The sequence below is a fragment of the Helicoverpa zea genome, chromosome 27 (genome assembly GCF_022581195.2).
Source record: "Helicoverpa zea isolate HzStark_Cry1AcR chromosome 27, ilHelZeax1.1, whole genome shotgun sequence".
Taxonomy (NCBI): domain Eukaryota; kingdom Metazoa; phylum Arthropoda; class Insecta; order Lepidoptera; family Noctuidae; genus Helicoverpa; species Helicoverpa zea.
Genome location: NC_061478.1, coordinates 3266408 through 3338496, shown reverse-complemented (window position 1 = coordinate 3338496; position 72089 = coordinate 3266408). Strand labels below are relative to the sequence as shown.

At 35.4% G+C, this 72089-nt stretch overlaps 4 protein-coding genes and 6 non-coding genes across 11 annotated transcripts in view; 6 read left to right on the top strand and 4 right to left on the bottom strand.

The window, feature by feature from the left end:
* The window catches only part of LOC124643280 (ephrin-B2a), a 16477-nt gene extending 3340 nt beyond the window's left edge, over positions 1 to 13137 (top strand). The window contains exon 1 of the mRNA XM_047182198.1: positions 1 to 13137. This exon is cut by the window's left edge and continues 3340 nt beyond it. The gene's annotated coding sequence lies outside the window, so the exon portion shown is untranslated.
* Positions 13138 to 45668: 32531 nt separating this feature from the next.
* On the top strand, positions 45669 to 45742 carry Trnat-agu. Its single transcript has one exon. It is a non-coding gene; the product is annotated as a tRNA-Thr (tRNA).
* A 2193-nt stretch (positions 45743 to 47935) lies between these two features.
* Trnat-agu lies at positions 47936 to 48009 on the top strand. Its single transcript has one exon. It is a non-coding gene; the product is annotated as a tRNA-Thr (tRNA).
* Positions 48010 to 48898: 889 nt separating this feature from the next.
* Trnat-agu lies at positions 48899 to 48972 on the bottom strand. Its single transcript has one exon. It is a non-coding gene; the product is annotated as a tRNA-Thr (tRNA).
* Positions 48973 to 53980: 5008 nt separating this feature from the next.
* Positions 53981 to 54053, bottom strand: Trnan-guu. The gene has a single exon. It is a non-coding gene; the product is annotated as a tRNA-Asn (tRNA).
* A 2516-nt stretch (positions 54054 to 56569) lies between these two features.
* Positions 56570 to 57415, bottom strand: LOC124643537. Its single transcript, XM_047182551.1, has one exon. The coding sequence runs from the start codon at positions 57413 to 57415 to the stop codon at positions 56570 to 56572; it is 846 nt and encodes a 281-aa protein (XP_047038507.1).
* Positions 57416 to 58333: 918 nt separating this feature from the next.
* On the top strand, positions 58334 to 58406 carry Trnan-guu. The gene has a single exon. It is a non-coding gene; the product is annotated as a tRNA-Asn (tRNA).
* Positions 58407 to 60837: 2431 nt separating this feature from the next.
* On the bottom strand, positions 60838 to 60910 carry Trnan-guu. Its single transcript has one exon. It is a non-coding gene; the product is annotated as a tRNA-Asn (tRNA).
* A 5268-nt stretch (positions 60911 to 66178) lies between these two features.
* LOC124643491 lies at positions 66179 to 70678 on the top strand. 2 transcript variants are annotated; one of them, XR_006985947.1, is made up of 2 exons: positions 66179 to 66366; positions 70615 to 70678. XR_006985947.1 is itself a non-coding variant. In XM_047182486.1 (2 exons), exons 1-2 carry the CDS (start codon positions 66219 to 66221, stop codon positions 70635 to 70637), a joined length of 414 nt encoding a protein of 137 aa, XP_047038442.1. In that variant the 5' UTR covers positions 66179 to 66218; the 3' UTR covers positions 70638 to 70670. The 2 variants fall into 2 exon arrangements, 1 of the variants encoding a protein (XP_047038442.1); XM_047182486.1 differs by having other exon boundaries at positions 66179 to 66609; positions 70615 to 70670.
* On the top strand, positions 67157 to 70419 carry LOC124643490. The gene is made up of 2 exons (XM_047182485.1): positions 67157 to 68965; positions 70357 to 70419. The coding sequence occupies exons 1-2, from the start codon at positions 67875 to 67877 to the stop codon at positions 70388 to 70390; spliced, it is 1125 nt and encodes a 374-aa protein (XP_047038441.1). The 5' UTR covers positions 67157 to 67874; the 3' UTR covers positions 70391 to 70419.
* Positions 70679 to 72089: the final 1411 nt, after the last annotated feature.

Here is a 72089-nt window from a genome sequence, read left to right as displayed (position 1 = left end):
TCATGTTTTTTTTGAGTCCAAAACTCCAATAGAGGAAAATCGATTTAAAATTTTGCATATTTAGGCGTGGAAAATTTGTAGGCAATGGTGCCAAGATCGTGACTGCAGATTCAGATTTCGAAAGCAGCGCTTTGAAGACAATATTTGCAAGTAGAGTTTTTTCCTTAAACTTTCCATCATCTGCCTTTTTATTGTCCCACTGCTGGGCTGCGGCCTCTTCTCATACAGAGAAGGAATGAGCGTTAATCACCACGCTTATTCAAGGAGTCTTGGCAATCTTTGAACAATTATAGTTGTAGTTAAAAGGGATAGGCCATACGTGTCTCATCGTGCTAGACATTTACATACGTCTCTCCTTAGTATAATTTATGATGTGACGGTTTAAGTCATTACTTAAACAAACAGCTTTAAACAAACTCTTTTTGCCAGAACACCTTCCATTATATACTTTAATCTATCTATCAAATAATAACGGTCGTTTTTTTCAAGATTCCGGTAATCAATATTTTTTATTTTGAGTTTATCTCGATCAATTTTTTGTCCTTTCTATGTGATATTTATCTACTGCTCTAAAATGGCTTTCCCTCTAAAATTGCAGATTTCAAAAACTATGGTTGCTCTGCAGTTATCAACGATTTTTTCATTTCAAAAATGTCTCACATAATATTTTGAAAAACCGGCTGTTGTTTTAGAAAAAAATCCGGTCACATTGACAACGGAAATTGGTATCGCTACAGAATTCCTTATGTGTACTTTTCACACGTTTCGACGGAACATACGCCCCAGACCAATAGTTTAAACAATTCTTGACGCACCTTTGTCGAAGAATAATGCGTATATATGACGATATGCCTCATGAATCATAGTACTGAAAAGTTCAGAGTGTATATGTATGCAAATTATGTTCATAGAATCATGACGCAAAGGCTTATTGAGTATTTCATTTCTATACCATAACGACGAGCCCTCAAAATTAATATACGTTTATGACTAGGTTTGGTTTCTAAAGATTACATTTTATGTCATGTGTGGTAGGGCTCTAGTAATTTGTTTCGAACCCTTTGTTTTTCAGTTTAATTAAGTTATTGTTGCTAGATTATGTAGGCTCAGTAACAATTCTAGGTTTCAAAGGGCCTTTTCTAAGTAAAGTTTTGACTTATAATAAATATTTTACGGAGATCACAAAAATGTTTGCGCCTACAATAGTGTTTTAGTATCTAACTATTGCTTTTGACAACTATGACCTACACTTTACTATGAAAAGATCATTATTTATTGAATTTGATAATTATTTTGAGATATCAATTTTAAAAGTATTTCTGAGAACTGTCTTTTAATTATCCAACTAATTATTTTAATTTTGAAAACAACAGCCCTAAATGAATATAAGCCTTTCAAAAGATGAACGAGAAAATAACATGAGTTCAGGTAGGTGTGTTTGTAACCGTCTCAACTGACTGCTTGAGTGGTTCTATTTTTATTTTAAACCAAACAGTTAAACGTCTACTTAGCATTTCTGGGTACCGATCGTTTGTTTAACCATGTCTCAGTTATTTTCAGTTTCTGAAGGGATTGCGTTGGACCAATCTTAGTTAAGATTGCTCGCTTGTAATAATTTAGACGTTTTTTTTTTCTAAACACAAGCACACCTTTTTGATGTTACTTGACTTGTTAAAACGTCGGAACTTTCGTTTGTTTTTTTAACTGTCTTGGTTGCTTTTTCTTCAGTTATTGAGATGTTAGGTTTTTAGAAAAGGGTTCATTCATTATCTTGGTTTGCTATGTAGGTTTTTGTTTTATGAACAGCTCATTCATTCAGTTATGATTCATTACGGTCGTAAGATAAATATGATTTCAATGAATGTGGTTATTGTGTTTTGTCAAAGTAACTATCTGAAACTTTGATAAGCTTACACTGTAGTTTAATGTGAATACTTTTGATTGTCTTTTGTTCAACAGCAAAATAAATATTGTGTTCATATCTGAATTTAACAAACAAAGTATCATTATATTCGTTTTAAAGATCAAATACGTTTACTAGATCATTGTCCTCAAAACGGCGAACTTTTATGATTGGACTGGAGATAAACCGCACAATTTCTTTCTTTAATGGTGATCATTAAGTTGCGAATATTTTTAATATGCCTCGCAAAATCGGTCTGTTAGATGTACTTAATAGAATAATAACATTTGGTTTCATTGAAAAAGCCGCTTCAAAAATCAACCGTGATTGCAAATATGATCTTATCCACGTATTTTGAACGTAAACTTTTTCTCATTTACAATTTGAAATGCTTATTGCAGACTTTCATAATTTACTCTACTAAAATTACATAATATAACTTTTAACCTATGGTATGTTTCGCCCATATTGCATGATAAAAACTCTTATTCATGACTTTAAAAAACTGTTTCATTAAAACGATTCCAGCTAAATATTTAGCAAAAATTTTTTTTATTCTTATTAATAAAAGCTACAGAATGATAAACCACCTCTGAACTACCATCTTGTATGATAATAACAATAAATATATCAACTCATTAAATTTTATGAGCCGTTTAGCTAATTAAATTATTTCAAATATATGACTTTAAAAATGAACTTCTGATGGTTGTAATATTAAATTGCTTGAATTTGTGATGTCTTATAATGTTCTTTGCTCTTATGAAATGTTTTAAAGGTATTTTTGGGACAGAAATAACTCTTCTTAGACTATGAAAACTGAGAGTTTAACTTAGGTCCTGTACCATCACCATCACCATTCTTAAGCCAATTTTATTTGGGGTCGGCACAGCATGTTTTCTCGTTCCATATTCTTCTATCTGCCATCATCTACACAAGTAACATTCTTTCTTACCGACTTTCACAAAATCCAAGGTCATAAATATCAATGAATGTTACTGTATCGTTAATATCTTCACTCAATTGATTTTCTTTCATATCACATTCAGTTCACATCGAATTTATATAATTTTCACCATCAAAGTCTACACCATCATTATATGCCAAGATTGCTCAAATCTTCTCTCCATTACTCTCGAAATTATCTTTATTCTTTTAACATATTGTTAGACTCTCAAACTGCAAAATAAAACTCTAAACGGGATAAAATGGACCCCGTATAAGTTGATTGTACCTCAGCCAAGGCAGACAAAACCGGTTACAGCAAATAACGTACTGATTTAAAAATATAACCAAATGACAGTTAGTGAAGTCAGAATCTTTGGTTGAACATTGTTCATTTTAATATTGCCTTTTTTCCAATTCTGGTGGAATTTCTTTCATTATTTTGATAAAGATCATCGTAGGTACGTTTTCATCTGGGGGATAGATTACTGAAGCTGCATTGGCATTTTTCATGTTCAAAGTAATGATTTAATTCTACTCTTATGCCGATGGCATAGATGACAGCGTTGTCTAGAGGCTTACTTTGGTCACTATCACCTGTATTTACTTTCTGGTCTTCTAAACATATAATTAGCTATATCCTTTGTGGCTTATATCTGTAATTGTTTAGGCTCCTAGTCTGTATTTTTACCTTTTAAGGATGGAATTCTATAAAACATGTCTACCCATTTATTTGCTATTACAGCATTTTGACATAAGCTTCATATAAATTATATCACCTTTCAATTTCTAATCGCAAAACAGCAGATAGATTACAGAAATCCGTAGTAAATGGGTAAAAGGCTGGTCCTCATACTTACAAATATTGGTATATTCATGTTTGTAGGCACAAGTTTAACTTATCGATTTACACAAAACACGCTTGATGTTATGTAAGATTTAGCGCCGGCTCAACAACTCTGAATAAATTACCGATGAATAATTTTGGTAGTTTCCATAGGTTTGGTGGTATTTTTCATTTTTTGATATCGGCTTTTTGACCAGGATTTTGACAATCATAGCCTTATGCATCAGTATGACCCAGAGTTAAGACCAATGCTTCAGTTTCATCATCATCATCTCAGCTGTATGATGATCATTGGTGAACATAGGCATATCCCATTGATTTTCAAAAAGAACGGTTAGAAACGGTCTGCGTCCAAAGCCTACCCACGACTTTGAGTAGTTCCTATTGAACGAGATTCTCAATTACTTTCACCACGGTCGACCGAAGAGGGTTTTTAATTCTCCAGCGTTGTTTTAGTTATAAAATAAGAGATGTTTGAATAGTATCAATCTCATTAACAATCCCATTTTGAACGCAAGTCTTAGGTAACCTTCATCTAATCAACAGCCTTAACTAGACATATTCTTGGATACTAATTCATTCCCGTCAATTACATTATGTCTAGTTTCAAACTAATGTGACTAAAAAGCTCAACTCCAACTTTGTTACAATTACCGAGGCGTGTCTTAGGCGCACCTATTTCAAATTGTTTGGCAAAGATATTCAACCAAGATAATATGTACATTGTTCAAGCCCGCGGCATTGCTCGCGAACTCTGAAATCATGTTACAGCTATTGTCAGTATCAATGTTACCTAGTATATGTTAAATAATAGCCGTTGTTGAAATTTCGTCATTTGAAAGTGTTTTATTAATACGACTACGTACAATTTGGTCATATGACCCCTTTTTTGCAATTGCGACATTGGTCACTCTAGTTTTTGGTGTAACAATTGTTAGTGTTTATTTCGATAGTGCTTTCGAAATTACAGTATTCAATGTTTTTACTGCAACAATACTTTTAGAACTGTAGAAGACTTTTCTTTCCTTTTAAAGTTCTGTTCCAATTTCTATAGCATTTTATTCTTTTTAAATTTCTTGTGATTAATATTTACTTGAGCTAGATACATTCATCTTTGTCTTAGGTATTTGATCTAATTAGTACCAACATATCTTGTATCATAAATATTTTGATTAACAGAGTCTTTCAAAGAATCACAAAGGACCCTTCGTATTAACTTTACTACTGAAGAAATGCCATCAATATTTGGACTGGTTTTCATTTTACGGCTCTCCGCCACCATTGGTAGATCAGTCATAAATCTCTCTAGCGTTTTATCTAAAAATGTTTATGCGACTGGTCGTGTTCCAATAAAATTTAATTATTTCCCATTAATTTTTATTTCATACACTTCATCTGTTAGTTTTTGTCTGTCTGTACGAAATTCCCTTGTAATAGGAGTTAATGTTTTAATTGTGGATGAAATTTTAAAAGTCTTTACTATAAACGAGGTTCGTTGATTTCTCTTCTGTGATTATAATTACTGTACTCGATTTAACAATTATATGAAATAGAAGTTTTTCTTGATTTGTGGTTTTTGGATAATTAAGTTGTTTGCTTTGTAATTAAGGAATTTTGGCAATCATTATTAGACGATTCTGTAGAGATTTAATCTAAAATCAATATTAAAGCTTTTAAAGGATCGTTAGTTTTACAACCCGAATTAAAAAGATTTATTACTAAAGCATTAGTATTTTGAACTTCGATTAAAGAAAATAACTTCTCAATTGGTTAAAGTCACATCAATTATTTTGAAAATACTTAAAGGGACGGAGAACAGAAAAATGTTAGCTTAAGTGATTCTCCAGTTAATACTAGACACGAACTCTCCTAAAATGGAAGCCGATATCCATAGTGAAGTTGCTTCGCCAGTCAAACGGGTCTATGACCGCCTCCTGTACGAACATAAAGAATCTATCTGATATATTCGCTCAAACTTGATCGTCGGCCATTTTTCTTTTAGTTTCGAACAACATAAATGCAAATGAATCTTGTACCGACAGCCACGGCTTGGAATAATGACTTATCGAATTCTATTCGTGTAAAAATGTTTGCTTTTTCGAGATTTAGTGTTTCGTTTTCGTCGTTAATCTTAGAGGTTATTAGGGTGTCTTTTTCTGTTATATCATTATTAATGCTATCAATATCTTTAATGTTTTTATAATGCTCTTTATGTCCAATATTATCTTAATATGATTCTTGTTTCTTAATTGAATTAATTTCTTAGATTATTTCTCTTGTAATGACATGATTGCTTAATAGGTGTCGAGTTCATTTCTTCCGTATTTCGCTGTCGTCAGCAAATACATTATGAATTGATCTGTACGTGAGTACAGATACTGGTCCATTAATACAGATTGATATTATATTATCTTACATATACTTGTATACATTTATCTTTGTGTGCTGTGGCGGAGTCCCGTGTCCCAAAGAAACTACATCCCGCACAAGGATAAAAAGTAGCATTTATGTATGTACGTTATTCTACCTACCTACATAAGCTACAATACTGCTAAGTTTAATCGAAATCCATCTTATAGTTTTTGCGTGAAAGAGTAACAGACATCCATACATACTTTTCGCGTTTATTATATTGGTTTTTTTGTTCTTATATCTTTCTTGAAGGTCATTGAAATTAATCAAATATCAATACCCGAGTATTTCTCACTAATAAATACAAAGAAATTTAAGAGTATCAATTACAAATGATTGGCTTTTCATACTCAATACTTTTAATCAATGCTGAATTAATTAGTGTAACAGACAAAGTTTTTGTTCAGAAGAAAAAACTTATCAATTCTTTGACTATTATTAATGAGACGGCGAATACCAATGATAAACTTGAAAAAATACTCGCAAAATTTTATGTAGATGTCTTTAAAAAACATATAAAGAAGCAAAAAAACTAAAACACAGCATTCATAAACGTGTAGACAGCTCATTGTTTGAATACAAAACAGAGAAAAAATGGACTGTTATTATAGAATGAGGATGGACAAGAAATGGCAGTAAATTATACGCAAAACTAGATGATAAATCATAGGAACGCATTAATCTTGTGAATCAAACGACTCCATCCGTCGGTCTGTTATTTTTGGACCAGAGATGCTCAAATTTTGATCACTACCAAGAAAATGGTGATGAATTTTAAAATAATATACGTGTAATTTGAAATGCAAATACACTTGAGACTTTTGAAGTTGGCAATTGAAATTTTGATGGAACTCACTAATTACTGTTTCATATAGATATGATTGGAGTTATAACTACGAGGTTAGAACTAAATCGAAGTTTCGTAATCCACGATAGATTGTAGATGAATCGAATTTCAACTAAAAATGTTTAAAGTTAAAGGAATTAAGTGTCATTGGACTCTGTTAAAAATAAAAACGTGCTAACACAAAAAAGCAAATAACAAAACTAATCGTTTTAGATCCACTGGATAATTTGTTCCGAAAATTAACTAATAATTAAGTCTTAAAACCGAATGTAAGTATACAATTAAGATATGGATAACATCAATGGCTTGCTAAAAGATAAAAATGATAATTATATTAAAACGGTTCTAATAAAAATGGCAATTAAAACCACGGTTTAACAAACGGCTTTTTAACGTTGATCTCTCTTTTTATAGGGTTCATTTCTTTTATATTTATGACTGATTTTGCTATGGCTGTAATTATTAGATAGCTTTTTTTCCATCATCTCTTTTTGATTCATAACTTTTGTCTTTACCAATATTGGTTTAAATGTTTCAAGAAGACTCTGAATTCTCTTTTTCAAGGGCTCAATTTAAAGCTATTTTTAAATCAAGGAAATATAAGTTTGAATTAAACGTTGAAGGGGCAAATTTTTCAATTTTTAACAGACATTTTTTAAACGAAATGAGCCGATTCACCTAATTGTGACATCAAAGCGAGCGATTGATGCGTCTGTCATTCTGTCAAGAAAATATGGCCGTCCAGCTATTTTTATTTCATAATGTTACTGAATTTTAACTCTCTGAATCTTTCGTTTATTTATTGGATTCGTTTCAAAACAAAAGGTTTATTTTCGACCTGAGGTTTGGGATTAAGAATTTCACAGAGTTTTATTCGAAATTTCAACTCGAGTTTAATCGTAAATGTCTGCATTTCTAAGATATTGTTTTAATCGCCTCATTTGGCAACCAAACTGGCTTTTATAATTAAACATATCTCGCTAACGTTGGCTTCTTGCTTGAGACTTGATATTATTTTAGCTGCAGGTGAATTATCTAGACAATTATTATTTTGTGCTAGACTGAAAATAACTTTAATAGAGCCACCCTCGCTACTTGTGCAGTCTCTTGTATTCATTGAATTATAATTATCGTCTTAAAGATTTCGATCTAGCTTTAGTCTCAGATGATTCATACTAAAGCTTTTTCATATACCAAGCCGAATTTCTTCAACAACTCCAAATCCGTTATAGCAGAAAATCAATTAGCACTTTATGATTCAAAAAATCTTTATGAATTCTGCAAGCTCTCTTCAAAAATTTGGAAAATATAGCTTTTAAAATCTTGAATTCACGTCTTAATCGGTTTCCGGGTAATCCATTACATGACAGCGGTTTAAAAATGTTTTTTGATAGTGTTTTCTGTTTAATAAAAAATGTTTCGACCTTGATTGAGTTCATTGTCGGTATTGGCGTAAAACCGTTGCATTGCCTCGTCGGTGTGTCTGTAAGATTTTGTTAATTCATTCGCTAGATGATTATTTTGATTTTATGCGGAGTTTCAACGAGATTTAGGTACTCTCTGGTCTTTATTTGGAGTTGTTTCTTCGTTTGCTATTTATAGTGAGTTTGAATTGATGGTCGTGTTGAATTTCAATTGATAAAGCACAATCATGTGTTTCTTTGTCTGTTTGTTTTATCGTCACTTGTGTTTCAGAATAGAAGACTAACTTCTAGACTTGATCTTATAAGACTCGAAAACATAGAGCAGCATTTTAAATGTTGACACTTTTTGGTCTATCATTGGCACTTGAAAATCGAAATAACGTTTCTGAAAATGTCGGATATCATAAAACATAAATCAGTAATACAGTTGCAGACTAATTAACTTATGAATGGCATGAAAAGAGGGGAGGAATAATACTTGGTAATGAGGGATTAATCCCTATGAATTGGGCTTCAGAGGGTTGTAATCCTAGTACACGGTTAAACCTATAGTATCGGTCTGGAAAATCTTCATTGATGGCCGTTTAAATGCATTGGTTATGTTCTGTTTTGTGGACAGTCGTTTAGATGTCTCTTTTGAAGGTGATATTTTTAATATCTTCTCCTAGCTAGAACTATCCCTCTGCTGGGCAAAGGCCTATCCATTTTGTCTGCACAATTCCCAATCCTTCTTGTGTGCAGGTATTAAAAATATTATTACTCAGTTTTTGAAATGTTGCTTCCGAAATAACTAACTAGACTGGTTACTTAAATCATACTTACATTATGGTTAGTTGGATGGTTACATTATCTAAATCTACGGCTTTACTTCTAAGTAAGAGTGAATACAAGTAGACAGTCTTTCTATTATCTCAAACTTTCCAGTTGTCCTCGTACTTAAGAGAAAGGATGATCTGAATATTTCCCAATGATCACTCATCTTCTATGGGTACAGTATAATTGTAGCAAGACCGTGTTGTAATGTCCCACGGCTGTTTGTAGCCACGAGCCCCACCGCTGAGCCTACCATTTGACATGAAGAGGAAAAAACAAAGCTCACTCAATATGGTACCGTCATTACTTTGAAGATCCCTCATTATCATTATATTAATTAAACATTAACAGTCACTTTGTTGTTTTACCGACAGAACTTTGTTTGTAGAAAAGTTAATACATTGCTTCGTCTAACTATTGAAAGTATTTCTGATATAAAGGTTAAGAAAGTTATTCGGATGACAGTTGATAGCTTCATTCCTAACCTGGTTATTAATATCACGAACGTATTTTTTTTATATCTTACACATTTTGCAATACCTACACTCGACTTAATTCCGTCATATTGTAATGGTATATTGACAAAGTAATCATTCGTAAAGTTAACAATACATTCAATAGATTGTTCAATGTAATATGTACCAGTAATTTTTGTTGTGAAAAATAAGTTTGAAACTTTCATTGCGTATAAGCATTGAATGCAAATAAATGTTTTTTTGTCCAGCCGTGGAAAATAAATTACTCGTGGAAAATACCTTTTCCCAGTTAGATTATTGACACTTTTTTATGTGGACAATCATCAAATGACCCCTCCCACTGTGGGTGCAGCGTGAGGGAGTGTCAGACTCTTACTGACTAAAACCCACCATGTCCCTTCTGGAGCCCTTCATGTGCCAGGGCCGCGGTAACTCGCGCGAACAATCCCGCAGCATTTTGACACCTCGATGCAAATTGAAACTCAATTGTGAAAATCAGACATTTTTTCTTAGTAATCTCTCTCATTAGTTTGAATTAGTTGTGCTGTGTACTTAGAATAATATTTAACGCCTGATTATTATTGTTATTTAAACAAAATGATGACCTCATCTGCAGAATCTCGAAAAGAAATCAGTCCGCTAGTTTTAATGAAAAAGTAATACATAATTTTTATATTTAAAACTGTTGAAAGGTTTCTCAAACAGAAATTTTGATGAAGATGCGTATTTCTTATAGACTTATTATTTTTAAGTAAGTACTTACAATTTGTTAGTTCAGAAAAAAAAATGTTTCTTTTGTTACGGCTGCCTTATTTAAATCGTAATTGTGTTGATAAATCATTTATGAAACCAATTTTATCCATTTCTTCACATTTTTTTATTGTCAGCCCTAAAAATGGGAATGACAAAATCAGATTATAAAATGAGCCACTTCTGTTTCTAATATAGTTTAGCACATTAATTAAGCTATTTACAAATCACATGGTGTTCTTTTGGTTAAAGATACAGTCTCACAAGTTCATTTACCTCTTTATAATATTAGTATGGATTGAAAAACTATCGGCCTAAATATGAATATATTTACGTAACAAAACTACAAAACTAATGAACTATCAGGTCACTACTACGCAATGAAAGTCAGGTTTTTGTCTGGGAAACATTTCAACAATAATTGATATTATGTAAGCCTAAAATTATATTGTCTGTGACAAATTTCCTTTAACGCTAAATGTTAGTTTGTACTGAATATAATCGGTCCAGTGATTCAACTTGAAAGCCACGATCCTATAACTTGTGCCTGGTTTTACTAAAACTTCGTTAAAGCTTTAAAATAAAAAGAAAAAAAAAAAAAAATTTTTTTTCGATTTTTTTTATAAATTTTTTGTTAAAAATTTTAAAGCTTCAACGAAGTATTTTGGTAAAACGTTTGTTTGCTCAGTAAAGGTTGTAAAATCTAAATGTTTCGTGACCCAATTCTGTATTTGTGATGGTTTACTCGAAAAGCAGGAGCAATGAACTGTAACTAGCCGTTTTTTCTATAAATAACTTCTATTAGATTAATTTTATCGAAGACTGGATAACATGGATTAACGAAAAATTATGTACATGTAAAAATATTTTATACAAAAGAGCATTTTTATGAATTAACACATTATTTTAAGAAAAACAATAATATTTCTGTAGTTCATTGCTCGTGCAATTTTTTTTTACTATTTTTAATAAATAAAGTTCCATTTTTATTAAGAAATATTCGCATTGGTGCTACTAGCGATCGCTAATATAGGTTTTACATTTTAATTTTTATTTAATAATATTTTTTTGTACTTATTTCAATTTTTTATAGACTTTTGTTGATGTACTTAATTCTTTTTAACGTTTTACTAGCGAGAAAATTCTAGAATTATGAAAAAGCTTCAGCTACCTCTTTAAACTGTTCTAAAGGTATTTTTGTAAAAAATAACTAATTTTAGAATTAGTGAATAAAGCTTAAAATCTTGGGTCACTGGATCGGTTATTGCAATTTCCTAAAACGAATAAAAAAAATGATTCAAAATCCACATTTTTCCTAAAAATGAATATTTAAAAATAAAACGAGTGCGTGAATTGTCACGTTAACGGGTTCCGTAGATATTTTTGGAAAAGGCAATTTTTAAAACAGAATTTATTTAAACAATGAATTTTTTATTAATATTTTGCTCAAAACTGATAAATCTGAAATGTATTATATGGAAATGATTTTTTTTATTGTTCTTTTAATATCTACGGGACCCAAGAGATTTGATGATACTTAATAGGTTGTAGGCGACGGTAAAAACCGTAAATGTACGATATATTTTGCAGCCGTATTGTTAGTTAATGCTGTAATTAATGAAATAAAATAAAATCGCGGCCATAAAGTCTCTGAATTGATTTGGAAAAGTAAAATGTAAATTTATTGGTAGAGGCAGAGAATTGTATCAATTTTTTATAATTTTATGCATTTTTTGTATTAATATACTGATCTGTACAATTAATTTCACATATTTTACCTTTTTTTAAAGTTTTTTTTCGAAACATTTTGTAAAAATGTTTTTTCAATATTTTATTTATAACAACAAACTCTGCCTTCTGCCTCAATAATGGGACGAATAGTAATAAAGAACATTGTTATCGAAATTGGTTAAAATTTCGTTAAGCCGCCATTTTATCAATTGAATGTCCCGCCAAAATCACGCCGCCATTTTGAATTACAAACAAAACTGCATTTGATTTGCGCTTTCCACTGTAATATTAAGCTGTGCGCTTTAAATAATGCAATATTTTAGTATTATTTGTAAAAATGACTTATTTTTGGCGGGCATTTAATTGATAAATGATTGGTCTTGCGGGAAGTCAGGCAACAGTCTTAAAAACAATGTGAAAGAAAATGGCGTCGATCGAATTGCACGTCAAATATCCATGGGTTAGAACGATCTAATCCTTATATCGGTAACGATTGTGATTTCTTTCTTATGGATATTCGAAGCGCAGTTTTGGTAGGTCCAGTCCATTTTGTAGATATTATGACTCGGTATTAATGTAGGATTAAATCACTGGAAGTGTAGCCATGAGGCTAAGAAGCACTTTTCGACTAAATAGTAAGTATAGGAGCACCGAATGTTTTGTGCAGTTGACAGCTGTCAGTTTTGACAGCAACTGTCAACTCCACCACAAAACGGTCGGAGTATAAATGTCGGGTATTTAGAGATCGAAGCCTTTTTTTTAAACATTGTTTTCGAGACCCAGCCTTTTGAGATTTGTAAAAATTAAAAATAGTACTGGAGGTTCGAAAAATAAAGTGTACCTACTAAGTATTTGGTATAAAATAACTTGTAAATATGTTGTTAAAATAAGTGTAGTCCCTGTAGGTATTTATTTGTACGATTTCGGGCCTTTGTTGAAATCCAAAGTTTTTAATTTATTTTTCGACCAATAAATGTTGGAGAGAACTATTCTTTTTGTTTTATTTCTGTGTTTTTGGTGACCTGTAAGTTTTCAATATAAAAGAGATATAAAGCAAATGCTTTTCCTCAGATTTTCACTGAAAATCATAGGTACAGAGGTAGGTATATAGTATGAATAAAACAATAGATTTTTTAGGTAATAAGTTTTTTTTTTTATTATACATAAATTTCTAAAATAAGAGTGATTTTTACAATATATTGCAATATGTGTCATATGAATACAATATCTCAAAAGTAACATTTTATAACATGCCAATTCTACACTACAAGATTTTGAACAAACAAAAACCCCTCAGAATTAAAATTTCAAAGTCAATGGTAAAAATAAACGAGGCTTGTTTAATTAACATTAATTTATAGTGGCCATGGTCACCGTGAAATACCATGAATTATTCATGGCTGGCGGAAAACAAGGTTTTTCGACCATTTGATCTGATTTTCTGTTTCATACAGAGTTAGAGAAGTTCAAACAGGCTTACTCATAATACCAACAAATATTATATAGAAATAAAATAAGCTTTTGTTATGGTAGTTTTTAGAACATCAAGTAAAAAAAATCTATCTCAAATAGACAGTTAGAAGTACATATTACAGTAAACATAATACAGAGCGTTCCCATACCATGATGAAAAGTAACCTTGTATGTAATTATGATATCTAAGCTACACTTACTATTGCCAAGTTTCATAAAAATCCGTTGAATAGATTTTGCGTGAAAGATTAACAAAACAAAAACATATTGATTTCTGACACTTATGCGAATATTATAGTTCGGCCATTCAGAGAATGCGTTCCTGACACGTCGCGATTGAACTGACGACGTAACTTTGCAATGGCGTTGCAGTTACGATAAAAATATTTTTGCTGGTTGTTTACCGTTTTAACAATTGAGGAGCATTAAAACAACATTATTATATCAATAATCAATGAATGTAGTTACGTCGTCAGTTCAATCGCGACGTGTCAGGAACGCATTCTCTGAATGGCCGAACTATAGACATTGAAATAAAACTACTTTTACGGATTTTATCGCGGGTATATTAATATTATTTAATCCCGACGTTTCGGATCCTTTACAGCATCCATCGTCACGGCCAGACCCTGCCCGTAAAAGGAGTTTTATTTCAAAACAAAAACAAATATTCACACTATACATTAGAGATTTATGTGATAATGAAGCCACAATTACTGTGATAGGACCACAAGCAATACATAGCCGTCTTTAAATCATTTGTCTAGCCCTTTCTTCACTTGTTTGAGTTCCATAGATGCGGCTAGTGGTGCAGTGATCTCTGAAAACCTTGTAAGTATGAAATGTCAGATACATACTACTATTATATCATAAAAGTCATCATCATCATCTGCTTAGCCTTTTCCCAACAATGTTGGGGTCGGCATCCAGTCCAGATAGGATTTACATGGAGCGACTACCTATCTGACCACCTCAATTAACTTCTGAAATGTTCCTCATCTTGTGCAAAAGATGGTTTAACTAAAAGACAAAAGTACATGGGTAAGTACTCTATGAGGAGAAAGTGAAACTACAATAGTACTGAAATAAACACAAAAAGATGGCTCATAACACGAAATATAGTACCAAACATTCAAACAGAAGCTTTTCCATAAGAAACTATCTTTAAAAACTTTACAAATGACAATGAAAATGCCCACAAAACAATAGACTATAACAACTACTTATACATACACACAAACTGTTAAAATTGTCCACCGTAACTTGACCCGTGGCCGAAATGAGCAACTGTAATTTGTACCAAACTTTACAAGGAATTTGTGCAAAGCGCCATTTAGAGAGGTCAAGTTAAGTTGGACGTATTTTACACAATATTTGGTGTGTGCGTTCGCGCAGCGGAATGTTGTTGAATTTAAAGATTTTAATTATGCAGATAATTAGTGTAAGACGTCCTATAATTGTGTATGGTAAATAAAAATTTGTGTATGCAGCCATTGTGGAGAAATTCACCAAAAACAGATTCCGCTGGGCGAACGTTGGCGAACGTTGTCCTGGCGGAACTTTTTTTAATCCATAGACTTTAGAAGAAAAGAGATGTGTCCGAAAATTAGTGTGTATTTGTGTATAATTGATTATGTATGAATGAAATCAGTGCATGCATAAACTTCGGAGAAATTCAAGTTTCCGCTACGCGAACGTTTGGCCATTAGCTAGTTTTCATATAAAGCGCTTACATAGAGAGCTGTAGATTTTTACATACGTTGTTTTGAATTTGTTTATATTTGTTTAAAAAACAGATTTAGAAAAAGTCGTAGGGTTTAAAAGATAAAAATATAAACGTAAAATACACTTATTAGGTCTTAGTTCTTAAAGTATGCAGTTTGGGGTCTAGATTTTCACGTTTACACAAACCTTGTAAGTGTCTCCAACATGTTGCCAAGTATCAATGATGTTCCGTTAGTAATTAAAAAGTTATAGGATATTTTACCATGAATAGATCACTGTTTACAAAGCAGTCGAATATCACGACGTTCTAAAGGAATTGCATGGTAAAATGTATTCCAATAATTAGTTTAATCATTCAACTATTCACTTGCAAAATTTCATGTCATTAAATTCAGTAATTAAAGAAAGACAATTATAATACTGACGGAGCATCGAAAACCTACATAATCCGACCAAGTTCGGATAGCTACAAAAAAGCGGCCGTGCCATATGTCTAAGCAACGTTCTTAACTTGGTAGGTTAGTATTTATTAATATGGTACAGTTGCGTACACAAGCGTTAGGAAAAAATAAAACAATTGTATTTCTTGATTGAAAAATATTTTTTTAATAATAATGCCACTATCTACGATAAAAATAAATCTTCAATTAACAAGTACTTCTCTATTTAAATATCCGTGTACAAAAATATTTTTATTATTATTACTTACATAAATTACTTAACTACGTGATTAAAAATAACGTTAATAAACGTTACGTATTTTAACTAAAATGTCGTAGATAGTGGCGTTATTATTTAAAAAATATTTTTCATTCAAGAAATGCAATTGTTTTATTTTTTCCTAACGCTTGTGTACGCAACTGTACCATATTAATAAATATCCTAACCTTCCAAGTTAAGAACGTTTCTTAGACATATGGCACGGCCGCTTTTTTGTAGCTATCCGAACTTGGTCGGATTATGTAGGTTTTCGATGCTCCGTCAGTATTATAATTGTCTTTCTTTAATTACTGAATTTAATGACATGAAATTTTGCAAGTGAATAGTTGAATGATTAAACTAATTATTGGCATACATTTTACCATGCAATTCCTTTAGAACGTCGTGATATTCGACTGCTTTGTAAACAGTGATCTATTCATGGTAAAATATCCTATAACTTTTTAATTACTAACGGAACATCATTGATACTTGGCAACATGTTGGAGGCACTTACAAGGTTTATGTAAACGTGAAAATCTAGACCCCAAACTGCATACTTTAAGAACTAAGACCGAATAAATGTATTTTACGTTTATATTTTTATCTTTTAAACCCTATGACTTTTTCTAAATCTGTTTTTTAAACAAATATAAACAAATTCAAAACAACGTATGTAAAAATCTACAGCTCTCTATGTAAGCGCTTTATATGAAAACTAGCTAATGGCCAAACGTTCGCGTAGCGGAAACTTGAATTTCTCCGAAGTTTATGCATGCACTGATTTCATTCATACATAATCAATTATACACAAATACACACTAATTTTCGGACACATCTCTTTTCTTCTAAAGTCTATGGATTAAAAAAAGTTCCGCCAGGACAACGTTCGCCAACGTTCGCCCAGCGGAATCTGTTTTTGGTGAATTTCTCCACAATGGCTGCATACACAAATTTTTATTTACCATACACAATTATAGGACGTCTTACACTAATTATCTGCATAATTAAAATCTTTAAATTCAACAACATTCCGCTGCGCGAACGCACACATATTTGGTAGCTATGGTATTGAGACAATGCTTTCTAAAACTCTTGATAGACAAGCAGTCATAGGTAAATTAAGTTCACGATATAATGAAGTGAGTAAACAATCAAACGATACATTCTTTAAAGGTTAGAATTGCAATAGGGCCCTTCTTATCGAGTGAGCTGCAGGTTTAATCACCTAACAAGCCCTAGTGTCAGAGTGTTCTCTACTCCGCCTGACGGCCTCTGACGTGGAATTGTAACAACGACTGCTAATGAGTAGCATTCGGAGACGCTGTCTTTACATGCCCAGGCACGGGGGTGTAACTCGGACAACTACCTGACTTCGATTGCTTTGTATTTTTTTGGAAGAGCCGGGGTCCGAATTGAAGACCCTATTCATAGATCAATGTGACAAAAACTGGTTCAGAGTAGTTTATCTTAAATATCATGAATTTTGACCTCATATCGCCTAAAGGTAGACAGGTAAGTATGAATGGTCGATGCCTGGTTTATCAATCACCAATTTCCAGACTCCGGCCTGCTTTGTGAATGTTTCAAGACCCGGGAATCGAACCCGAGACTCCGTGCACAGCAGCCGTGCTATATGACCACTAAACGAACGAGGCAGTTTATTGTAGTTCATTTGCATACCCATTTTTGCACTACCTTCACAACTTCTTATAACTAGTCTCAAAAACTTAAAAAAATACTCTTCTTAAGGCAATTCTACATATTTCCCAAGTAATTTGCATGTTCATTTACGTCTTTAAACGGGTAAAAAATCATAGAATAAACTATGTAGGTAGCTATATATATCTTAACAATACCCTTTTTGGTAAGTTGGTTAAAAAGATGAGTGCGAACGAGTTCTGCTAGTTGACTTGTTTTTTACGTAGATTCATGAAGGGAGGATAAGGCACTGTGTACCTAATGTGTGAAAGATTATTTTTTAACCGACTTCTCTAAAAGGAGGAGGTCCTTATTTTAGTCAGAACAAATTCAATTCAATTCAATGTATTTATTTGTGAGCATAGGTATACAGAAAGGTATTAAAATTAAACATGTCAGAGCTCTATGTTCTACCAAATGGAATTGGTGTACAAATAATTTTAATCCTATTGAGTTTATATATAAAAATCATAGTGTTTCTATTTATAAATATTAATATATCATTTATAAATATTTCAACTGAGTAATATACCTTATCTATTAGAAATGTATTTAATCTACGTTTAAAAATACTAATATTCTGTTCAGTTCTTATACTTTTAAGAAGTTTGTTATAAATTTTTGGAGCCATTGCAAAAATACTGTTTTTATAAAACGTAGTCTTAGACCTTATTACATGTAACTGATCACAACGACGTTGACTGGTTACTTGGTCAAATTTATTTAAATTATTTTTTACAAACATGCTTGTTTCGTAAATGTATAGTGAGGGCATTGTTATCTAATATTTTTAAATTCTTAAAATGCATGTAGCAACTTTCGGTAGATTTTAGATTGCAGATAGCTCTAAGATTGCAAAGCCTAAATTTTTTTGGTTTTTGGTAGACGGGCCCATTCTTGATTCTCAAAATAACAACGAGTAGCGACGTAATTTTTTATATATTAGAAAGGATAGATAAAAAAGTTACATTGATACCTAACCTGAAAACGAATTCATAAAATGAACAACAACCAGCCACGCACGATCCTCAATTAACCTGAAACAAATAAAAATACTATTTAAATTACTTTACAAGCACAAAAACACGTAAAATTACAACATTTGCCTTTCTAAAGCAAAACCTACCGACTCAGGTATTTCATAATAGGTAGGTATCTACTGATTGCCACAGTAAGATGTCACAATCTTACACTGCGGAACAATTGGACCGCGAAACAATTGTTTTAAACTGTCAGACAAATGTTTGATTGGCTTAAAGACTTTAAAGTATGGGTCAGTGACTACATATTTGTTTTGCTTGGTTTTAGAGCGCGTCCTAGAGCGTGAGCTTATTTTCCAAACCAGGATATAGCTAATGACACTCTCATTGGTTCAGGAATTTTCAACATTGGGTCAGTAGATCCAAATATTCCCCATTACAAACTTAAAAATATCGCTTTATAATACTATTCATATTCATATTCATTTATTTGCATTTCATAATGTGTGTTATAGCTGGTATACAAGGCTTAAAGCTACAGTACAATTATGGACCCTGTTAGGGCACAGCATCATAGTTTAAAAATAACATAGTACAGTAATGAAAAGAAATACATTTGAAGAAAAGTTACTAATTTCTTATATTATAATAAATGCAAAAATAATTCTGTCATCTTTTTATGGCGCTTTTGAGCCAAAACTCCTGGCCAGTATTAAAAGTAATTTGGTACAATGTTATCCTTAAGCCTGAGAATGTGAAAACGGGGTGAAAATAATTCCCTTGAGCTACGAATAGAACCTCAGGGAGTACCTAGTATTAGCACAGATAAAACTCTACCGCCTAAAAAACACCCATGTTCTTTCTACAACCCTTCGACAGCTTGCAAATCATTATAAATAGTAATGTTCGAGGTAGACTATCCAGCATTTGTTTAATCCAAGAAGAATTCGCCAACCGTTAAGGATTTCAGTAAAAAAGCTTAATAGTTTTGCATGCGATTACCAGTACTGTTTAACTGTGCAATTAATTGATTGACAGCCTTTTGAGAAATGGTTAAAGACACGGAGTAAGCAAAGACAAGCAGAAATGTCATAGGCATGTCAGGCGCCTTCTTGTAGGTCAAATACGTACGGTGGGCGTGGATATAACGCTCAGTTACGAGTGAAGTAATGAGGCGTTCGGGTTCTTTGGCACATCTGTCAACGATTTTTGGTATCTACAAAAAAAAAAAACGTAGAAACGTTCCTCGTCCGAACAACCGTATTTTGGCGAGGCTTTTGTCTCAGGAGATTTGTGGTGGCCTAGTGGGTAAAGATAGATAAATACCTAGATAAAACATTTATTCAGACAAACAACAAGACACCATAAAGATACACAATAAGAAATACAACAAAACAAGAAGTGGGTAGAAAAAGAAACATGAAATACAAATAGAAATTAAAGGCGTGGTGCAGTGTCTTACGTGTGCACCGAATGGGAGTCCAGCTCAGCATGTGTCAGGTAGAATACCTGACGCTGGTATTCTACTGGATCCCTAAAATGACTCACGGACGTCGAGTAGATACTCGTAAAGAACCAACCTCTCAACTATGAGTGGAGGTATTGGGTTTCTCGGGTAACTGGGTTGAGGAGGGTCAGATAGGCAGTTTGTCCTTGTAAAACACTGGTACTCAGCCGCATCCGGTTAGACTGGAAGCCGAGCCCAGCATAGTTGAAAGGGCTTGGAAGATGATGATGATGACTGTCCTAAGAGATTTTCCGTTATGACATCTCCGCTAGTCATTTTATTCTCCATGGTTAAATGATAAAAAAACCTTGTAATAGTCTTATTGGTTTGTTTGTTTATCGTGACTGGCGGTTTTGAGGCCGGGGGTTCGAATTCCGTGGCTGGACTTTCTGAAATGTAGAAATTGTCAGCAGTATTGTGGAATAAATAGAGATTCCATCGAATTGAGAACCTCCTCCTTTTCGAGAAGTTAATAAGAGCTCTTGACTAAGTAACAGCCGTATGGGTCGATAGATCATAAGAGCTCTGCCTCACTAGGACGCCATGGCGACGTCGCCAGCGGCTCAGGTCTGGCTACTTCTGGGATCCAAATGTCGCCAAGTCGAGTGGCCATGGTGTCTAGACAGTCAATTGTATACGTCATCGCTGAAGAAATCGCACGCTGACTGGCGACCACATTGGCGACTGAGTGAGGGAGGTGCACTCTACCGTGTACAATATAGTGGCAACCGTGGCATCGTTGCCAAGCTGCCAGAGTAGCCAGAAGCCACGTAGAAAACTGTAGCTCGTGGCCACGCTTCCAATTTGGCGACGTTGCCATACCGTCGCCAAGTGAGTTAGGCACCATACGTTTCAATACTAACTACTTGGATACGTAGCCGGCGACGTCGCCATTGGCATCCTAGTGAGGCATAGCTCTAAGGTTAAGCAACGCTCTTGACTAAGTAACAGCCGTATGGGTCGATAGATCATAAGGTTAAGCAACGCTTGGTGCGGTCGGTCCGTGGATGTGTGACCATCTTGTTATGACGAGTTCTTCGGAAGTCACAATAAACTGATGGGTCCCGAATGTCATTAGAACATCTTTGGCAGTCGTTACGGGTAGTGCTACTTGTAAAACTGAGTGACCTCAAGTTATGTAGACTTGAAGCACACCCAACATAGTCAAGGAAAAGCTAAGCTAATGAAGATCAATGTTTTTTTTTATTTTTAATTAATGTATTTACCGATGTCACAACATATTCATGAAATATTATCAAAAGCACCTAAATAATCTCATTTTTAATCCATATCATATTTCCAGCTACCGAAAATTTATAAAAAATACATGATATTTACATCGTTAACATTTAAGTATAATATATGTATGTATCAATCTAGCTAATAAATAAGCAGATTTAGATCAGACTTCATTCATTTAATAAAACAGGTTTTTAATACAAATATATTTATGATCTGAGAATATACATAGAATTGGCGACCTTTTCAATACATATGTTATAACATTATTATTTTCCGGAGTTGGTCACCTTTTTAATATATAATGACATTATTATTTTCCAGGCATCGGAGAGCACGTTGATGTTGGTCCTGCTCCTGATCTCTCTCCGGTACTGTAGGATTGCCGTCCCGTCTCGGGCTATGAGAGTGAAGGAATATTGAGTGCACCTGTGTATGTTCTTGTGTGCTAATAACATGTCCTGTACTTTGCTAAGCAATCACCAAGTTTATATGTGTGTTTGAAGTTTTAGGTTATTTTTTATATGGCTGAATTTCGTGAAAGAAAACTAAAATTTAGATTCTTCCAATCTGCCTCTAAATGGCTTAATCGATTTCAATGAAATTTTGATTGAAGATAGACTCAAAAACGCTCAAATGGTACCCTATAAGTAAATTCTCCTGGAATTCCAGCAATGTATATTGTGTAGCTTGCTGAAATGCGTGGGAAAATTCTAAAAAATAACAATAACAAGAAAAATAATAGTCAATATTACATAATGACATTCCAGTTATTAATAATATGTAACATATTATTATCTCGCCACTGTGAGAAAATAACACTGCACGAGAAATAGAACTAAGTATTACAAAATACGATGTAAAAATAATTTTATACCAGATGCGAAAATTATTAATGAAAACAACTTTACATAACTATACAACATATTATTTTTTTCATCAGCGACATGTCAAAATACACTTTAAAATTACATACTTAAGCAATAAATTAAATGTTAAAAAATGTTGTGATTTAAGCTCTTTGTGATTCAAACCGGTTGTTTTAGAAGGAAAACTGTATGTAAATAAAAAAAGATAACAATTTAAGAGGGCATAATTATGTTGAAAACAATATTTATTTATCAGCTGATAATATATTACTTACTTAAATAATAATAATTACTTATGTATGCCTACATATAATTTTTTTATCCTATTTTACTTTACACAAAAATATTGAATTATGTATATCACTTTTTATCCAGTTACTGTAAAAGAAAAGAAAACATTAAAAAGGCATTGGTAAATACTAGCCGGGATTTGAACCCACACAACACTGCATGAAGACAGGTTTCTAACCAACAAACCACCATGCACTTCATAAATAAGATCGCATGTAGACTACCCACTGTTTTTCATAGTTTTTGGGTAATTATATCACAAAAACTAATAACAATTAATTAATTATGTTATTTGTTTGAATTTTAATGAACGAAAGTTTCCCATGCGGCTTTCTTTGATGTCGTGTAGGCGTTTGACGTAATTTTTATGAAAAATATGGTTTCAAAACAAAAACCCGCCTACTTGAAATCTTAAGTAACAAGTAGAAATATTGCAGACTCTCAGCTAGATGAGAAAGTTTTAAATTAAAATAAATTCATGATGATGTCCTCATAGCCGATTATCGGCCACGGCGGCTGTTCTCGTTTAAGGAGATCAGCCAGCTGCGCAGGACATATTATAGTGCTCGAGCATTTGCGCAGACACAAGTGCACTCACTATTCCTTCACTCTCATAGCCCGATGGGACGACAATCCGACACGAGCGGAGAGAGATGAGGAAAATATGTAAAATCATAGTAAATAAATAAATAAAGCCACCTATCTGTTTCCTGCAAACCTCGTTCTTATAACTTAACCTCTAACAGCCTTAATACAAAAATTTAAACATCGGTTGAACACTTGTCTAAAACAAATGTGGCTGAAAAACGGACCTTATTTCAACATCATAATCTGACATTATTTTTAGACAAGTGTTCAATAGATGTTTAAGTTTTCGTAGTAAGGCTGCTAAAGTCTAAACTCTACCTAGTTTAACTAATAGTGCCAGTTAACTTTCCCATAGCGGCACGTTTGATGTCGCCTGCACTTGTAACATTATTTAAACAAATAATCAATATTTGAAAGGATATATTAAAGTCGACACGCGTCGGTATGGGGCCTGTTGTTACGGTAATGTGAGGGTATTAGATGCTGTTAATATCAGTTAATTTATATTAATATTGTAAAGCTGAAGGGTTTGTTTTTAATGCGATAATATAATCTTAAGAATTGCAGGTGTTAAATAGTGAAGTTATTTATTGAGGCAGGCTTATTAATATTATCTTGTATGTCTCTACCCGACCACGGGACTACAGAGTCCCGGATTTTTGGAAGGCGAACGTGGGGCCGATGCCAACACGCTGAAGCCCTTTTGAGACACCTTTAATGAAATGGCGACACAAAACCGACGATTATCCCTGTGTACACTATAGAAATGTACCCAAGGACAATCCCCGGTTCTGTGCTAAACTATTGCTAACTATGGATGAAAACTACTTGGGCTATTGTGATGGGATGCTAATGGACTAGGAATGGGGAAACTACGGGAACTATGGCACCTGCCGATGACAATGTATTAAATGCATGTAAAAATGGCAGGTGGAGACTCGCCACCTCACTTACTGGGCCCCCGGGAATCAGTCACTGAATAGCAACAAGAGGGCACCAGGTGCATGAGCGGCTGAAGGGTGAGGATACCTCGGCGGACTTTAAACGCAGATCACGCGCTCCCTGTGGGTCCAGCATCACCGGCCCACCACTTACCACGAGGCATCTACCCTCCGAGCGGGCTGCTAACCCTGCTCTAGCGACTCCACTCTGACCGGCCGATGAAGGCAAGCCAAGAGGCGGGAGACCTATCCCCCGTCATGCTTCACTCCGGCAGGCCGGAGATGGGGGACAGTATACTCTCCCTGGAGCACTCGGATATATAGCCCCGCGGGGTCGCTACTCCGCTACTCCCCGTCATCCGCCTCAGATGCCCTGCGGGGCTTATTATCATTATTTGTTATTATACATTTTTGTATCTCGGCAGTTATCTACCGGGTATTGTAGGTTAGTACGGGCCGAAGCCAAGTGCTAGCCTATGTGTGTTGATGGCGGGTTGGATGTATGCTTAATGTGGGATGATCGTGTGTGTATTGACTGTGCGATTGGGTGTGATGCTGTTGTGCGTGTATCATTTGTTTCGTTTTGCAGGAATTTCCTGACAATTCTTCAAGTGTTCAGGATAGCAGCTTTCTGTAGAGTTTGATAGGTATTTGGTGGTAAGTCTAAGGTTGTTAGAGATTGATGTCATTGTTTCGGTATGACGCCTGTTGTTGACAGTACTACAGGTATGACGGTGACACTGCCTAATCTCCACATTCGACTTATTTCGATTTTCAGGTCTGAATACTTAGAAAGTTATTATTATTATTACTAGCCTATAATGTCCCACTGCTGGGCAAAGGCCTCCCCATCTCGCTTCCACACTTCTCGATCTATCGATCGAGTCCACCAGTCCCGACAGTAGGCGTCCAGTTCATCACGCCATCCCTCCGGGGTCTACCCCGCCTGCGGTGTCCATCCTAGGGTGTCCACTGGGTGACAATAGTGGCCCATCTTTCCGGATGCATACGGCTGACGTGTCCGGCCCAGTGACAATAGTGGCCCAGTTCCATTTCAGTGTTAGAGGCAGGCTTAGATTATTTTTTATCCTTGTGAACGAAGGGATACTATTGAAACTGCTGGTGCAAACTTGTTTATACTAGGTATATAATTTTACTGTATTATAGAGGAAGTAACTGTTTGTGGATATAAGCGAATGTATGTAAGGAATAAATTCAAAAACTTTAGTCCAGAAGTCTTTAAACTTTACTCCGAAAAATCTTTGAATATTCGAATGCTACATTATTTCTTATTAACATAGACTTCATCATCATCATCATCATCATCAGCCTATCGCAGTCCACTACTGGGCATAGGCCTTTTCATGTGCACGCCACTGAGATCGATTTTCAGCTGCTCGCATCCAGCTCCTGCCAGCCGTCTTGCACAAGTCATCACTCCACCGTGCCTGAGGACGTAGACGCAACATAGACTACTTATAATTAATTTTAAACACGTCAATTTACATACACCAAATGAAATGAAATGAAATGAAATGAAATGAAATGAAATCGTTTATTTTGCAAGTTGGACATTACATCACTTTTACACGTCATTTTAAGAACGCTGAGGTCGGCATTTCCTAACTGACTGATCCCTGAGAAGAAACGCCGAAACAAACTCAAGGGTCATAGTCTCTTTTAAAGTCCAAACATGTTATAAATCAAGTAATATCATGTGTGAGTGTCACCATGTACGCGGTCTGGAATGGCCTTTTGAGGAAAGAGCCACATCAGGCTGGAGCTGACCAGTCCCAACAGACGGCACGCATGCATCAGTCGTCGTGTAGCTCAAACCATATCTTAGGGAGCTCAACGACCTGTCACACGACGATACCAGATCTGCAGAACATTTGCGTAGGCCATTCAAAAATACTCAAACCCGCCAGACAGTATTTATGTTATAAGAATATATAATGTTTCTCGCATACACGATACCTACTCACATTCACAATAATAATAAAAAAATAAAAAATAAAAAAATACAATTATAGTATATAAATGTCAATAAACAATGTCATTAATAAAATGTTATCTGATGATAATATATATTTAAATGTCAAAAGTAACAATACACAGGCATTTGAAAAGATATCACTCATTAAGCGAGCAGCTCATTCCCAAGCTTTTTTATCATTTAAATAATCAGATATTTTGTAATATCCTTTTTTCAAAAGTTTGGATTTTATATGATTTTTAAATTTCTTGATAGGCAAATCACGAACCGCTTTGGGAAGTTTATTGTAAAAGCGTATACATTGACCCATGAACGAGTTGCTTACTCTGTGGAGGCGAGTAGCATGTACAGCAAGATTATGTTTATTCCTAGTATTTATGCTATGAACATCTGACATTTGAACAAAGTCAGTTATGTTTTTAAGACCGAAAGCTTTTCCACGCCGATCTCAATAATAAAAGCTCCGCTTTTGGGTAAAGGAACGTAAAAATTGTGTTTCTAAATTAATAGTTACTTAGTTCATCTTAAAGTTACGATTATTTTAATTTCTTACTGCTCCATTGGTCGAAGTGGTCCTCGGTCAGCCTATGGCTTTTATTTGGTCATGAGCTCAAATGACCAATGACAATAAGCCTTGAGATTAAATAGCATCGAACAAACATACATTACCGTGCCTAACTCATATTTGCACTCAACACACTCATACATTAGTACAGGTTGTGTTGTTCGCAGAAACATCAAGATATATGCATTGTTATAACAACTGCATGCTGGCAGGGATAACGTTTAAAACTGTAGTCATTTGCAGTTTTATTTTTGTATTGGATGTTCCCCGTGGTTCCTCCCGCGTCTAAGGAAAACTACTTTCTGCAGCCGGTTAAAATATTGTATGTGTTACTTAGAATAGTCTAATATTACCAGGAACATATAATAATATTATTAGTAAATATAATATAATAAGTCTGTGTTAATCAGATTTTTTTTTAAATCGGTTGAGTTTCTGAGCATTTAGGAAATAAAACATACAAATCAAAAAATCCTCTTAATTTTACCTTTTACAGTATGGTTATAAAAGAATAAATTAATTATGACGGTAACGGTTGCACCCGCGTTCCGTAGTTACCACTTCCCGCACCCGGGTAATAAGTAGTATATCGGGTGTGTCGTTCACAATCACATTAAATGAAATGCGTTAATATACTGGTTAATATATGTCGATTAACACAAAGATAAAAGAAAAATACGTAAAAATAAAAAAAACGATTTTTTCAAACAAAGTAAATGGAATAAAAATGTGCAAAAATTAGAACACCATATAAAAGTCATTCATTACAAACAACTGAAATTCTCCCTTGAAAACTGACAGCTGTCAACTGATCAGAACATGCGATACTCCTAACTTTATCTCTGCTTTACACATGATGTTGTAAATTATAAAAACGAAAAATGACTCCTGTGGTTAAACCACTGAATGGATTAGGTTATTTTTTTTACAATTCGCCATAGAATATCATAAAGTATATGCGATATGATTTAATGTGATTGTGAACGACACACCCGATATATCCTTACTCGATAAATAAGTTAGATCTAACACTGAAATACTTTTTTTTATGATTAGCATTCAATCGGACAATCAAACTCTTCATCTTTATAATATTCCTATAGATTAAGACACTGTACAAAGAAGAACTACACAATACCTAGCATCAAATCCGGTTATACAGAATCTAAATTATCTACAAAACAAATTAAAGTCTATATTCAGATCACGAACAAACAGATCTACAAACTTACATTCCTGTATAGTTCGGCCATTCAGAGAATGCGTTCCTGACACGTCGCGATTGAACTGACGACGTAACTTTGCAATGGCGTTGCAGTTACGATAAAAATATTTTTGCTGGTTGTTTACCGTTTTAACAATTGAGGAGCATTAAAACAACATTATTATATCAATAATCAATGAATGTAGTTACGTCGTCAGTTCAATCGCGACGTGTCAGGAACGCATTCTCTGAATGGCCGAACTATAGTAGATAAAGACTATCTCAATATTGTCATTTAATATTTAGAATACACACAAACTGCAGACTGAAAAGTCGGCCGACAGTTGCCACTATGGCAAAAAAATATATCTTTAAAGCTAAGCGTCCACTTGTCGGTATCGTACGCAACGGACGTATCGCACGCAACGGATCGTAGTATTATTTATATAGAAACTCAAACAAGATGTGCGATGCGTACGATGCGGACAGGTGGACGCACTTGTTTGAGTTTCTATATAAATAATACTACGATCCGTTGCGTGCGATACGTCCGTTGCGTACGATACCGACAAGTGGACGCTTAGCTTTAATATTCATTTTCATTTTTTCATAAGAATAAAAGCTCACAGTTAACACCAAAACGCTTATATCTATATACTAAGCTTACAGAAAAATCGCGATTACAATGTAATAATAAAAAAATATACAATCAAATCAACAAAAAAATATAAATTATTTCTTAAAACTATTACTTACACAAGGAGCATCAAAAAATATGTCTGCATCCGCAGTATACTGTAAGAAGCTTTTATTAATAATATGGCTCACCACCGGTACCTTGGACCCTGTGCCCGATATCGGTGGCCATCTATATTTTATATTTTTAAATGTTTTTTTTTTATTATTTAATATTTCAAAATGTAAACAATATATTGATAAATAAATAAATGATAAACTACCCATATGGCTCAAAGAAAATCTTGTTTCCAATCAAAGTTTTCAGTCGGTCTGATACCGGCTAAATACCTGATCTTTGTAATGTGTGTACTACCATTCATCTTCATACTGATTGATTAGCCCAAACAAACTAACGGCCGACTAAAAGTTTGCAGTACGCTGTTAACATTTTAACTGTCTTACCGGATCATGTTACGTTCTAATTATAACCGTCAAATAACAATAGGAAATAGTTAAACCATGTTTCAGACATGACTAAGTTTTGTTAACATTATTCTGCTAACTATGAATTTAAATTAGGCATTATATGTATGCATGTAGGTTTGTTTTAACCGCAGAAAAACAAGTGGTAGGCATAGCCAATGTTAGTGGAAAATACTACATGTTCAGTAGCTACCTATGTACTAAAAAAAAACCGCAAGTCATAGTCATCATTATGAGCAATTGTGTCCTGTTTCACTAAATTGAGTCATACTGAGACTTCTTTGTCGTTTCGAAATGTCACTATGTCGGGGTCGGCTTCCAGTCTCACCAGTTGCAGCCGAGTACCAGAGTTGTACATGAAGCGATTGCTACCCCTTGTATGGAAATCATTAAAATGACCCCTCCCGTTGTGGGCGCAGCGTGAGGGAGTGTCAGACTCTTATTGACTAAAACCCACCATATTCCTTCTGGAGTCCACAGTGTACCAGCGCCGCAGTAATTCGCACGAATAATCCCGCAGCCCCAGGCCCCCTTGATAAGACGTGCTGTCAGACTTTCTGACTTCTGACAAAGGAAAAACACTCAATGGCCAGTTTTAACGACTTACTTAAGAATTTTGCTCACCTCCCAAAAACTATAAAGCGCATAATACCACAAATAAAACTACTGAACCGCGCATAGAAACATTATGACGGAAAATAAAGCAATAATAGGTAAAAACTGCCATTTTACGACTCAAGACAGTATGTCATAAAAACTGGACAAGTGTGAGTCGGACTTATACTCTAAGAGTTCCGTATTTAATCTATATATATAAAAATGAAACCCGCTTTCCGTTGTCACGACATAACATGAAAACGGCTTGACCGATTTGGCTGAAAATTAGAGGGGAGGTAACTTAGACCCGAGAGAAGGTTTTAGGATAGTTTTTGTCACCATTCGGCTACAGGACGCGGGTGAAACCGCGTAAAGATATTTACTCTACTGTAGTGTTTAGTATTTGTTGTTATTTTGTTATCTCACCATCACGGTTCATGGGATACAGCTTGGTGACAGACGGGCAGATGGACAAACGCACAGCTAATTCGTAGTAAAAGCCTAAGTTTTGGGTACGGAACTCTAAAAACAATATAAAATGCTCAATATAATGTACTGCTCGCAATAAATCTTTGTAAATACTATAGCTACTTATAGTCTGGTGGAAACCCGCAGTTTTACTCACATTTCGAACTACCTATCTCTATATCAAATTGCTTGAGAATCAGTTTATCAACACTTTTTTTTTTGTATTTATTACGTTTTCGGAAATATTTGTTTTCATATGCAGTTTTCACAAACCCAAAGCCAAAGTAAGTCATCGGACATCATCGGCAAGGATATTGAGCCCTGACCTTCTCCTGCGCAGAAGTGATTTATTGCCTTAAGTGTACAGTGCGCAAAGCGATCCCCACTCTTCCGCCGAGAGCTCATTATCCGTGCCGATAACTATACAACAGTGTGTTCGGTATTCAACACACTGCTGTATATTTATATTACAATGACATGCAAATTAGTTTACACACACATAAACATTATTTACACATACATTTATCTTATCAAAGCAGGCCTTATAGAGAAAATACATTTAAAATCTCTTAAATGTATGAAAGTATATGAAAAAATCACTACAATATATTTCAGGTCAAGATCAACTTTCCTCCGATGACAGATAAAAAAGTTACCAATCAATTTTCATACCGTCACCATATCTAAAGCCTAAACAATTTGTGAGAAGAAACCAACGTAAAATAGGCCAAAATAGGCCGAAAATCCATCGTGATACAAACGGTAGGCCACGGTAAAGATACAAGAGGCGTTTTTTGACAAAATCCCGTGCATTCCAAAAGATTCAATTTAGTAAATTAGTGAGTTCGTGACCAACGTTTGATGGCGGAACACATTCTGATCAGTCGATGGCCCGTGACGTCGAGTTTAGGGATCCGTGTGAAGGTACGGTAAGGTTCTATACTAATGTTATAAAGAGGACACACCCTAAAAGCTATGAAGCAACTTTGCAAAAAAATTTCGCCATTAGAATAGCTACGTTTTCTGCAAGTGCCTATGCTAGGCTATACCTTATTCTGATACGGGCAATAGTTTCCACGGGACGCGGGTGAAACCGCGGTAAAACTGCTGGTTTATATATAGTATAAAAATGGAGGAGGTCGTCAACCTCTTCAATTGAAAAGTGAGTACTTGTAATAGAAAACATTTAAGTTCCAGATTAGAGGCTGAGAAAATGAAGTACCTCCATTAATTAGTTTCCATTTGATAATTGGAAGTTTACGAATAAATACTCCAATTAACAATATAATTTATTTCATTAGTTGTTTACATATCATTGACTTAAATCATTTAACCAACTAAAACATAGATTGAGGTAGGCAGACAGCCTACCTTTAGAAAAGAGAATACAAAAAAGTACGGAACCCTTGAACAACAAATCAAACTGGCACTCAATTCGATATTTTTTTCAAATATTCGAAAATCGAACGCGACCCGAACGTCACGATGTCAGATTCACACGGGTCAAACGTCATAAGTTCATTGTCACGTTCTGACAGATAGAGGTCGCTTTTGTCTAAGTTCTTTTTTTAAATGGGAATTCTTCGAACCGTCTCAAATTGCTATGTCCGAAGCATGGAGAACGAAGTGACTAGCGGAGATGTCATAACACAAAATCTGTTAAGTAGCGCGCCAAAATGCGGGTGTTCAGGGGACGAGGAACGTTACTCCGTTCCGCTCTTACTCGCCTCCTATGGAAACTGTCCATTATTTTCGAAATAAAATCACCTATCAATCAAGATCTTTGATAGATTGACCAAATCCGAAAGTCTCGTTAGTTCTAGTAACTGATCCCGCCTGCCTTACGTTGCTTGACCTACAAGAAGGCGTCTGACCTACCTTCCTTATAGCATCTCCGCTATCTTTCCTTCCTCCGTGGTCCGAAGGGAGAGTCGGTTTTTCGTTGTTTTATATAAGAAGGCATTTATTTTGAATGGATTGAAGATTCCATTGAAAGGATCGAATGATTGAATGAATGGGTTCGGCTGAAAGGTTCTAAATTTGAATATTTTTGGGCTTGTATTAGGTCAATATAATATAAATATGTAATGGAACCTAAGGTTAGTAATTTAACCATCTTCGTAGCGTCATGAAAATTGGCAGCTGTATGTAGTTCGGATGACAATACAATAATATGGTACCGTCGAACTGATCTGATGATGGAGCCGGAACATATGAAGTGGATTTTAGTTTTAATATTTATAAAAGCGTGTTTTTCTAGTGTTTTTAACTACATATTGACGACCTCGATGGCGCAATGGTCACCATGCCGGACCGCCGAACCTGAGGTCCCGGGTTCGATTCCCGGCTCGGTCGACATTTGTGTGATGAGCATGCTTGTTGGCCGTGGTCTGGGTGTTACAATATGTATTTATCAATATGTATATATGTAGCTATACGTAGTTTATCAGTTGTGTTAGCACCCATAATACAAGTTAATTAATAACTTACCATGGGGCTAACCGACCGTGTGTGAAAAGGTGTCCCGACATTATTTATTTATTTATTTATTTATTTATTATATTAATTTATTGTTATATAATGAATTCGCCAAATCTTTGTTTTGTTATTTATTTCCATGAAGTTATTTTTACTGATACAGGCATTTTTTTGGAATGATAAGAAAACCGATTATATCTTCAGTGCCTCATAGTTTTGGTGACCAGTCTAACCAAGGGGTATTGGGTTGCCTGGGTAACTGGGTTGAGGAGGTCAGGGCAGTCACTCCTTGTAAAGCACTGGTACTCAGCTACATCCGGTTAGACTGGAAGCCGACCCCAGCATAGTTGGGGAAAAGGCTCGGAGGATGATATAGTTTTGGTGACAAATAGTTATGACAACCTACAGGTCTGCCGAAGACCTTATATATTTGCTGTAGGTATGCGTACAAACAACCATACATCTCAATTATTTACTCCGAGGTATTGGTATATAAATCTCTACTATGCTATAGATATTCTAGCTCAGTTTATAGAAGCTGAGATGCTGTATTTCTTGGCATTTCGTTGACATAGTATTTTATAACGGACTAGTATTTTACCGCAGTTTCATCAGCGTCTCGATTTATAAACATACCAGAATAAAATATAGTGTAAGTTAAACTGTAGGTCCCGGCTGTCATTGAACATCCTTAGCAGTCGCTTCGGGTAGTCAGAAGCCAGTAAGTCTGACACCAGTCTAACCAAGGGGTATTGGGTTGCCCGGGTAACTGGGTTGAGGGGGGCAGTCGCTCCTTGTAAAGCGCTGGTACTCAGCTACATCCGGTTAGACTAGAAGCCGACATAGTTGAGAAAAAGGCTCGGAGGATGGAATAATAAAATATAGTGTACTACCTACACTTAAACATTTTTCATTGAAATATTTTTTAGTACATAACATAAAAAATAACAACTTTTATAAGCATTAATTATAATTATTCAAGAAGGGCTTTCTTGATTATCTCACAGTGAGATCATATCTCAACATTACAGCATCAATCAACATTTAATTAAAAGCATTGCAACACCGATCGCGAAATAATAAAAAAGATATTTCTTAAAGATTATCTTTATCTTTGATCTTTAATCTTTTACATGTCTTGCATTTTGGGCCAAGTCAGAAAAATTAATCGTAGGCCTTTTTAAATTTTATTTACGAATATAGTTGAAAAAAGTTATTTTATAATAAAAATCATAATCATCATCTCCCGAGCCTTTCCCAACTATGTTGGGGTCGGCTTGTGTGCCACATGGAGCGACTGCCTATCTGACCTCCTCAACCCAGTTACCTGGGCAACCCGATACTCCTTTGTAACACTGGTTGGCAGACTTTAGTCTTAGTCTGGCCATCAAAAATTAAAATGCATACCCTTCTTGGCAGTCGGGTAAAATCGATTGAATATCTACGAAAACCCCTTCTAATTAGAGAAATATATTAGTTTTCGTCCAATTTCCGTTTTCTAGCTCTACTATATTAATGACATACCACCTTCATCCCCTTAACAGTCGATTAAGTGATGAATAGTGACGTTTATTGCAATATTATGCATTAACCCCATAGGCCGGACATGGGGACACCCTCATAACTGGTCTTAGGGGAATAGTAATCATTGATTAGTTATAGAATTTGTTGTAATATGTTTTAGTGTTGGGAGGATATTATTGGTTTAATTTGAACCCGTTTATTATCGTTATCGTTCTAAAAACAACTTCATTTTGACAATTGAATATGAACAGAGTGCTGATTCTGAGTTTTGACAGCTTTCGCAACTCGATACGTAATTATAAGTCTATTGAAATAAAGAGTCGTATGCTACGTCACATTATTTAGATATGACATCTTCATTCATTTTGACGGTTAATAATGATTACACTCGCAAAAGTGAGCTCAAGTGTAATACGACCAAGTTCTGATGACAGTCTTTATTAAATAAACAATTCTAAGATAAGTGCTACGTGATTCAATGGTATGATACTCTTCGCATCGAAAAAGTTAACTTGCAAAACTCGCACTAGGCACTCAGTTGTTTTAAGAAAACTGACGTAACTTGGGCTTTACTCAAATATCGACATAATTAAAGTTCATTAGCAAGAGTTTAAAAGTGAGGCGGGAGAAGTTACAATTTTCGTAGTATGGTCATGTAATGAGAATGTGTGAAACACATTCTACAAAGAGTGCGTTAAGTACGAACATGGATGGTCAGAGAGGTAGACCAAGGACAAAGATGATGCATGAGTGGATGTTATATGGTAACTTAATATTTCTTGATTTCATATTTTTATCTGTCATTCTTTAAAAAAAAATTCGACTTCAAGTAAAAAACAAATATCAGATTAGGACATTTAGATCCGAATTTCCAAAAAAAACAACCCTTCTAATTTTGAATAAATCCTTATTCAATTTAGGTATGTCCAATCAATTCAGTAGTTCTTGATATTACACCCCACAAACAAATTGTATCATTCTACACAGACAAACATACATACCTGTCAGTCATCATTTGACAATAAAGGGTTGTTATCAATCTACCCTCGCACGCTGACAGTTGCAGCGAATTTTATCTTTTTAATACGGTACGCGTTACATTTTATTTCAAGGGCTGTTTTGTTAGGGTTGCCATGGTTGCCATGTGATTTGAGTTGAGGAATTAATTTTGGTATCTTTAACCTTTGTATGTTTTTATTTATATTTTTAATTTATTTTGTTTTTAAGTGTATGTGATGGTCAATAGAATCCAATATACATATAAGAAAAAAAAATAACGTTTCTTTTAGGAGTTATAGGGTTCGCTTCCAGGTCAGACAAATACCAAAAATAACGAAGCTGTAAGAACATTCTTAGTGTTTTTTGGATGCTAATAACTGAGTAAAGGTGAAAGAAAACTTCCTGAGGAAAACTGGACTCTAATTCTGAAATCGTCAATAGTTGAGCGCTCGTAGTGATTAGGTAACTCATTCCTTCTCTGTATCAGAATATGTCTAAGCCCTGCAATCTTACAATAGAAATACTAAATGACTATACCACTTTATTTACATAAACAAGACCACTATGTTACATTAATTAGGTATTCCCCAACAACAAAGTGACACGCCGCATGTTAAGGCCAAAACAGTTTAGTCACATTTTGACATACAGAAACCGCAATTAGCTGTCAAGTATTGAACAATGAATTTCCTCAGAAGGTTATGTTACTCATCGCGGTTCAATAGTGAATGAATGGTAATGAACGAATGACTCAATCAGGTTACACCTACGGTAAATGTGTGAAGGACTATTCATGTAAATTTATCTCCTGTGCGTTAGTTTACCTATGTGTTGTGAGAAATTATTATCCGTTCTCGTTTAAAAGTTCTTTCCCTAATTTCAATCGTCTCCAAGCAGAAACTAAGAGAACAAAAATAAAGAAAAAGATCAAAGAAAGAAAATGTGTTCATTTCTGAATATTTGTATACGGTTCTTCTTCATGAAAACCAGTTTTTGGAACAGTATTACTAATGTCTGACTTACCATAAAAGGCTGCAAAATCTATACAAAATTAAAACTTTTGACTTTGTATGAAAAGATTCTTAGAAAATTTTGTTCAAAGCAATAGATAGTTTTCAGCGTAAATGCAAAAAAATAATTTGGTTCCTCAATCCAGTCGCTTGAATTGAGTTGCATAGTCTAAATTCCAGAAAGGACTAAATATTTCTAGTTCAATTAAGAGTTATTTTTGCTCCGGAGGTTACAAAAATAATTGACAAAATGAAACACGTCCGTATACAAGGATTCGTTCAAATTCAAAGGGAGTGCATCCTTAATCGATTTTGCACGTCCAAAGTTATTGTTTTGGGTATATTGAACTTAATTCTTAGTACTTAACTATTAGTAAGCATGTCAGGTATTTTTTCACTGCAGTTGTATGTGTTAATATGACCTTTAATGCTTAATGGCGGACTGCAATAACTTATCTAACTTATCTATCTGTGGATTTACTTACTACAGGTAGGAAATTGCTTGAATGGGAGTGTTGTTGAAATAGTGTCTTTAGTGAGCAAAAAAATAGATAGACCGGTTATCGAAGTCGGTAAATGTTTAGATAATTGCATAAATATACCTTGAGTCGAAGCTCACATCATCTGCCCAGCGTTTTCTCAACCATATTGTGGTCTGTTTCCAGTCTAACCAAACAGTCAATCCAGTTACCAGGGAAACCCCTTGATATGACTTATTGACAGAATCTAAAACTTGAATAATATTTTTTTATACCTTCAGTAGGTATTTGAATTCGTAAAAAAATTAATTCATTTTTTTTACTCATGAAAATTCGATCTCGTTCAACCCTAAACGAATGAACGAAATTGAATGAACGTATCGACTGCGCGGAGTGGTGTGATGTTTCAAGAGTATTTGAGATTTATCTGCTGTTTTGTGCACACGAATTTTATCTGTAAGTTTTATTTATCAAACTGATTAAATAGATACGAGTATACATATACAGATATCAATAAAAGAGTCAATCAATATCATAAAGAGTTCCTCCGTGTTTCAGAAGGCACGTTAAATTGGTGCGTCCTGGCTGTCATTTGAACATCTTTAAAAGTCGTTACGGGTAGTCAAAAGCCAGAAAGTCTGACAACCAGTCTTACCAAAGAGTATTGGGATGGCTAGGTATCTTGAAGAGGTCAGTTAGGGCAGTCGCTTCTTGTAAAACACTGGTACTCAGCTGCATCCAGTTAAACTGGAAGCTGACCCCAACATAGTTGGGTAAAGGCTCCACAGATGATGACCTAGTCTTCAATATACAGTGAACTATGTGGGATATCAGTAATGCTGTTTAGGATTGAGCAATGACACGTAACCATGTCAGAATAGTTCATTACTCACTCGGTCATTGCTCATTATTGACTGGCTATTGCTTGATGACGGGGAGTGATACGGATTGGTCATGCGTCGAGCTTGTTGGATAAAAAAAACCGGCCAAGTGCGAGTCGGACTCGTGCACGAAGGGTTCCGTAAATTACAGTTAAATCAACCTATCTCAAAAACTATAAGAGATACTTTGATCAAACCAAAAATCGTTGAAAGAGTTAATTAGCATGCATCACCTCTATTTTTTTTAGAATTTTATACCCCGTAGTTATAAAAATAGAGGGGGGGGGACATACTTTTTACGACTTTGAGAGCTGATATCTCAAAAACCGTTCACTTTAAGAAAAATGATTTTTAGAAAACTTTATATCATTTTAAAAGACCTTTCCATTGATACCCCACACGGGTATGTACATCGAAAAAAAAAATTTCATCCCTCAGTTACATGTATGGGGGGCCCCACCCCCAATTCTTTTTTTTACTATTTAGTGTCATATTTTTGTAGCGGTTCATACAACACATATTCCCATCAAATTTCATCACTGTAGTACTTATAGTTTCCGAGTAAATCGGCTGTGACAGACGGACAGACGGACAGACGGACAGACGGACATGACGAAACTATAAGGGTTCCGTTTTTGCCATTTTGGCTACGGAACCCTAAAAAGTAAATAGTACCTAATAAATGAATATTAGGATAATTAATTATTCATATAAATATTTGTCTAAGTACATAGTAGATAGTATACCTTAAAATATTTTTACATAGGCAAGGAAAGATGATGAAAAGTTTTTGCTATTTGTGCTTTGTGATGGCATGCGAATATTGCAGATTTTTTTTTGTCTTGTGTCGAGTTGGTATTTTTTTTTTAATTTTATACATAACGCGAATACCTCTCACAACTAGTTGAGTTGGTCTCACAACTACTTTGATGTAGCACAGAAAGAATATTTCTAATCGACCTAGCACGCTCGAGCAAATAAACAAACCCTTCAGCTTTGTATATTAAATAAGTATAGATATTTTTATATTTTAGACTGCAATGCAGAGAACAGGCCAGAAAACCTCTTTGAAACTAGGTTAACAAAAACTGCTCGCCCAACCCCCAGCCCGTATGTATCCAAGAACTTATAATTAAACCTATAGATTAATGAACATCTACAGACCGAACTAATAATTATTATTATGACCTTCCTTTCTCATTGCGACAGTAAAACTGTTTTACAATATCTTCTATTGTTTTAATCGTGAGCTAGATAATGCCCGAGGCATCGCTTGCGTTTGAAATTTTTGTTTAGTGACCCGCCTTGACTTTGTATGTAATCTACAAATATATTTTTGTATCTATATATATCTACAGTAATCCTTATTTCTTGACTTATCTATTACTTATATAATAACTAGCGAACTAGCTCCGGCTTCGCACGGGATAACAGTATTTCCCCACTATTTAATGTATGTTATTATACATACAAACCTTCCTCTTTAACTACTATATCTATTAAAAATCGGTTGCGTAGTTTTGAAGATTAAAGCGTACCTACAAAGGCACAGAAAGTGACTTTCTTTTATATAAGTACTATCTAGTGAAGAAGAATTTGATGTATGAAATGGGTACGTAACTACAGAACTGGTAGAAAAATTCATTCGCTGTTTGGGCGCTACACTCTTACCGAGTAACATAGGCTATATTTTATCCCTGTACGGGCAGTAGTTCCTACAGGACGCGGGTGTAACCGTGGGAAAAGAGCTAGTACCTATAATTAAAAAAATTAGGGTTAGCCTGTTTGACTAAACGTGATAGATACAAGATTAGCAAGTCCAATTTTGAAAAAAATACTGTTTACATACTTTGCCCAATTTTCGAGAAGCTTTTATCCAGATGTGAGAAGTAGTTCCCTATAAACGCAGGCAAAACCGCTGGCACAAACTAGTCAGTCAAATAACTTTAACTGGTATGTATTGACTGGTAGTTAAGCTTACAATTAACTATAGTTTGGTATGTCTTCATTTCTTAAACTAGTTGGGGCAAAAATATGATTGAACTAAAAGTTAAATACTTAAGAACTTAACTATTTACATCCTGTGGTGTTGAAGTGTCAAGTTTTTACTATTAAAGCATTTAAAATAATTTTAATTGCGTTAAAAATAATTGTTTTAAATTTGCCTTGAAAACAGGAATACTTATCTTCCATTTGTGCAAAAGTAACTTTGTACAAAATAAGAACATATTAATACAAAAAGAAATAAAAAAGTACATAACCACCCAATTACGATTTTTATGCCTAACTAACTACTAACTACTAATAATATTTCTTACAGCCAGTTTCTTCATCAAAAGTTAAAGCCAAAGTAAAAGTCAAAGTAATGTCTAAAGTAAAAGTAACGGTCAAATTCAATTTTTCTATTAGTTTTGCTGTCACTTTAGCCTTGAAAAAACTTGTTTGACCGTTACTTTTACTTTAGACATTACTTTAACTTTAACTTTTGATGAAGAAACTGGCCGTTAGTCATACATTAAACATTTTTTTAAATAAAATATACTTAGACATAGTCCAGTATCATATTCCAAATGGAGATATAATTTATTTATTTTTTCTCTTTTATTATTATTTATGTAAGTACTTCGGTACCTATTTCATTTCTAAATATCACAATACCTCAATTAGACCAAATTCAAATGTCGAACAAAACTCCACATTCAAAATAAGAACACTACAAATTCAAAAACATATTTTATTAAATCATCACTGATCATCACATGTTTTTTTTTTATTCAACATGACTAAGTTTGAAATTCGAACGCATTATTCTACCTGGCCAGTCGGTTCGGAATAAAAACTCTTTGTAACAGCAGGGTGTCGGGCCACAGATACCACACAGGGTTCTAAAACATAATAACCAGTAATGGACGTTGATAGGACATAATAAGAACTTCCTTTTTTTGGAGTCGGTTAAAAATGTGGCCCAATACATGTTCCGATTGAGAATTTATTAAGTAGTCGCGTTTGCGTAGGGGGAAAAAGGACATGAATGTACATATCTCACTAATATTATAAAGGCGAATGTTAGGTATGTGTGTATGTTTGTTACTTCTTTGCGCGTAAACTGCTAAATGGATTTTGATAAAACTTGGCAGTAATGTAGCTTATACATCAAAGTTAAATTTAAGCTACTTTTTACCCGGTTGCGGGATGTAGTTCCCTCAGGAAATGAGTGAAATTTAATACCTAGGTACGTCAATAAAAACACTATTAAGCCTACTACTCACTAAATACGTGGGCAGAAGTATTGTAAAACTGTTTTCAAAAGCATAACTGGACATGACAACTTAAGTCATCAATCATTAATATCAGTAGAAAAAATTGTACAGCTGATCAATGGGTTCGCCTTAAATTGCGTCACTGAGAAAAAAAAGTTTTTGTAAGTAGGATTAAGTTCAAGTAGGTTTAATAGGCATTAAAATAAAATAAATAAATTAACAAAACTTTGACTTTCTCTGGGTCACGTTTAGTTTCAAAGTAGTCTACGTAAATTCAATATTTTTAACTCGATAGTACCAAACATCAAACATAAGAAAACCACCTTCATGAATCACACTTCTTATCTTTTAGTTAAAACCACATGAAATTCATGAAAAACAGACGTACAAAATAAATCAAACCATTCAAAAAATCATACCCCAATAAAAATTACGCAAAATAAAAAATACAAAATTCATCCTAACTAAACGCTAAAATGAAAAAAAAAACAACAACATAAACATCAATTTTTCGAATTTCGAATTCGCATTCCGCTTGTAACGTGCGTTTAGCCAGCAGGCATCGAATTTATTTGAACGTTCGAACGTTCGAATCACGGAGTAAGGAAAGATGAGCGGAGATGCTATAATGCAGGTAGGTCAGGCACCTTCTTCTAAGTCAAATACTTATGGTGGGCAAGACTAAAACGATCAGTTACGAGTGAAGTAACGAGGCGTTCGGGTTTGAGACATTTGTCAACGATTTTTGGTATTACAAAAAATGGTCAAGTCCAAAGAAGGCGTGTAAGGGCGCAGCTAGTAAACGTTCCTCGGATCCCGAACACCGGCATTTTGGCACGCTACTATCTCAGGAGATTTAGCGTTATGGCACCTCCGCTAGTCATTTTGTTCTCCATGGTTCGAACGTTCCAAATGATTTTGAATTAGGAACGTATAAATTTTTTAATATGCTAACTTTTTAATGATGATCGGTTGGTGAATTTATTGGGCCTTGGTCACATTGAATGTTTTTTCTTGTTAAATTTATTACTTTAGAATTAGATGTTAAATTAAATATTAGGCAGGTACCTATTGATGTTATGATGCTGTCTTTTTTGTCGTGAGAGATTGAACTGAAATATACCTACCTAATATTTATGAATATAGCGTAAGGAATACTTAAGTACATACTTAAACAAGAGCAGTTTTTCGTAGAACTTTCTACGGAACATTAACAGGAAAATTTATCCGATAAGGATACGTAAAGCGATACCTATTAATTTAATTAAGTACTTACAGTATCTCTTTAAGTTCAGATTTCAGAATTTTTGTAATTACAAGTTATGATACATACCTAATTTTTGGTACTTAATACAAGGAAAAAATCCCGCAAATTCCCGCGCTAGGTTGTGTAAACCAAGCTTAAAGTATTTATAAACTATAAAATTCAGCATTAAGTTCTGTTCCATTTTTAAAGTATTCTATTATTTGATTGTTAAAAAAGAAAATAAAGTTGTTAACAATATTATAGGCTACCGTTTGCAGATTTGCATATTTATTGTTCGAATTTCGAAATTATATAAAGCTTTGAATGATCTGAGTTTTATTTGCGGTCAGTTCTCAGTATTTTTTGAATATCGAACATTAAAGGTGCGCTTTAGAAGCAAGCTTGTAACTGCCGACTGCATGTGTCGCAGCTGCAGTACTAGGTACTGGTTTGTGTGTAGGACTGGAAATCGTTATTTATTTATTAATTTTATAATTTATGTACATGTTATGGACCATGTGATTAATTCGGGCATTATTAATAATGCCCGAGCATTATGAATAATGTCTAGCTTTATCGGGCCAAGTGATTAATAACTATCTTAACTTCATTATTTATCACATTGCACGGGCATTATTATATTGCTACATGACAGTTGGGCAATTTGATAATAAAGCAAAAAATTGAAGTTAGTGACGAAAACGTATCCCACGTAACAGTTGCCCGGGTAACTGGGTTGAGGAGGTCAGATAGGGCAGTCGCTCCTTGTAAAGGACTGGTACTCAGCTACATCCGGTTAGACTGGAAGCCGACCCCAACATAGTTTGGGAAAAAGGCTCGGAGGATGATGTGACGAAAACGTATCGCTGCAAAACCGACTCCACGTAGTCTTGTCTGTCCTACCCCTAGAGTGCAATTCAAAACCGCGTAAGTGTGGAGGGGCGAGGCGGCCTGCGAGCTGAGGCGCAGGTAGTTTTAACGCTCGCCGACGCGGCTGAGGCTGGCCGGCTGAGCCGGCCAGCAAGCCGAAGCTGCGGCGGTGAGCGTGAAAACCATCTGCGACGATAAGCTCGCATGGGACCGCCGGAGCCCCGCAGCACCGGAGCCGTGACAGAAGCCATGCTTGCTGCATGTTGCTTGCTTACATTTTAAACGTACTGAGTTAAAAAATTAGAAGCTAAATAAATAAATTTTATGATGTCATTTAATAGTATTTTAGAAGTTTACTGTTAGAACGCATGCTACAAACTTAGATGCTAAAAAATAACCATCATGCGGAGTTGTATTTAGAGCGGTTTACTTAGAAGATAACGAGTGGCTGAGATAGTATTATTTAGATGCTCGTTAATTGTGGCTGACTTAGTAATTTAGAAGGCAACATACATTATTCGGGGCGAATAATTATATTAAAAAGGAGCCTGTTTAATAAGCACCCTTTAAATATGACTTTCCTTAACTTTTAAATGCAAAAACTAGTGGATTTTTAAGGCAGAAGTCCTTCATAATTAATCCAAATCATGAGGCTGATTATTTAAGTGGTTTAATATTTAGTTTATTTTAAATTAAATGGCAATAACAATAAAAAATTAAATATATAAATATGTTATTACTTTGCTTGTATTACTTTGCCCAAAAGGTCACGGGCAATATGTATAGTGCCCGGTCAATTTGATTATTTGAATAATTATTATCAAATTGCGCTCTCATATTGGGCATTTTTCATAATGACCGGGCATTATGTATACTGCTCAATTTATCACTTGGTCCATAACATACACACTACAAATAATAATTTAAAATGGCATAATTCATTTCAGTACTTATACTGCTTATTTTCACCTACAAATATTGACCGATTTTATTCAGTCGCTGCACGTGCGGCTGGCAGCTTGCTTCCAAAACGTACATTTACCAATGTCTGTTCGATTTCTGTATTCTGCGTTTAGTGAAAATTATCAGATTGCAAGGTTGGGATTGACGAAATTATACATTATAAAGCTAACATACCTATTGATACAAATTACTAACTTGTAATGGCGGCTAAATGGAACGAATTAAGTATCATTTGAATGACGAAGGAGATTTGATTAAAGACGGATCGACGGATTCTGAATTCTGAGATCAATCGTTGAGAAATAATAGCGATATAGGGATAACGATGAATTTTCATATTTATGGAGATTTCTATAAGCTAACTATCTGTTATTTGTGGTAAGGGATTGTTTGACAGAATTTATATGGAGTTATAAATGTCAAAATCCGATCTTTCATCGCAAAATAATATAGAACATTGATTGGTTATAGATACCCGAAAATGTCTATTTTCGGGCTTAATATCTTTGGCTGCTCTATCATAAGTTACTAAAATCTGATAAATATACAAAATACAATGAGCTACTTATTAATATGTATAACTTTTTCTAAAGTACATATATGGGAGGGCTATAATAGTAGGTATATATCGGGTGTGTCGTTCACAATCACATTAAATGAAATGCGTTAATATACTGGTTAATATATGTCGATTAACACAAAGAAAAAAGAAAAATACGTAAAAATAAAAAAATGAATTTTTCAAACAAAGTAAATAGAATAAAAATGTGTAAAAATTAGAACACCATATAAAAGTCAGTCATTACAAACAACTGAAATTCTCCCTTGAAAACTGACAGCTGTCAACCGATCAAAACATTCGATATTCCTAACTTTGCCTCTGCTTTACACATGATGTTGTAAATTATAAAAACGAAAAATGACTCCTGTGGTTAAACCACTGAATGGATTAGGTTATTTTTTTTACAATTCGCCATAGAATATCATAAAGTATATGCGATAGGATTTAATGTGATTGTGTACGACACACCCGATATGTATAGACTACTTTTTACCTGGGTAGGTACAAGATGTAATTCCCACTGGACGCGGGAAAAATCACTAGCAGAATCTAGTAATAGACTGATTACATTTTGTAAAATCTAGCCGTGATTTAACAGCGACCGTTTACTTTATCAGACATTTAAAATTAACACAAACATCAATTTAGAAACAGCCATGATCCATCAATAAAATATTTTTCAAATGTCATCATCATGGCGGCTTTTAAAAATTCAAACATCGAATTCGAATCCCGTGCCGCTAGAGATTATACGGCATCGATTTTGTATGTCGATAGTTTTGTATAGCGACGAGTGAAAGTATCGATACTTTTTATTATTAGGTAAATGTTGTCTCAAAAGTATGAACAGTATAAAGTTAACATTAATGTTAAAGAGCAGTAAGTTAAAATTAATGTTCTAAGAAATATGATAAATACCATCATCCTCCGACCCCTTTTCCCAACTATGTTGGGGTCAACTTCCAATCTAACCGGATGCAGCTGAGTACCAGTGTGCCACAAGGAGCGACTGCCTTTCTGATCTCGTCAAACCAGTTACCCGGGCAACCCAATGTCCTCTGGTAAGACTTACTGGCTTTAGACTATCCGTAACGACTGACGGAGATGTTCAATTGACAGCTGGGACCTACAGTTTATCGTGACAAGATGGTCACCCTTAAATGAACATACCACCAAGCGTGTAAATACTAGTATGAATTAATATCCTTTAGCATGTGGGTGTAAAACAAGAGCACTGTGTCATAGGCGCCGTGGCTTAGTTGGTTAAAGCGCCTGTCTAGTAAACAGGAGATCGTGAGTTCGAATCTCGCCGGGGCCTGAGTTGTTACACATATTTTTAGCATTCCTTAGCTCTCTGAGAAATCTCCAGTCATTCTTTCATTGAGGTACATTAGGTCATCAAATGAGGTACCGCTTATCAAAATCAAACAATAACAAGTGATAACAACGCAATCAATTATTCACCAAAAAATAATATTTTAGCAAAAAATATTTCAAGTTTCCAGTTTTGAAATTCATCGATAACTTTCTACCATCCATCGACACTACCCCACCCCTACCCACAACGTTGTTCATGAATTTGCGTATTTTAGGCGTTCGCGTTCATTTGAGTTAAATGTCTCGGCACTAATGGCGTATCAATGGCGAACAGATAAGAATTTCACCGTAATTAACGTGAATATCGACCTTTTAGCTATTCAGAGGCGTTTTAGGCCATATTTTTGTTGTTTCTAGAAGTTATTGGCTGGTAATCAGTTGGAAGGAAGTCTGTTTTGTGTGGTGAAAGGGAATAATGGGTTGGAAGAAGATAGCTGTGTTTTGTATCCCACCCAAAACAAAAATGTGAAAGGCTGCCAAGTTCGATAATATGGAAATCCTTCGCCTATAAAAGAAGTGAGATCTGAATAAGTACCAAGTTCCATACACATACCTCAGTTAAAAATAGTTACTTTTTAATGATGTTACTTGGCAAGTTTTCACACACCTTCTTATAAACCTACTAAACGCAATGAATCAAGTATTTAATTTTCTATTAAAACTTGCCAAGTAACATTATTAAAAAGTAACTATTTTTAACTGAGGTATGTGTATGGAACTTGGTACTTATTCAGATCTCACTTCTTTTATAGGCGAAGGATTTCCATATTATCGAACTTGGCAGCCTTTCAAATTTTTGTTTTGGGTGGGATTTCATTTATTTTTGTAAGGTTGTTTATTTTATTTTTTTCTTATGATTAAGTTAGTTAAGGAAATGTCTCATTTATACTATCTTTCAGATTTTTGAATATGCACTATGCTTCTTACAAAGAAATGAACTAGATTAACTAAATGGACTAGATTTACCAACTGACTGACATGACATGTTATCATATATTATGTTCGTGGATCAAAGTTACACATTCGTTATTTTCGAAAGTGACTCACACGTGGCCGTTTTCAGATTTTTACTTTGACTAAATATAAACCTTTGTAACGAATTTCAGATCGGTACGACCATTCGAAGATATATTATATAAATATAGATAAATTTAGTTCGTTTTAGTTCCTTAGGGGTATAAATTTACACTGGGTATTTTACACCTTCATTATTTTGAAACCGACTCACACTTGGCCATTTTCAGATTTTTCCCTTTACCTTGACATAAAGACCTACCTCCATGCCAAATTTCAAGTCAATACGACCATTGGAAGTGGTCTAGGTTTTTGATGAGTGAGTCAGTGAATCAGTGAATCAGTGAGTCAGTCAGTGAGTGTATAGTAAAAATAGCGATTTTCTGACGTCAATATCTCAAGACAATACAATAGGTATATTATTGAAATTTTGTATTTTAGATAAGTGAGGGGGTCTCAACAGATACTAGAAATTTGAAATGTGTAAATAAAATAGATTTTGAGTTATAGGGGGGTCGAATTTGGCCCGAAATGGTTCGTGTAATATAACCCACGGCCGGTGTGTCGCTTTTTTTGCTCGAACTTGGCGGACACACTGCCGTGTGTCTAGATATGAAGTCGATGAAAATACTTGAATGGATCAGAGGAAAAACATATTTTAAATTTCATCCTGTACACACTTAGGTATTAAGAATCCTTTAAATTTTCTCTTTCACTTCACGGAAATTTCAATTAATAGGCTCAGATTAATAGGTATAATAAGAATACCTACCTAACATCTTACTTCTATGTATTTTCATATATTGGCACTGTGACTGTATTACTTTTTAAGAAGAGAGTCTATGGAGTTTCTTGCCGGCTCTTCTCCATGAGACCAACTTTTTGGAACCGTGCAATTATTGTGACGTTTCATAGGTGCCTGCAAAGGCCTATGTGAAATAAAAAGATTTTGATTTTTGATTTTGATTGAAAGTATATTAGGTAGGTATGTTTATGAACCCAGGTGTGCGGAGTAGTTCTCACTGGCTAGTCCCGTGAAACCGCTGTATTACAGATTTTTCAATAATATCACAATTACTAATATTCAAAGGTATATGCAAAAACAAGTGTACCATTCATAGGCGCCGTGGCTTAGTTGGTTAAAGCGCCTGTCTAGTAAACAGGAGATCGTGAGTTCGAATCTCGCCGGGGCCTTCGTTGATACATGTATTTTTAGCATTCATTTTATTACTAGCAGAAACTTCACACTTGTTCACATGCATCCGATATCCCGGGGAACTGCTTCCTGCACCTGGATAAAAAGGAGTGTGTAAGTTATTGTGATGTATAAACTATCATCATCCTCCTGCCCTTATCCCAATTTCATTTGGGGTCGGCGCAGCATGTTTTCTTCTTCCATACTCCTCTATCTCCCGTCATCTCACAAGTAACATTCTTTCTTACCATATCTACTTTCACACAATCCATCCATCGTTTTTTTGGTCTTCCTCTTCCACTATATCCGTCCACGTTCATACTCATCACCTTCCTCACAACATGACTCTCATTCCTCCGCATCACATGCCCATACCACGACAGCCGGTTTCCACGCATGCACACACGCATGCACGCACGCACATTTGTGATGTATAAACTACAAGTTGCCAATAAGGTACTCTGATAATTATATAAACTACATAACTACGCGAATCCAACTTTTATCAAAATTCATTGGCAAATTTTTGCGTGAAAGAGGTACAAATATCTATAATTACATCCATCCATAGTTGCCTACATAAATAAAGTAATATCAGAATATACAAATTATAACATAAGAAGTCTCAAATGAATCATTATATAAAGATCATTCTTAGAGATTATTCTTAAACGTGCAAACTAAGAAGTAATTATTTTATTAGTGCAATACAATCTTTTAAGCTTTAGGTGTTGGCAACAATCTATCTAGTATTCAATTCAAATGACGATAGCTACTCCGATTAGGAGCTAAGATATAGGTGCAACTTCGCTTATCAGAGAGTTTCAATGTGATAATAATATACTAATATGAAAGAAATTACAAAAATATATTATTTAGATACAACCAAGGCCCCGGCGAGATTCGAACTCACGATCTCCTGTTTACTAGACAGGCGCTTTAACCAACTAAGCCACGGCGCCTGCGATATAATGCTCTTGTTTGAGATTCACATGGTTAATTATCCTACTTATATTATAAATGTGAAAGTTTGTGAGAATGTATGGATGTATGTTTGTTATTCAATCACGCAAAAACGGCTGGACCGATTTGATTGAAATTTGGTATGTAGATAGGTGATACCCTGGATTAACACATAGGCTTTTTATCAACACACCACGCGGGCGAAGCCGCTGGCGGAAGCTAGTATTACAATAAATATTAGCACTATACGACATCTATTACCTTGACGAACCCGTGGGCTAAGTAACAGCCGCATAAATCAATCGATCATAAGATTAAGCATAGTAGGCCCGGTTGGTCCGATGATGGGTGACCATTTTGTCATGACGAGTTCCTCCGTCTTTCGGAAGGTCCGTTAAAATTGTGGATCATTTGAACATCTTTGGCAGTCGTTACGGGTAGTCAGAAGTCAGAAATTCTGACAACCAGCCTTACCAAGGGGTGTCGGGTTGCCTACTGGGTTCAGGAGATCAGTTAGCTTGGTCAGTTGAACCATGTAAAACACTGGTAAATACTAGAATTTCCTTGGGGGTTTCAATTAGTAAAACTGACCTCTGAAACTTTCTTACATTCCACTTACTGAAATAATGGATTACTTAATGATTTTTCACTTCTTAAAATATACCACGACCACTCCTAATTTCACTTTTGCACCTATAATCTTTAAAACGGTCACCCATCCACAAAACAGCTCCAACAAGCCAACCCTAGCGGCTTTCTCTAAGCCGCGAACCTTCTCCGTACATTTGTCAATACTCATTCAAAAAAAATAGTATTTTATATAAAAGATTGTATTTCTTAAATCGTTTTTTTTCTCAGCTACTGAGGTAGTATTGAGCTTATACAATTCAGGGTAAGAGCGTGAAAGATTAATTTGTTTACAAAAAATAAGGGTAAGCTACCTGAGATTATGAAGTGCTGTGATATTGTAGTTAACTTTAGGATGGTAAGAATAATCAGTTGCACTACTACGCGTCAAATAGCTTTGCAATTTTGAAAGTAAGGATTTGAGTCAATGCGAAAGGATAGGCGGATGGTTATAGAAGCTTTGCTTGTCCGAAGTTAGATGATAGTGACTTGAGATGCGAGTGGATATCTATGCTTAAATAGAAATCCAGGCTTGTTGCTTTTTGTTTCAGCTTGTCTTTAAATTATTTAAGTTTAGTAAATGATTAAGTTAAAAAGTCATTTATTCAAAGTAGGCTGAAAAACACCACTTTTTGGAGGTCAAGTTCAAAAGACAGCCCCATAATCGCCCACCCTTCACCACTTCCCATGTGTTTTTGCTGGGAAGAAGAAGTGGTGGAACAAACTCCCCAGCAACACAATTCTGTCTGTATGGTTTGAAGAACCGGTTAATACAATATGTTAGAAACATTATTTATACAAATTGATAAGCAATTTGAAGTGAGACATGAAATTGTTATAATTCCATTGCCAGAATGAGACGGAACTTTACTCCCATACATTTCATCCCTTTCCCACATCAGACTCTTAATAGTTTTAACACTTCATGATTTTTATTTTGTTACAAAATATAAGTACAATTCAACATGACTTTAGTGCAATGTTTTCTATTGAAAAATTTAGTATTATTAAAAAAATAACTATTGTAATCTACTGGGTTTGTCGTTTACCTGTATATATTTGACAATTGATTTACAACAATAGGGTGTTGTCTTAATGTACCCTTACGCGTTTCTCTTGGAGAGATTTCTGACTCAATCTTTAGGGCAAAATGTTGGTACCAGAAAGTTAAGAGTCAAAAACTCAGAATTAGAGTAAGACATAATTTTATTTTGAGGGAACTATGTATCTCTTACTTGAAAAAAAAAGCCTCTGTGTTTTTCTGATGTAGTTATACACATATTACTATTTTATTTTTATTGGTTTCTTTCACATATTAGAAATCGTATAACTTAAAACTAGGCACACAATTAGACCTCTGGGGTCTGTCTTAGCATGCCATGGCCAGCGATTGGATCAACGCGCTCATTACAGTCATGTATTGATGAGGTCAATGAGGTAATCTTTCAGTTTACGCCTTATATTTTTACTGTTAAGCGGGTCTCAAAGCGGAAAGTCAACAGGAATTTGATGGAGTTTACTAGGCGAGTAATATTAAAGTAATTGAACATTTCAGACATCTGCGTGTGTAGAAGTAAGTACCTACATACAAAGTGTGATTAGCTAGTGATTAACGTGATTTGCAATACTTATGTAGTGATAAAGTTCAGAAACAGAATATTAATAACCTATGCAAATAAGTTGATAAATTGCATCAAACTGTTTTTGTAACTTTTTTTAAATGGAGTAAATAATTCTCGATTAAAATTTGTTAAAAGTTAAAATTGACCAGCTTACACGCTATTTCCGAATTTCGGTTCTCCAGCACATTATTACTAAAAAAATCCAGTTCCCCCAGTGCCCCTATTTTATATTTATTGGATTACTAATATTCTCCCTTGCATACATTACTCTAAATTAGTGTTTCATTGACAAATATTGGATATCCAGCGATGCGGGTTGATATCCTATTAAGTTTAACCCAGATCATAATTTTGTGTGATTTGCAGTTATTGAGCTATATCTATACCAGTGGCTCTTAACCTTTTTGACATGAGGGACCACTTTAACTAAAGTTTGTCTTGCCGGGGACCACCCCATCGGTTTACCTAAATTGAGAGTTCTTTGATAAAGAATACAAGCATTCTTTATAAGCATATTTAAGCACTCATTTCTTTATTATTTAGCAAAAAACTAAAAGTTACAGATTTTAATTTAATTAGATTTATGTAGAAATTTTTATCGGACTAAAACCAAATATTACGAGACCAAACGTACTTAACGTACTTAACTTGTTGTTTGTTGACAAATGCAAAAACAAGGGTACATAGTTTCTGAATACGCGAGCGAAGCGAGCGCGAAAATTTAATAGTTTTTTAAGACTCCAAACCAAAATTACGTAAAATGTTGCCAAAACCCGCGCGCGCGTAAATAAGTCGATAAAAAGGGTAACGTATACCAACGTCGCGAAGCAAAGCTTCGCGGACCACTTGGAATGCCTCCAGGGACCACCAGTGGTCCGCGGACCACCGGTTAAGAACCACTGATCTATACTTATAAAATATTTATTATATAGGGGAATATTTTCTTTGGTTTGTTTCTGAGCCCCGAAAGCTCCGAAACTACCGAACCGACTTGAAAAATTCTTTCACCGTTGAAAAGCTACACTCTTCCCAAGTAACATAAGCTGTATTTTATCCCGATACAGGCAGTTCCCTCAGGGCGCGGGTGAAACCTCGGGAAAACTTGTAGTTGACGCATAAGAAAGTACAGTCAGTAACTTTAAAAAACGACCACTATAGTGCAGATTCGATCAAATACCTAAATTTTAATCAATGGCACCCAGATATACAACATCTAAATTCTAGAAGTAGTGTTGCCAGATGTCCCCATTTGCGCGGGACGTCCCAATTTTCAGAGGTCTGTCCTTGTACCTGATCGGGACTTCAAATGTCCCAATTAATCATAAAAAAATAATTAATATGATACTATACTTGCACTAGTAATTATTTAAAACAACCCAGACTTATAAACCCTTGTTTTTTAGTGTCCCAATCTGCAGCCCTAGATGCCGATTTTTTGACCTCATGTATCGATTTAAAACAAATCGGACGCTATGAAGAAGTGACGTCACGAAGCCGGACAGGCTTAACAAGAGCATCTTGTAACAATACATCGTAAAAATAATGAGGTATTGTTCCCCTTGTACCGTGGTCAGCGGAGTTATAAGACTGGATGTGGCTGAGGGCTTGGGGTGTGTACTATGAAGCTTTTACATGCTAGTTTTGCTAGTTATTTTTTTATTTATTTTTTTTGCTTTCGATGGGGTTGTTGTTTGATTAAAAACTGTATTTATTCTATGAAATATGTACACACTATATATACAAATTTAAACTACTTATTTTTATACAAAATGTAGTTTCCGTTTTAAAGAAGTATTTATTTGCTTTGCGTTACAATTCTTAAATTAATCATAATTATTTATTGAAATAAAAGTAGGTTACCTAATGAAGAAAAAGACGACGAAAGAAACGATTAATGATCAAATAAATTAGGCATGATTGTGTCGAAGACGATTTAACGGAACAGAGTACTTAACTATATAACACTACTCATTGAGAAAGCGTCAGACAGAAAAATATGGAAGAAAAAGACATACTGCGCCAACCACAAATAATAAATTGCGATAAAGGGCAGTACTTTTTATTAAAGGGCTCTTCCATAACGCCTACATCCACGTACAACTTGCGATAAAACGCATATATAATATAAAAACAATACGCTTGCATGGAAGCGCGAGTCTCGCTGATCCGACGATTGTAACACAAGGCTGCCCCGCGGTGTTACTCGTACCAAGCTTGTTAGCTTCCGGGGTGGCCAAGTATTCAAGATGCTATAGCCAAAACTTTCATAATATTTACAATAGATAGATGGAAAAGCACGTAAGTAAAGCAGGCGTCCCCGAATGCTACTAAGTAGCAGTCGTTGTTATAATTCCACGTCAGAGGCCGTCAGGCGGATTTGAGAAAGCTCTGACACTAGCGCTTGTTAGGTGATTAAGCCTGCTGCTCACTCGATACGAAGAAGACTATACATAGATATCGTCTGCCTAGCCTTTTCCCAACTATGTTGTCAGCTTCCAGTTCAGCCGGATGCAGCTGAGTACCAATGTTTTACAAGGAGCGACTGCCTATCTGACCTCCTCAACCCAGTAGCAAGGACAACCGGGATGATAAATCAAAATAATTGAGAAAGGAAACCTACTACAAATATTGTAACGATCAAAATAGTAGCCTACCATAATGTTATAGAAGTTACATGGTGCTTAGCGAAGTTTCGAGTCTCTTATCACAAATCTTTCTGTAAGAACTTGCTATTTTTTTTCCCCCGTAGTAAAAGAATCGCCCCCGGGTGGGCTCGAACCACCAACCTTTCGGTTAACAGCCGAACGCGCTAGCCATTGCGCCACGGAGGCGTTGAATATCTGTGTAAAAATATGACAGATTTTAAGAAGATATTTTTCCTCACTGTGTTATAAAATCTATGTCCGTGATTTTATTAATAATTTAAATATATCTGACCATACATCGGTGCTAAAAACGAAAATGCTAGAAAAAAACTGGTAAAAATATATTATGTACATTCAATAGGTATGTAATATGGGAATAATTCCCTTAAATAAATGAGTATTTAAATTTATATAAAAGCTATGTAGGTATAACCTCTTTCGTATCTCTGGTGTGATGGTTATATTATTTTGTAGTCATGAGTCCGTATCGGAGATTTTTGACAGTGTTAATGATTTTTAGTTGCCAACTGTATCTAAATAGATTTTATACACACTTAAGCTCCTAGGTTAGATTTCAAAGATGCACTTAACCTGGAAAATACGTATAAAATCGCATAAAAACTATTTATTTTTCCAATTCTAAACGAAATAATTCAAACTTTAACATCTCTAGGGAAGATGTTGAAAACTAGTACAAACTCCATATAAGCATTAGACAACTTTAACCGTAGTTTATTTAACTACTTTTTTATGACTAACAGTGGTGGAATCGTAGGTTAAACTAGAGAAACAGTTCACTTAATTTAATAGATACATTCGACTGCCAAAAAGTGTAAAAGCACTTTACTGGGTCGAATTTTATGAACTCTAGAAATGTTATCCACCCTGCCTTTTATCAACTATGTTGGGGTCGGCTTCCAGTCTAAACGGACGCAGCAGTGTTTTTACATGGAGCAACTGCCTATTTGATCTCCTCAACCCAGTTACTTGGGTTACCCGATACACTTTAGTAAGACTAGTTGTCCAACTTTCTGGTTTCTGACTACCCGTAACGACTGCTAAAGATGTTCCAATGACAGCCGAAACCAACCAATTTATCGTGCCTTCCGAAACACGGAGGAACTCGTCATAACAAGATGGTCACCCACAAAAGCGCTTCTGAAACACGGATACAATATGGTCACCCACAAAAGCGCCAAGCATTGCATAACCTTATGATCGATTGCGAACGCTGGATGCAGGTCGCTTCCAACAGGTATCTGTGGAGATCTAAAGGGGAGGCCTATGTTCAGCAGTGGACGTCTTATGGCTGAGATGATGATGATCGATTGACGCCTGCGGTTGTTACTTGGGCTGTTAATTAGGTCTCAGTATCGTACAAAATTTATATAATTAGCACAAGTAACACAGGGGTTTGCATAACTTACCCATCGATATAAATAGCAACAATTTGTCTGTCTGTCTGTGAGCGGTCAAGCGTAATACGCAACTCAATGGGGTTAGAAACAAGACTTCCCTTGCGGTATTTCACGAAGAACTTTTGGCCCTTGGCCTCAAAGGTCAATTAAGGGAATACAAGATGAGTTTAAATTTATTCAAGAGATCATGTACTCTCTTATGTACTAACCTAACATAACTCATTTTCTTTTTTATTGTGGAAAACAATTTAAATAAAAAAAAAATATATTAAAAAGTAAGCGGTCTTATCGCTAAAAGCGATCTCTTAAAGACAATCTTTAGATGGATTGAGACTAAGACAACCTAAATATCATATTATTATCTTATTCAGTTGATGTGTAACTATATATAAATTGGAAAGGTAGGGCTTTTAGCAGGTTAATGAATCCAAGTTCTATGTATTGCCCGTTCAACCTACCTTATATACTTCCTCATACTTTGGAAAGATATCCCATGCATTGTAAAAAAAATTGCAGTATGAAATCACTCTATACATCTTAGCCTTAACATAAACACAACAGTTTAGAAGTTCTATCAACACTACTTTACTTGCTTACTTACTTACCCAAACCGTCACGGCATTTAGTTGCTCACTCGACTAAAAAATCGTCTCCTTGGGTACACAAAATCGTGACGGTAGTAAAAATACGTCTTGTGAATGGTAACCCTGGTGGAACGGTCTGGGTGTGGTCGAGTGAATGGCGGGCTTTATGCATGGTGAGAGACGAGTATTGTCTTTGGAAAATGGTTAGTCATTGCTGTGTTTTTGCATTGTATTTACTTGAAGTTAGTATATTAATTCCAAATCCGCAAATGTTAGAAATGTTAACGTAACTATGTCTGCATCTCGGTCTTTTTTTGCAAACTACTGAACCGATTGAAATTAAATTTTGTACAAAAGAAGTCGAGAGCTTGACACGTAACTTTTTTCTATCCAGGTTCGGGAAATAGTTGACTCCAGATACGACACAGGGTAGTACCCCGGGCAACAGCTAGTATTTGATACAAAAAGAAAATCTCAACAGCGGGAAATCGGTTAACAACTGCAAAATATTTTGCACGATATATCTTTGTGATTTCTGCAACTTTAAAAAGCCACACTTGTGATGATGAGCTACTTAAAAAACTTCAAAATAAAAATCCAAATTTCAGTTACCTCAAGAGTTTACTGTTGCCAAACATGACCATGACCATATCTATATTTTTTTTTATTATAAAACGAGATTTAAAAGGGACACTTCAAATTACGGAGGAGCTTGTGCCCCTGGGGCCCCGCCCTTTGGACACGTGTTCACCTGGTGAGGAGGTCTGGCCGGTGGTGGAGGAGGCACTTCGTCAGGACAAGGCATCTTCTCCCTCAAACTATAATTCTTCCCACATGTCTTGTTATAAAACGCTATAGCCATCTTCGCGAAATTGTACGACATATTTCTGAACAACTCATCAGTTTCTTTAGGGAAGCATACGGCACCAGATGCTAGGGCTCCTAAGCTTGTGTAGAAAATCCTTCGTGGTATCCCCCTGCCTGAACCTAGGTAGTATCCTGTAGCAGCCCCAGCGACAACGAAAGCCTGTCTTATCGCATAATTCTCCGGTGCCCTCAAATATGTCTTTATTTCTTTCTTTTTTTTACAGTAACATGCACATGCATCAGCCTTCATCTCCCCTACATCTTTCTTCAACTCCTCTAAAGAGTCTACCCAACTTTTCCTGTAGCTTTTCACTTTTGGGTACAAGTACGTTTGTAGGATCTTTACATTTGCTTTGGGACATGCTTTTTTGCTTGCCATGTAGTCTTTATATTCATAGTGTGGGCTCTCGTATATTGGTAGGTCTTCATACTTCATTGGCGGTGGTTTCTGTGGTGTTGACTCCCCTGGTTTATCAGCAGCTTTGACTACTGGTACCAAGGGTAAGTCTCCACCTACTAGGACAGCTCTAAGTGCCTGAATCCATAGTGTGCCGATGACATACAAATCTCCTTGACATATGTCCGCTATAGGATTATCTATTTCATTTTCTGAGTTAAATATCGTTTCTTCATGTTCTTCTTGAATGTCCCAATCGGCTTCTATGCATGGATTTTGCATTTTATTATTAATTTTGGATTTTTTTATATTGCGATTGTGTGGTGTGTTTATAAAAAATTTGACAACGACGTTTCACATTTTTTTCTTTTTGACTTAAATGTCTGTGTGACATGGAACGACTAATGAGGTTTCCATAAGAATTGTTCGATTTAATAAGGTCCTATTGTTATGAATTTAAATACATATAAACTGCATTTTAGCTTTCCATAGAATTAGCTGACAAATTAATACTTAATTATTCGCTCGGATAAAAAGTCTGACTATCAGTCTTACCAAGAGGTATTGGGTTGCCCGGGTTACTAAGTTAAGGAGGTCAGATAGGCAGTCACTCCATGTGGCACACTGGTACTCAGCTCCATCCAGTTAGACTGGAAGCCGACCCCAACATAGTCGGGAAAAGGTTAGGCAGATGATGACATATACGAAGTAGGTAACATCAAAAACACAAATGAAACCGCGGGAAACAGTCTACGACACGTATGAGTCAAACTACTAAAAACCTACAGAAACGCATTCTTCGCATCAAAATAGTCTGTTTCAAGGAATAGTGACACATTTTGTTCGTATTTTAACATAAAATGCATTTGATTGCGTACCCACGACCTTTCGGTTATTAAGACCTCTGTGTTTTAAGACCTTTGTCACTATAAAATTGTTTTAAAGAAGGTCCACTTTAAAAAACTTCAAGTTTCAATTAAGGACTCAGATTAGGTAGATATGTGCGTAGATTTAAAACATTGAATAGGTACATAAAAATTTAAAATAAAAATAAATTAGAAATAAATGTATCTAATGTTTTTCGAGCTTATAAGGGGTTTCTTATCGGGCTCTGTGAGGTGTGTCATCAGTATGTGAATTAATTAAGTATACACCTTCGTAAAAATTGGTTAAATATAAGATTTCAGTGAGAGTCATACAGCCTCCGTGGCGCAATGGCTAGCGCGTTCGGCTGTTAACCGAAAGGTTGGTGGTTCGAGCCCACCCGGGGGCGACTTTTTATTTTTATTCACCTAATAAAAATGGTCTTACAGCTGCCAGACTCAGATATCAAGCTGCCTCATTGGTCTAGTGGTCGCAAAGTGCGACTACTACATGGGGTCCCGGGTTCGATTTCAGGATCGGGCCGAAATCTTTTTGTAAACTTTTTAAAAACTTCTATAACAGCCTGGAGTCTGCAAGTTATGCTCTCCGCAAGGGTGGATCAATCACACAATCGCACGTGTGGGATTGTTGTCCCATTTTAATGTAAATATAAGCTTCCACTCTATGGAAGCACACAAACCTTTTGGAACAACTTGACAAAATTATTAGACACACATTAACATCAATTTTAAATGTGGCCTTGGACGACCGAGCCTGGATTCAGGCTACTCTTCCCGTTCGCATGGGAGGGCTTGGCGTCCGCAAAATTTCAAGTATTAGCCTACCGGCCTTTATATCCTCCGTCCATGGTACTGAGCAATTGACCAGGAAAATTCTTCCTATCACACTGGCCAATTGCGAGGTACCATGTCTGACTGAGGCTGTAGAGGCTTGGAAAATCACCTGCCCGAATACTGATCCACCCGTCAACCCGTCCTCCCAGAGACAGTGGGATGAGCCGCTCTGCAGAGTTATACGGAATAATCTGCTAAATACGTCAATTTCTTCTGCAGAGCGAGCGCGCCTTCTGGCTGTGGGCGAATGGGAGTCGGGTCTATGGCTTCTGGCACTTCCGTCGTCAAACATAGGCACATTGTTTGACGACACCACTTTCCGGCTTGCTGTTTGCTTGCGTTTGGGTGCTCCGTGCTGCTCTCCTCACCGCTGCCACTGTGGCGAAGCTGTCAGCAGCCTTGGACACCACGGCTTGTCGTGCAGCCGCAGCGCGGGACGATTTGCACGGCATGCGAATATCAATGACATAATCCGTCGCGCTCTTGTTGCCGTAGGCGTTCCAGCCATATTAGAACCCAGTGGTCTGGCACGCGACGATGGCAAGAGACCAGACGGTATGTCGTTGTTCCCGTGGAAGATGGGTAGGTCTTTAGTATGGGACGCGACTTGTGTCGATACTCTTGCACCATCTCACCTTCCTAGCTCGGCGCGATGTGCTGGTTCCGCTGCTGCGGCTGCAGAGAACCTCAAACGGCGCAAATATAGCACCCTGGTTGGTAACTATACCTTTGAGCCGTTTGGGGTTGAAACCCTCGGGCCGTGGGGTCCAAGTGCTCATCTGCTTTTTAAAGATCTGGCAAAGCGACTTGCTGACACTTCAAGTGACCCAAAGGCTGGTTTTTATTTTGGTCAAAAATTAAGCATTGCCATCCAACGTGGCAATGCTGCCAGCCTCTTGGGTACACTCCCGGTGGGCAGCGATGAGGAGTTTTTTGATGCCATTTTTTAGTTGTATATATGTATAAATAAGGCTTTTTTTTTACGTCATGTAAATATGTACATAAACTGAACCCAACAATAAAATTGATATAGGTAAAAAAAAAAAAAAAAAAAAAAAAAAAAAAAAAAAAAAAAAATATATAAGCGACACAAAAAATAACAATAATAAAATATCAGGTTGTTCAACTTAAAATATAAAATCTTAGTTTAATCTTACTTCAAAAGTAGTTTAATAGTAGCGTAGCAGCAGTTTCATAGAAATAGTTGAACTTTTGTTAAGCATTTGTCAAATGACTATGCTTTTTGGAATTACGGTAACTCTCACGCTTAAACTTTTAACGGGTAAGCAGTTATCGCGGTAATAATAAGTTTCTTTATAGTTTTTATTCATGTGTCACTTGTGGTCGCCATTTTTATTTGTTTGTGGTCTTACTGTTGTGCGTTATGACGTCATAGCTGGTTATTTTAAACTTTTAAACCCACGTGTTAATATAAACTGCCCACATAGTCGATATAAAGTGGTATTATAATAGTACTTATTAAGTAGTATTGAGATATCGTCAACTTGCATTTTATGTTATAGGTCTGTTAAAATGAAATTAATGTACTTAACTATATCTCAACTATTAAGCTAGGTAGTTCTTTATAGTTCGGCCATTCAGAGAATGCGTTCCTGACACGTCGCGATTGAACTGACGACGTAACTTTGCAATGGCGTTGCAGTTACGATAAAAATATTTTTGCTGGTTGTTTACCGTTTTAACAATTGAGGAGCATTAAAACAACATTATTATATCAATAATCAATGAATGTTATTACGTCGTCAGTTCAATCGCGACGTGTCAGGAACGCATTCTCTGAATGGCCGAACTATAGTAATATTAGGTATAAATGCGAAAGTACCTAACTCTGCCTATCTGACACGCTTTATTGTCGCCAAAACGAATGAACCGATTGAGATTTAGGCAAACAGGGCCACAAAAGTAACAAAAGGCATTTTATTCCGGGTGCGAGAAGTACCCGTAGATCGACAAAATAAAAATAATCGCCCCCGGGTGGGCTCGAACCACCAACCTTTCGGTTAACAGCCGAACGCGCTAGCCATTGCGCCACGGAGGCTGTGCTACTGAAATATGAAATGTCTCAAGACAGCAGATTTTGTACATACCTACTATCTTTTATCTTTATATGCGAATTAAAAGTCTTTACGGGTAGTCAGAATCCAGTAAGTCTGACACCAGTCTAACCAAGGGTATCGGGTTGCCCGGTTAACTGGGTTGAGGGGACAGATAGGCAGTCGCTCCTTGTAAAACACTGATACCCAGCTGAAAACTGGAAGCCGACCCCAACATAGTTGGGGAAAGGCTCCGGAGATGATGATAGTCCAATCTTGTGCAAATTTTCTTTTGATGGTAAAATAGTAAAAAGAAGACTTCGTTTCCGAACTTAGGCCTAATTAAAAGTAATTGGTACTTAACCTAGGCTAGGTATTGGTAATATTAAGATTAAACTATAGGCCGACTAAAGTTTGCAGTCGACATTAAACAGCACTTAATGCACACAATACATCAAAAGTATTACAATAAAATACTTACATTATTTCTGACCCTTATCATTCAACAATATGTTATTGTCACATGATTTCCGATTACAACCAAAAAGGTTTTTAAATGTATTCTCCTTAACAGCGGTTTAAAGGCTTGTATTATTTTTAATGATATTGTAAATCAAGCGAAGAGCTCGTGGGTAGGTAACAGGACTTTCAACAAAGGTTAAGCAACCCGGTGCGGTCGGTCAATGGATGGTCAACTGTCATAAGGGGTTCTTCTGTGTTTTGGATGGCACTCGGATGGCACACGGTGGCTGTCGTTTTAGGTAGGTATTTCCAGTCAGAAAGTCTGAGGTCCTTTTAGAAACTACATATTTAAGAATATAAAATCTGGCTGAAGGATTATTAGAAAAACATCCCGCATTTAGGAGCAAACCAGCTGTCCCCCGAAGTTTCACCCGCGTCTTTCGAAACTTTTTCACGCATCCGGATAAAAATAAGCCTATTTAGCTTCTCAAGCTCTACACTATCTATGTATAAATTTGATTTACAATAGTTTTGCCGTGAAAGCCAGACACACAGACTTTTAAGTTCAACAAAAGACATCAGTCACACTTCTTCTATAAAACCTCTCACTCTGAAGTCTCGATACCTGCCAATCCTTCCTCAAATCGATTGAAAACTCCATCGATACTTGATTCCGACTATTCGATTAACCGATGCACCCGTTCTCGATTGCACAAAAAAACATCGATTTGAAATCGTTCCGTATGCTACGTAAACCGTTTGGCGATCACCAATTGTTTTCTTACACTCCCAAAAATACTCAACACTCTTATTACGTAGGCAATAGGGTTGAAAATCCCTTGGCATTCTGTTTTTCAGGGGTGGTACAGTGGTGGTTTTTGTACGCAAAGATCGGGACGATTTGACTATCTCTTTGATTCCGTATTGACGTACTTTTGAATGGGATTTTGAAGAGAAACTGGGAATATAAGGTGACATCAAAAATTGGCTGAGTAGTACCTACGTACAGGTTGGTGCTTGAAAAAAACTTAGGTCGTAGAGTGACAGATACCTAGTTTTAAATCATAATTAAAACTTTTTCAAAATTCGTACTGAATTATTGAAATGAATCATTTGAATACTTATTTTATTAAGTTGTGGGATGGAAGCACAAACTTATCATAGTTTAATTTCAAATCAAGTATAACCGTCGTTTCTTAAAGTAAGGAAAAAATGTTAAAATGAAACTGTGTTATTGTACAGAAATATATCCCATTCAGAGATTTAATTCTAACAACGCAATTAACCAATACCAAACTAATTACACCGAAGCCAAAGTTCAACAAACGTTCAAAATTAATCACAAAACACAATAACATTCAAAGATTATCTCAAAACTCTATAAAAATAAAAACTTTACCGCGCATTATCAGCCGCCATTTTAAACATCTCCAAATGTCATTAGCAATATAAATGAGTTTCGCGCCATAACGAACGTTGTGTTGCCACAATGGAAAATCATAAATCAACTGTCATTCTGATATTCGTTGAAAGAAGGTCCGTCAATGCTTTGGTGCAAACTTTTTAAAACTCTTAGAAACTTTTTTTGTTCGGCCACGTTTGATTAATTGTAAAAAAAGAGCAGTATGTAAGTTTTTTTTGACTGTTTCAATGGGTATCTTTAGAAGTAAAGATCTTGACGGGATATGGTTACTATGTTATTTTCGAGCGCTAAGGTTTGCTGTTAAATTGAGTTTATACGTTTATTTATTGTCGAGTAATGTTGAAGTGCTTTCTGCGTTTTTGTTTAGGCGTATAAAACGTCTTTCTTGGATCTTTTTGTTAGCGTATCTGAAGTGTTCTTAGGAAATACCAAGATTGAACTTTATAGAGTTGAGATTTGTGATTCGGTTACCTTTTAAGGAAGCCGGACATGTAGTTTCTTTGTTGTAACAATGGCTCAATACGTATCTAATGTGAAATCAGTCCTTGATTCTCGCTTTTGTTAGGTTTTTCATTGTTTTTGTTATTTTATGGAAGTTATGAGGCCTTAAAGGTTTGATGTTCATCTGTCACTGATCCTTGAAGTTTTGTTCACAATCTTTACAAATATAGATTGTAATTATTCTTTGTGTTGTGTGTGCGATGACGTGTCATTCTAGTCTTGAAGTGTGATTAAAGTGTGGTGGTACTATTGATCGATTTTTCATTGCAATTTCTTTAAAACAATTTTTATGTGCACTGCTGCATATGTTTGGACCTTTATATTATTGAAACTTTAAATCAAGTAATGTTTAAGTACTATTCCACTGTCAAAATGTATTCGATATTGAAATATAATTTCGTTACGCCATTAAGTAGTCCGTTCTGAAAATATGCCATGACATTATGTAGTACGGTAGACTGCACATAAGTGGTAACTGTCATGCACCTTAACTCAATAGTAATAGGTACGATTTTCCTATAAAACTGTACCACTGACCTGAATTTGACTGTACATTCCCGTTGTCTCCTACGTCCAGGATAACCACTTTCAGCAATCAGTCAAAAAGACGCCTATATCTTATTTAACCTTTTCCCAGGCTTTAGACTATATATTCTGTGTACAAAATTGTCAGTGTTTTTTTCATGCGTAAAAGCGCGACATACAGACAGATTTAGGCCGATTTTTGAATTGCCAGATTATTTTTATCTGAGGACGTTTTGACAGCTTTTACATAGAAAATATGTTAAACCGCCATATTTATTCCTCAGATAGAAGTTTACTGATAATTGAAAAATCAGCCCTTAAATGCACATATAATTAATATAAGTAGTACCTGTTTACCTACGGAATGTAGCTCACAGTACCAGGGCAGCAGATTAACGATACAACGAACGTACTTAAAGAAAACTCTAATCTCTGTAAACTGACTTCCAAAATACCTACTAAGGTTCAACCGACTAAAATAAAATGCTACATGAACTTTATCTAGCATTCTAACCTGTTCCAATATAAGATTCAGGTCACCTGTCTAATATTAGAAGCTAAGACCGACTCGTCAGCTGACCAGGTCGTAAAGTTGTGGACGCCATCTTGAAAATTTAGTTTTGGGGCTTAGATAGCTAGGGTTATTGAATATTTCAGTTATTGAGATGGATGAAACATCCTGACATATTTAAAAATTTATATTTGTACCTACATTTGGTACGGGTCGGTTCCTTGCTAAGCAATGCTTGACGGGGTCGCTCCGTGGATGGGTGATCTTATCATGACGAGTTCCTCCGTATTCCGGAAGGCACGATAAATTGATGGGTCCCGGTTGCCATTTGAACATCTTTGGCAGTCGTTACAGGTAGTCAGAAGTCTGAAAGTCTGATGATCAGTCTTATTAAGTAGTATCTGGTTGCTCGGATAACTGTAGAATATGTAAAAGTAACAGACGGAACCCACAATTCTTGAAAGACACAGGACCACACTGATGTTCATCTACGTAGCAATGTTACCATGCATTGCTTATCCTGTTATTAACCTGATCAACCCTTGAGGCTGATACTTAGCAACTAATTGGGAAGTTTGTTGCGCCACTTCTTCTTCCCAACAATAACACATAGGAAGTGGTGAAGGGGGTTCGTTTTGGAGACTGTCTTTTGTTTTTGACGTTCGAAACATGCCGATTCAATTTTTGAATTTGAGCTCCTCAGAAATAATCAGATGCATAGCACAACATATGTAGTTAGCTTTACGTAAAGGATTATTATTTTTATAAAAGCAGAACTGATAAGCATGACTGTTAGTTTGCCACGAGTATGACACATCATGACGGCATGTAGCATGACCAAATACATTCTTCTACGAAAAACGTCTAAATAAACCGACACAAATCTCAATATGCCGAAATAAATTATATTGTTTTGTATGTCTGTTCGTAACGTCAAAATATTTTGTTCCTAATCGATACGCGTCAATGTTCTTTCTACCAAAAAGAATACGTACGTAAATAATTCATACCACAATATATAAGTATTTCTTTCTGAAATTACTGTACTGATTTCGATAGGACTTTAACAGACAGATAATACTCAAAGATGTAATTTTAGATGGTTCTGTACTTAAAAAATACAAGCAGATCCATCCAAAAATATAACACTCACAATGCAAGCAAAACCATAGAGAAAAACTAGTTGAAAATAAACATTTTCAAAGCGCCATCCAATCATTCACAGACTATATACAACAATAAACAAAAGCCCGTAAAAATATTTTTACTCTGGCAACCCTTTCATTTCTATGAAAAGAAACAAAATTGCTTTGAATAGGACACGTTTCCAAACGTGAACATATTTCTCTATTGCATGATCATCTGTCGAGCCTTTTCCCAACTATGTTGGGGTTGACTTCCAGTCTAACCGGATACTACTAGATGGTTTAGCAGTCGTTACGGGTAGTCAGAAGCCAGTACGTCTGACACCAGTCTTACCAAGGGGTTGCCTGGGTAACTGGGATAAGGCAGTCAGATAAGCAGTCACTCCTTGGAAACATTGGTACTCAGTTGCATCCAGTTAGACTGGAAGCCGACCCCAACATAGTTGGGGAAAGGCTCGGGAGATGATGATGGCACGGCATGGGCCCGCTGCTGTTTGTGTAATCCTCTGCCTCAGATGAGATAAGTCTCGTCCGATAATCGGTGATCGATTTTTTGAAGGAGGAAATTATAATACACTGATAGCTGATAGCAATAGTGCAACGCAAACGGCCTACAAAAAGTCGGTTATAAATCAGAACGTTAAATGAAAGTGATATCACAAAATCTACACAACACAACACGGAGGCGGTCAGCTGTCAACCGCTCAGTTCAAATTAATCGGATTTTAACGTAAATACCTGACACCATGTTCGTTATGACAAGGAAGGCCACTGCCAAGGACATGGAGGTGAAACTGAAGTTAGCCCTGGAAAAGCTCAAAACATCCGAAGAGCTCTGTCAACAACTGTTAAGGGAACGTGATGACAGCGAGGAAGAAATTCAGAAAATAATTAGTAAAAACTCTGAATTGAAATCTCAACTTGCAGAATTACACATCCAATATATGGATGTGTTGGATCAGCGGGATAGGTTACAGGATTTTGTGGGTTCTTTTAGTGAATGTAGTGATGCTCATGAGAGGGCTTTGAGTCGCATCAAGGTACTGGAGACAAGCTTAAATGATGCTCACAAGTCAATAATATGCTTCAAGCAAACCCAACAACAACAGGAAAGTGATGACACTCACCGCCTTTTCAGTGAGCTTGTTACTTCAAATCCACTTCATATTAATAATTTGAGTCACAAAAAGATTAAAAAATACATAAGAATAAACAAATTGATACAAAAAATTAAGAAAGTGTGTCATAAACAAAAATCCACACATAAATTAAATAATTTACTTAAAACTAAAGTTGACTTGAAAAATCAGTTTTTGTGCAATAACCAACTTTTACAAAGTAGGCTAATGTATGACCAAGACACACTAGTTCTGCAACAGGAAATGCTTGAACTGCAACGCGAATTAACAAAAATTACACACAAATATGAGACAGCCCAATATCAAGTAAAGGCACATATTTTGGCTACCGATGAGCTGCTCCAGTTAGGTAGTGAAAATATGGACCGTCTTGATTCCCTTAAAAATAAATATACCAACTGTACTTGTTCACAACCAGCAGTACAAGCTGACCCAGAGTTAATGTCGCCTAGTACTATGCAGTCAGCAGTGAGCAGTGACATAATACCACCTGTTGTCAATGTTCAGTGCAATATGTGGAATATAGAATATAGAATATACATCAAGCATTTCATATAATAATAATTCGGAAAATCAAAACAATATATCACAAATATTTTCTGATAGATTTGGTCTTGGTTTTGGTAAATTAATCTCTCAATATTGTAAAAGTAAAATAATAAACAATTGTTCACCCGGTGCCAGCTACAATGAGATAATAGAAAAAATTAAATTGACAAACCTTAATACCACTTCAACTGCCATTATGCTATTTGGAGATAGTCTAGCAGTCAAAAAACAAAATATAATAGAAAGTGTTGAATCAATGATAAAATTAAATAATACAACAAATTGCAAGTTTATCATCTGTGCCTTACCATATTCTAAAAATTTTACTATAGAACAAAATCAGTACATATTTAATTTAAACCTATTAATGTACAATATAACTAGGCAATACAATAATAGAATAATGTACTTTGATACAAATAAATTTATAAATAATTTTGTAGTGACAAATGATACAATGTATCTAAGTTTTTATTATAAACGACAAATTGCTATATTGATAGCAAATAATATACAAATTGACCCGGGTTCTACTACGGTAACCTCTTCTTTTAATAATATTAGTAGTTCTACTAATACAACTATTGATACACCTGATAGTTTAAACTACATGGTGCGACAAAGGGTGGGCCACATCAACTGAATGTTGTACATCAAAACATTCAGGGCCTTTCCGGCAAGGATTTAGAATTAAGTTTATTCATTGAACATTATATGGTACAAGTAATGTGCATAACTGAGCACTGGCACAGAAATAGTGAAATAATATTCCTTAATAACAGTAATTATTCAGTACAAAGTTCATTCGTTAGAAAGGAAGCCATCCATGGTGGCTCTCTTATAATTGTAACTAATAATTTAAAGTGTAAGGAACGTTCAGATATAGTAAAATTATCAGTCGAGCGCAATGTAGAATTATCATGTGTTGAACTGGAGCAGTTTGTTATAATTTGTGTATACAGGCCTCCTTCAGGTGATTTTAACACTTTTGAATCAGTAATGGAAAATTCTCTCTCTAAACTTAATTCCACTAGTAAATCACTTTTAGTTTGCGGTGACTTCAATGTTAATATTTTAGAATCATCTTCTTTAACTACAAGGTTGCTAAACTTATTTAAATCATTTAACTTAGTAAATTTATTTCTAGAACCAACTCGAATTACGGCAACCTCGTCAACCTGTTTAGATAATATATTTACTAATTGTAGCGCCACAGAGACTCTGATTACCAATGGCCTAACTTCCGATCATTGTGGTCAACTGGCACGGTTTCCTGATAAAAAGAATAAAATCCAGCGGGAAATAACATGTCGGCCCTTAACAACCAGTCGTTTTAATAGTTTTAAAAATAATATTAACGCGAAACTAGACAATGAAATATTAAATAAAAACAATCCCCATTTAATGTACGGAGCACTATTTGATATAATAAAATACGAATTTAATTCTAGTTTTAAAACCAAAACGCTCGTACTAAAAGAAACGGCTAACTTCAATGAGTGGGCTACCCCCGGCATTTACAAGAGTAGAGTTAAGCTGTATGAGTTGTATGAAATGAAAAATTATAATTTTGATGAAAATTTTATTAGATTTGTTAGGAATTATTCTAAATTGTTTAAAAAAGTTTGTCATGCGGCAAAATCAATGTATTTCAGTAATAAAATTAAGAATAGTAAGAGTATAATAAAAGCGACGTGGAATATTATAAATAGCGAGACCGGGAAAATCAAACAGCGTGATAATCAGTATAAAATCATTAATGAGAATCAAGTTTATGAGAAAGATTCTGATGTAGCTCGCGAATTTAACACATTCTTCTCTAATATTCCAATCAAGACCACTAGCGGCTTAGACTCCTCTGCCACCAACGCCGAAAACCTTTTACGTAGTAGTGTTAGTCAATGTGAAGCCACATTTACCTTTAGTTATATTTCACCTTATGACATAGTAAGAACCTTCAAGTCATTAAATTCAAAAAAGACAGGTGATTTATGGGGTATCTCTGTTAAAGTCTTAAACTGTATTATTGACGATATTGCGCCCTACTTAGCTCGTATATTTAATGAGTGCATTGACTCAGGTACCTTTCCTGAACTTATGAAAACACATTACAGTTAAGTTATACCTCTCTTTAAATCCGGGAGCAAGAACGATCTAGGCAACTTTAGACCGATTTCAATTCTGCCCGCGTTGAGCAAAATTTTCGAAAAGCTAATTTTAAATCAACTCCTCCGGCATTTTAATTCATACAATATTTTACATGCGGAACAATACGGTTTTACAAAGGGTCGCTCCACAACGGATGCCGGAGTTGCTCTACTGAAACATATATTCAGTGCGTGGGAGAAGTCACAGAATGCTATCGGGGTGTTCTGTGATCTCTCTAAGGCGTTCGACTGCGTCCAACATGAAACGCTTACCAAGAAGCTAAAGTACTATGGTATTAGAGACAGCGCACTTAGTGTTATTAGCTCATATTTAAGCGGTAGAATGCAATGTGTTGATGTTAATGGTGTCAAATCTTCCAATCTACCCGTTCATTTGGGCGTACCGCAAGGGTCGATTTTAGGTCCTTTTTTGTTTCTTGTATACATTAATGACTTGCCATATTATTTAAAATCATTGTGTGATGTAGTATTGTTTGCTGATGACACATCTCTAATTTTTAAAGTTGATAGGAATAGAGTAGATTTTGATGACGTGAATTCTTGTCTTTCACTAGTAACGCAATGGTTTACAGCCAATAATTTAGTTTTGAATACGAAGAAAACAAAATGTATTAAATTTGCTTTGCCCAATGTAAAAAATCTCGGTCCCGGTGTAATTTTGAACAATGAGGAACTTGAAACGGTACATGCTACGACTTTTCTAGGGATAACAGTAGACTCCAAAATTCAATGGGGTGAGCATATAACTGGCATCACGGGTAAATTAAGCTCTGCTGCGTACGCTGTCAGGAAAGTAAGAGCTCTCACCGATGTAGCCACGGCGCGTTTAGTGTACTTTAGCTATTTTCACTGCATCATGTCCTACGGAATTCTTATGTGGGGCAATGCTGCCGATATCGAGAATGTTTTCGTACTACAGAAGCGCGCTGTCCGTGCTATATACAAACTTGGTGCTAGAGTCTCCCTTAGGGAAAGATTTAAGGATATTGGTATTCTGACTGTGGCGTCTCAATACATTTATGCCAATATAATATACGTAAGGCAAAACCTAGATTCATATAGTAAAAACAGCGACGTACATCATTTTAATACTAGAAATAAACATAAGTTAACCGCACCTAATTATCGTCTACATAAGGTGCACGGTTCATTTGTGGGGCTTTGTGTACGCATTTATAACAGAATTCCGGTTCATCTGTTGGAATTAACGGACAGTTCTTTTAAAAACAAAATCAAAGAAATTCTTGTTAAAAAGGCATATTATAATGTTAATGATTATTTCACAGATAAACGCAGATGGCAGCTCTGAAGTGGAACAAAAGTGCTTTATTTTATTTTGTATTTTTCTGTGTTTTAAATTAATAATTGATAAAATTGGATTGTATAATTGTAAAATAAATTAATAATAATTAAATTGTATAGACAGCTGTGTTGCTGGGAAGTTTGTTCTTCACCGCTTCTTCTTTCCAGCCATAACACTAGGAAGTGGTGAAAGGGGGGCGTTTTGGGGGTGCTGTCATTCTTGTAAAATCTTGACGTTAAAAAGTGCTAATCGTATTAGCCTATTTTAATAAATGATTTTGACTTTGACTTTTGAAAAAAATTTTTTGGTCTCATGCTTTACCAGGTGAGTAATTATGATAAAGGATTATACCTATATTTAACCAAGTTAGCTATCCAATTATAGGTCCGAAGTGCCCGCTTTTATTCCTCGCCATAAAAATAGAGCAAACTTGAATAGAACAGAACATTAATTATTACCTGAATATCTTCGTTAAACCTTCACAAAAAAAACAACAAAAACACAAAGTTCACTCAGTAAATAACATCTAAATAGAAATTATAACGTCCTTCGCACATACCAGCCCGTTATAATTAAGTTAAAACCAATTAAGACAAAAGAAACTTTAGTTCAAAGATTGATGGCTTAAGAACACGCCTTTTGAAAACCATTGTGTTACAAATGTTATAATTATTGTGTGTTCCATTTAAAAACGATCACGATTTTTATTCCGGTTACACGTTAGGGTGGCTCGTGGCTAACTCATAATCATCATCTCCTGAGTCTTTTCCCAACTATGTTGGAGCCAGCTTCCAGTCTCACCGGATGCAGCTGAGTACCAGTGTTTTACAAGGAGCTACTGCCTATCTGACCCCCTCCAGTCACCTGGGCAACCCAATATCCCTTAGTAAGTAACTTTTATCAGACTTACGGGTTTCTGACTACCCGTAACGACTGTCACGAATTTTAAATGACAGCAAAAATACGTAAATTAATACCAAAAAAGTTGACATGCCATGTTGACAGTTAACCCTAAAATGCCGCTGACATTTTGAGGCTGCCTCATAATTTGCGGTATCTCATCTCGATAAGGCAGAGGATAACACAAACAGCCTCGGGCCCTGCCTTGCCTTTCAAACTCTATGGCTTATTCATGCGATACTCTATGGTAACGTAATGGCTTGGTAGGGGACGCTGTTCATTGGACGAATTTTGTGAGCGACATTTTTTTACAGGAATATGTGTAAGAACGAAGTTAAAAAGTAGGTATTTATTTACAATGTTGGTGATTAATATTACCTGAGTGGTTATGTTGTGGTTATACTCGTGCCTAGACAAAAATGTCATGCGTCCTTCTTTTCATAAAAAAGAGTTCGTACAGTTATAAAAAGATGTAGCTAAATAGGTGACTTTGTATGAGTAAAAAACCGCCTAGAATAAGTATAGGTAAAACATCAACTGAATATATAGGAAATAAAA

What these genes read in the sequence shown, in the direction of transcription:
- LOC124643537 (XM_047182551.1), bottom strand. Translation starts at nt 57,415, where the DNA reads ATGCAAAATCCATGCATAGAAGCCGATTGGGACATTCAAGAAGAACAT.
- LOC124643491 (XM_047182486.1), top strand. Translation starts at nt 66,219, where the DNA reads ATGTTCGTTATGACAAGGAAGGCCACTGCCAAGGACATGGAGGTGAAA. An exon ending in TGACACTCACCGCCTTTTCA is followed by an intron (nt 66,610 to 70,614) that starts GTGAGCTTGTTA and finishes ATTATTTCACAG; the next exon opens with ATAAACGCAGATGGCAGCTC.
- LOC124643490 (XM_047182485.1), top strand. Translation starts at nt 67,875, where the DNA reads ATGGTACAAGTAATGTGCATAACTGAGCACTGGCACAGAAATAGTGAA. An exon ending in TCTGATGTAGCTCGCGAATT is followed by an intron (nt 68,966 to 70,356) that starts TAACACATTCTT and finishes TTTATGCCAATA; the next exon opens with TAATATACGTAAGGCAAAAC.